Source organism: Zingiber officinale, chromosome 1A (assembly GCF_018446385.1).
Source record: "Zingiber officinale cultivar Zhangliang chromosome 1A, Zo_v1.1, whole genome shotgun sequence".
NCBI classification, from domain to species: Eukaryota; Viridiplantae; Streptophyta; class Magnoliopsida; order Zingiberales; family Zingiberaceae; genus Zingiber; species Zingiber officinale.
This window is the reverse complement of record NC_055987.1, coordinates 128,433,027-128,503,457: the sequence shown is the minus strand read 5'-3', so window position 1 is coordinate 128,503,457 and position 70,431 is coordinate 128,433,027. Positions and strand designations below refer to the sequence as shown.

Here is a 70,431-nt window from a genome sequence, read left to right as displayed (position 1 = left end):
GAAAAGGAGTATATCGTCGGATCTTCGTTAGCGTCGTAGGAGCGCAGAGCAGTAGAGCAGGCAGTCTGAGAGTTCTGAGTTGATTCTGATCTCTGCCTCCGCCCCATCTTTTATATGAAGCTCGGGGTGCCCTGGATCCCTTCCAGGCGCCCTGGTGAGACGTGGCAAGTCCAACCAGTGAGCTCCAAGTGGTGACGCGCGGTCAGGATATTTTTTGCCTCCAGGGCGCCCGGGTGCCTCCAGGGCGCCCGGGTGCCTCCCGGGCGCCCGGATCCTCTCCGGGCGCTCGGACCACCTTTTTCCAGCGAACAACTTTCCTGCAAAACAAGGTTAGTCCGAGACAAAATAGATCCTGCAAAACAAAGTGTTAGCATAATTAAAGTTCAACAAAGTAATAACAAAGAGTATGACTTAGATTCCGTCTTTCCGAGATCGGAATCTAGTCATGATCTCGACTTAGATATCCGAAATGGATCTAAGCCGGATCGACGCCTAATGTTCCCTTCCCGGGAACGCGTCCTCGCAGTCACTCCCCTCCAGTGACTTACCTCACTTACCTGCCAGACGTCCGGTCAGTCCTTCGACCCGTCTGGACTTCTCGCCAGCTATTCGGTCAGCCCATCGACCTAGCTAGACTTCTCGCCAAGTGTCTGGTCAGCCCGTCGACCCGCTTGGACTTCTCGCGAGCTATCTGGTCAGCCCGTCGACCTACCTGGGCTTCGTATCAGACATCCGGTCAGCCCGTCGACCTGTCTGGACTTCTCCTGCACACTCGATCAGAGTGTTAGACAACAACATACTAACTTAACCTGATTTGTCATTCATCAAAACCTGGGTTAAATCGTTAGTGCTAGCCGCACCAACAATCTCCCCCTTTTTGATGGAATGACAACCTGGTTAAGTTAGTGAAAACATATGCATTTATGTGGTTTTTAAAGTTAGTTTGTATTTTCATTTTGGTTTAGCTAACTTAACCACCTAACCCTCCCCCTTTGGCATTCATCAAAAAATAAGATGGATTAAGTAAACATAGACTTCAGACAAAGTAAGAAATAATGTCAATTAATCTGAGGGAGTTTAAACTTTTTGAAAGCTTGTTTGAAGCATTAGCTTTTAGCTTTTAGAAAAACAGCTTTCAAACATAAGTGTATAAGTTCTAAATTTCAAGATCAAGTTTTAAATTTTCAAAACACGTTTCAACTTTGAAACGTTTTTCAAACATAAGTTTTCAAAATCAAAATTCCAAAACTAAGTTTGAAAAATCCAGTTTTCAAAACTGATTGAAATTAATTTTTCAACACTAAGTTTGTAAAAGATTCAATTTTCAAAATTAAGGAAAATGATTTTGAGAAGCTTAGTTTGTAAACTTAAGTTTGAAAAATCTAATTTCCACAATTTTCAATAACAAAGCAATTTTTAAAACTAATATTTGTAAAATTTTAACTTTCAAATCAAATTGTCAAAATTAAGTAAAATCTAATTTTCAAAGTGAAGTTAAACATTAAGAAAAATGATTTTGAACTTTACTTTTAGTTTTCAAAAATAATTTTGTAGAATTCTTTTTCCAAAATCAAATTTTCAAAGTTCAAAAGTACTAGTTTCAAAACCATGGTTTAAAATACTAGAAAAGTTCAGTTTTCAAGGACTAAGAAAAAAGGATAAAAAGTTTGTGATTTAAAACAAACAATTGTGAGTTGATTTTAAAAAAAATCATAATTTTAAACAGGTTGATTTTGAAAATTGATTTTCAAAATTAAGTTTAAAATTCTATTTGAAAAACTGAATTAGTTTTATTTCTCCCCCTGAACCTGACATAAAATTTTGAAAATATTTGCTAAATATATTCAAAGTAGAAAAAAAAATTGAGGTAGAATTTTCTAGAGAGATTTTAAAGAGAAGATTAAAAAATAACACTGATCCTGTCCGAACCAAGGGTCAGCGGACGCTGGGCACGTGGCGCTCTCTGCTGGATCCTCGAGTGCTCCGGCGAACCTGCAACAAAACCGAGCCGGGAGGGGTGTCCCGGCGACGGTCCTCCGACGCTCAAGTCAGGTAAGTGGTGGAGAAAGTGGCTGCCCAATTTGTATTATGCGTACCTTTGGCGAAGTAATAGCCTCTTTATATAGGACGGAGAAGGAACTGATGCACGCCCACCGAGGTGCGTACGTGTCAGCAACCCATACCACGGTATGCACTTGTCAGAGAGCTTACCTGACACCATGCTGCCACAGTCCGAGCATGTTCTTTGATGGGACGGCAGGACCACCCGTTGTCAGACTAGAAGTATGGCACAGCCATACGACTTGACGGCTGTCAGAAGATGTCCCCGTCTTTTACCCACCGTCTGACTGGGGTGCCCGGCCCGCCGGGCGGGCGATGAACGTCGTCCGGACGGCCTTGATTCTTTGCGCCGTCCGGGCGGCACCTCCTTCCGCTCGGTCATTACGCACTGCTTTATTTGAGCGTCGGACCCCTGGTCCCTACCAGGGTGCCTTTTACTATCAGATTTCCCTTTCTTCTGAGTCCGGTCGGCTCGCCCTTTTCCGGCGAGCCACTGAACCCTTTGACCTCCCCTCAGCGTTGACTCCTTATGGGGTTCCGGATTTTTACCGCCGGATCACTTGCCTTCCTCTCGAGTCAAGTCGAAGGAGGCAAAGTCCGACTGACTGGACTGCCGATCTGTCGAACAATGATCATTGCCTTAGGCCGCTCGGCCAGGCATAAAGATGCTCATCCGTACGGCGATATCTGTCTGTCCGGCGATACTTTGTCCATGCCTTGTATTTTCTGGGAATCGATGTCCGTTGTTCTCCCACATTACCCATCACGTGCTCTGCGCACGGTAAGGGGAGCTCATTAAATGCGGCTAGTAACCGGCTAACACGTGGCGACCGTGCATTTGTCAGAGTATGGCGGTTGCGTCACTTCCGATGGGACAGTCGCCGTTTGAAACGGACGATCCGATGACAACCTCGATATCGACGACCTGGATCGGACGGTGGAGATCGTTTCCGGGCGGCGATATAAGACCCTTAACTTCGTTTCCGCCGCATTTCGTCTTCTTCGTTTCCAGACTCCCGTCATTCCCCCTCTCGCCGGTGACTTTGTTCTCAGACTTTCCGACGATCACACGGCTTCTTCCGGTCATCTTCCTCGCCTGTAAGAGCCTTTTTCTCGCTTCAGACGCATTCTTCTTTCTGTTAATCATCCTTTTCAGCCGGTTTTCTTCCATTGCTTGAACCATCCTCTTCTATCCCGCATTCTGGCCTTTCGATCATGACCAGTACCTCGCAGTCAACCGGCGGTGCTCCGGGTCTTTGGTACTCGAACATGGAAAGTCGGTTCGACGAGGAAGACGCCATGCGCCTCACTCGAGCATATGACCTACCGACCGACCACGAAATAGTGTTAGCCAAGCCTTCCGATCGGCCTAACGATCCTCCGCCCGACACTGTTGTCTTCTTCCGGGATCAATTCCTGGCCGGACTACGTTTTCCTCCTCACAAGTTTTTCTTAGAAGTTTGCAACTATTTCCGCATTCCGCTCGACCAAGTAGTTCCTAATTCTATTAGGTTGCTGAGCGGAGTGGTAGTTTTGTTCAAACTGAACGGCATTCCCTTAACCCCAAAAATCTTCCACTACTTCTACTATCCCAAGCAAGCCGAGTGGGGCACCTTTGTTTTCCAATCTAGGATAGGCTTCGTCCTTTTCGATAATATGCCGAGCTCCAACAAACACTGGAAGGAGCATTTTTTCTATATACGCTTTCCCGAGCGGCCCACTTTCCGCACCAAGTGGCAGACGGCTATGCCTGCGCAACTTTGACAAGATGCTTCTCCCAGGAGTAATGCATATATTCGGCTTGTCTTCTACACCAGCCGATCGCCTTGTAGCATGAGTAAGCTTCCCTATCTTCCCTTTATTTTGTTCTAACCGATTTATTCTCTCTTCTGCAGTGAGGTCATGTGGCGGGCGAGCCACCGAGAAGCTCAAACTGAATGCCGCTCGGATTGAGGCGGTGACGAGCCAGGAGGCCGCCGAACGGGGCATTGCTCCGGCTGATCCGGCCGGCGATGAAGGTGAGGGGACGCCAACGGTCCCGAAGCCGGACGCCCTGCCCCTCCCGATGAGGCCACGGGCAATATAGAACCTGCGAGTGAAGCTGAAGTGGAGGGCCGTTCGGCCGATGATGTGCTGCTGCCACTCGGAAACGCCGGCGACCGGAATCCGCACCGCCTCTACACTTGATGAGCCACAACTGAGCGGGGTGCAGATGCGCCGGTCTGTCCGGAATAGTTTCTCTCGAGAGTACCCCGACCCCTCAGGATTCTCCGAGGGCCGGCTTGGAAGTGCCGCCGTCCAGCCCTTCGAGGACTCGACGACGTCTCAGGCGTTTAGGCGAGCTACCCACCTCTTCTGCTGGCGGGCCATCTCGAGCGGGCCGAGCGGCGAATTTACTTAAAACCGTTCTGCGCCTCCCTTCGAGGCGTACATGGCTGCCACCGATCGGGCCCTCTTGCACAAGCTTGGATAGATGCTCGGAGTCGGATAGCTAAGTTGACTACCGGGCAGCTCGGCGACAGCAACCTTCAATCAGCCACCGGGGTATAGCCCTTCCCCCTCTTCTCTCTCTTATTTGAAGTTTTTACCCTGTTCGTGTTTGCTAGCAGAACTGGGTGGAGCAGATCGCCATTAGCGATCGGTTGGCCGAGCTGGAGGAGGAACAGCGCGAGGCAGTCGACGGCCGCTCTGGAGAAGGCCAAGAAATCGCTAGAAGCCGAACAGAAACGAGCCTCCGATCCGGCGAGCAAGGTCGTTCGGCTTGAAACAATGATTAAGCAGCGAGACAAGGAGATCCAGACGGCGATCACTCGGAAGCAACAGGCCATCAACGATATGGACCACATGAAGGTGGAGATCAGGAGCAACGCATCAAGGACTGGATGCTCTGCGCCACCAAAAGAGAGCTCGGTGATCTCCAAAGATTCGATGGAGACTTGAAGGATCTCAAGTGCTAGCGACGCTGCCCATGCGCGCTCAAGGAGTATCAAGAGGAGTCGGCCCGCTCGGACGAAGTGAGGAAGGCGTTCCTCCGCTCGGAAGGCTTCGGGAGAAGTTTACCGACAAGATATCCCTCACGTTCGAGGAGGCCATCAAGGCGGTGGGCTATCGAAGACCAAAGGTCACTGTCTGCGGTGACTATCCCCTCGAGGATCAGCGGCGTGATGGACGCCATCCCAAGCTCTTTTGATTTCGATGTGTGAGGAGTGTTTCAGTAAACTTTTTGAATTCCAGCCGTTCGGCCCCGCTTATCTATGTAATGACTTTTTGGCTTGCATATTAGATAATCTTACGCTCCTTTCTATTTTAGCAAGAAATTTTTCCCTCGTCCCAACTTTAAGTGTCTCGATATTTATCGTCGGAGCTCGACGGAGCGGATATTTATAGCCGGTCGGCGCTCTCGATTTTAATGACGGGCGGTCTTTCGCTCGGATTATTTATAGACGGCAGCTCGTCTCTCGATATTTATCGTCGGAGCTCGGCGCGGATATTTATAGCCGATCGGGCGGCTCTCTTTAACGACGGTGCTCGTCGGTTTTCCTCTCGGTTTTTATAGCCGGTCGGTGCGGCTCTACGGTTTAACGTCTAGCTAGTCGGGGCGGATATTTATAGCCGATCGGTAGCGGCTCTCGATTTTTAACGACGGTGCTCGTCGGTTTTCCTTCGGTTTTATAGCGGTCGGCGCGGCTCTACGGTTTAACGTCTGGGCTGGATAGGCGCGGATATTTATAGCCGATCATGCGGCTCTCGATTTTAACGAGCGGTGCTCGTCGGTTTCCTTCGGTTTTATAGCGGTCGGTAGCGGCTCTGGTTTAACGTCTGGGCTGGACGGCGCGGATATTTATAGCCGTCGGTCCGCTCTCGATTTTTAACGACGGTGCTCGTCGGTTTTCCTCTATAGCCGGTCGGCGCGGCTCTACGGTTTAACGTCTGTGCTAGACGGCGCGGATATTTATAGCCGATCGGCGTGACTCTCGATTTTTAACGACGGTGCTCGTCGGTTTTCCGCTCGGTTTTTATAGCCGGTCGGCGTAGCTCTACGGTTTAACGTCTGGGCTAGACGGCGCGGATATTTATAGCCGATCGGCGCAGCTCTCGATTTTTAAGGACGGTGCTCGTCGGTTTTCCGCTCCAATTTGATCCGTATACCTCCGGCCGAGCGGCTCGGGGCCTTCGTTTCAGGCGATAACCTCCCTCTATCATCCTGAACAGCGCAGGGCTTTGGTTTCCTTCCTGCCACACTAGTATGCAGCCCGGCCGAACAGCTCGGGGTCTTCGATTTCGAACGCTGCTTATATTCTATACGCAGCCCGGCCGAACGGCCCGGCTCGGATATAAACCTCCCGGCCGATCGGCTCGGGGGCCTTCGGGTCACGATGATAATGCCTTATATTCGCTCTTTTGACTTTTCATCTCTGCATTTCAAGTATTTAGTCGAAAAATGAAATACACAGGGTGATTTACAGTGATACACCTTTCACCCCGTCCGGTAAGGTTGGAGGTGGTTCGCGCTCCACGGCCTATCTAGCTGTCGTCCGTCCTCGTCCTCCAGATAATACGCGCCCGAGCGGAGCTTTTCGATGATTTTGAAAGGGCCTGCCCATGGAGCTTCAAGCTTGCCGACGTCGCCGACCGGCTTGACTTTCTTCCAGACAAGATCGCCGACTTGGAACGATCTGGGAATTACGCGCCGGTTGTAGTTTTGCTTCATCCGCTGACGGTATGCCATCAGCCGAACGGACGCCTTTGCCCTCTCCTCTTCTACCAAGTCCAGCTCCATGTTTCTTCGTTCGGCGTTGTCATCATCATAGCTCTGGATCCGGGCTGACTCAATATGACAGCCTCACCGCCATATACCAAATGGAACGGTGTGACTCCGTCCCTTCTTTTGGCGTCGTTCGGATGACCCACAAGACGCTCGGCACTTCATCCGGCCACCGCCGAGCGCGCAGAATACGAAGAATTTCCGGTTGGCGACTTCACTTGACCGTTGCTCGAGGATAGGCCACGGACGTGAAATGTTGCTCAATGCCGAGCTTTTGCACCAATCCTCTAATATCTTCCCGTGAACTGCCGCCGTTGTCGGACACTAGTCGGCGAGGATGCTGAACCGACAAATGATGTGTTGCCGGATGAATTTTTAACCATTTGTTCAATGATCTTTGCGACTCGGCCTCCACCCACTTGGAGAAATAGTCTACACTAGTAAAATTTCCTCTGCCCGGTCGCCATCGGAAATGGACCCACAATATCCATTCCCCATTGATCGAACGGACATGAGATGGTTGATGCCTTCATCTCCTCTGCCGGTCGGTGGGAGAAGTTGTGATACTTCGGCATGAAAGGCATGTATACTGTCCAAGCGGCATCTGTTTGTAAAGTTGGCCAAAGTATCCGGCCAAGAGGATCTTCTTGGCCAATGAGCGCCCGGATGACCCCGCATGATCCTTGATGTACTTCACGGAGGATGTGTGATCCAGCTTTTCAGCAAAGGGCGCGAGAAAGCTTTCTTGTAAAGCTTCTTGATGAGTGTAAACCGACCGGCTCTTCTTCCGAGGAGCCGGGCTGCATATTCATCGGATGGTGTGGTGCCGAACGGAGGAATTCTATAATAGGTGTCCTCCAGTCACTTGGAAACGCGAGGCCTTGCATCCGGTCGACATGCGCCACCAGCAGTTTTTTTCAATTGGTTCTGAATGGCGACCGGCGTTATTGAGCTCACGAGTTTGGCTAACTCATCGGCCGCTGGTTCTCCGTTCGTGGGATCTTCGAATAAGCACCTCTCGAAAAGTAGCTTTGAGTTTTCAAAGGCCTCGGTAGAGTTTGAGCGAACACGTTGATTTCAAAGGTCTTGGGAAAGTTCTTGAGCGGTGAATCAGAATAGAGTGTCACCCGACCTGCTCCCACATGTCGTGCTGCCTGCAATCCGGCTATGAGGGCCTCATACTCTGCTTCATTATTAGTAGCTTTGTAATCTAGTCGGACGGATAGGTGCATCTTTTCTTCCTGAGGTGAGAGTAGTAATATTCCGATCCCACTTCCGAGCCGAATGGAGGATCCATCCACATATATTCTCCACATAGCTTCTGGCTCTAGCCTTTGCACTTCGGTCACAAAATCAGCCAAGGATTGGGCTTTAATCGCCGAGCGGGGCTGATATTGGATGTCAAATTCACTTAATTCTGTCGTCCACTTGATAAGCCGTCCGGACGCTTCTGGATTCAACAGCACTCTTCCGAGTGGACTGTTCGTCCGGACAATAATGGTGTGAGCCAAGAAATACAGTCGCAGGCGTCGAGCGGCTAGAACCAAAGCAAAGGCCAACTTCTCGAGCCCAGTGTAACGAGATTCAGCATCTTTTAAAATGTGGCTTAGAAAATACACCGGCTGTTCTTCGCCGTTCGCCCTCACAAGTGCTGAGCCTACAGCATGCTCAGTTGACGACAGATACATATAAAGTGACTCACCCCCGACCGGCTTGGCTAACACTGGCAGAGAATTAAGATATGTCTTCAACTCTTCAAATGCTCGGTCACATTCTTCATCCCACTGGAACTTAGTGGCCTTGCGCAGGATCCTGAAGAATGGCAGGCTCCGGTCGGCGGTTCTGGAGATGAATCTGGATAATCCGACCGGTCAACCTTTGCACTTCTCTTGTATTTCTTGGGGGCGGCATGTCTTGCAGTGCTTTAACCTTGCTGGGATTTGCTTCGATTCCCCGCTCGGTCACTATGTATCCCAAGAAACGCCCTCCTTTGGCTCCGAACAGGCACTTTTGGGGATTTAGCTTGACTCCATATTTGCGCAGCGTTCGGAAGGTTTCTTCCATATCCTTGAAAAGATCGGCCGCTCGGACGGATTTGATAAGAATGTCGTCCACATAAACTTCCAGATTCCGCCCGATCTGCTCCTTGAACACCTTGTTCATCAAGCGTTGATAGGTGGCCCCGGCATTCTTCAATCCGAACGGCATCACATTGTAACAATATGTGCCGTCGGCCGTTACGAAGCTTACTTTTTCTTGATCTTCCCGGGCGAGCGGCACTTGATGATATCCTTGGTAGGCGTCAAGCATGCAAATTAATTCGCAGCCGGCCGTAGAGTCCACCAGCTGATCTATCCGGGGCAGAGGATAAAAATCCTTGGGGCATGCCTTGTTTAAATCTCGAAAGTCGATGCAGACCCTCCACTTGCCGCCCGGCTTGGAGACCAAGACTACGTTGGCCAGCCAGCTCGGGAACTGCACCTCGCGTATGTGGCCGGCCTTCAGAAGTTTTTCCACCTCCGCCCGAATAATGGCATTCTGCTCGGCGCTGAAGTCCCTTTTTCTCTGCTTCACTGGCCGAGCGTCCGGTCGGACATGCAATTCATGCTGCGCTAGGCTCGGCGAAATTCCAGGTAACTCATGTGTCGACCAGACGAAGACATCATGATTTCGTTGGAGGCATTGAATCAGCTTCTCCTTCTGTTCTTCCCCCAGATCAGAGGCGATAAAAGTCGTGGCCTCCGATCGGGTCGGATGGATCTGGACTTCCTCCTTTTCATCATAAATTAAAGCAGGAGGCTTCTCGGTTATGGCGTGTACCTCAATTCGGGGCGCCTTCCGAGCGGAACAAGCTTCTGCTCGGATCATCTCTATATAGCACCGCCGAGCTGCTAGCTGATCTCCGCACTTCTCCTACTTTGTCCTCCACGGGAACTTTATCTTCGGTGGAAGGTTGAGACAACCGCTCGGAATTCATTGAGCGTCGGTCGTCCCAAAATGACGTTGTAGGATGAGGAGAGTCGACCACCACGTTTATTGTCCGGTCCTCATGGCGGCTCTTCTCCCAGGTGGCCGGATTTGTCCGATGAACTTCGTTGCCGTAAACCCGTAGAGCGGGGTCGTCATGGAACTCGGCTCGATCAATTTGCGGTGATCGAACGCCTTCTTGAATATGATGTTGACCGAGCTCCTGTGTCAACAAATATGCGGTGGATGGTGTAATTTGCTATTACCGCTTTAATGAGCATCGTCGTGGGACACTTCTACTCCTTCTAAGTCCCGGGTCCGAAAGTGATTTCGGTCCACTTGCCGGCCTCTGCCCAGACTGCAGACCCAACTTGGACGCCCACCTTCGGCTCGGTTGGAGTCTCCTGGCCCACCAAATCAAGTTGATCTCGCCACGGGAAGTATTGCTCCTATTTTCCTCCTCCCGAGCGAACGGTCGTGACCGTTCTCTGGACGCCCGGCGATTCTCATGCCTCGGAGATCGGTGCCGATCGGGTGTCTGCTGATGTCGCCCCTCGGTGCGGGTCCGGTCAGCTTCATGAGTCCTACGTCTCCTGTCGATGGGAGGCGACCGTCGTTCGGCTTTCCTGGGAACAGGATTGGACACAAAGGGAAGGCTTCGGCAATCCCTCGTGTTGTGCGTATCCGTCTGGTGGAAGGTGCAGAACATAGGGGTCCACCTCTTCTTTGGCTTGGGCCGAGCGGCAGCCACTTCTTGTACGTGCGATCTGGCGTGAGGGGATCGAATTGCTTCGGCCCTCGGTCCTCTGGGTGGCTGCTGAGCGGCGTGCTGTTTCCGCTCGGCATGAACAGGTGCGCGCTCGGCTGGAGTTTCCTTTTTCCGAGCGGCTTGCGCTTCTTCCACATTTATATATTCGTTGGCCCGATGTAGCATGTGATCATAATCTCGGGGCGGCTTTCGGATGAGCGACCGGAAGAAGTCCCCATCCACAAGGCCTTGCGTGAAGGCATTCATCATCGTCTCCGATGTGGCCGTGGGGATATCCATCGCCACTTGGTTGAATCGCTGAATATAACCTCGAAGCGATTCTCTCGGCTCTTGCTTGATGGCGAATAAGCTGACACTTGTCTTTTGATAACGCCGACTACTGGCGAAGTGGTGGAGGAAGGCCGTTCGGAATTCCTTGAAGCTCGTGATGGATCCGTCCGGCAACCTCCGAAACCACCGTTGAGCCGATCCCGAGAGGGTGGTAAGGAAGACTCTACACTTTACTCCATCTGTGTACTGATGGAGCGTGGCTGTATTATCGAACTTACCCAGATGATCATCCGGGTCTGTTGTTCCATTGTATTCGCCGATCATCGGAGGCACGTAGTGCTTGGGCAGAGGGTCTCGTAGGATAGCCTCCGAAAATTGACGATTGATCCGCTCAGGGATGAGTCCGCTCGGAGCTTTCCCTTTCCTGTCATCCCGCCTTGGCATTTCATCCGAGGAAGATCCTCTATCTCTTCGAGCTAGTTCAGGGGTGCGAAATAAGGCCCGATGGAATGCGACGGTGGCTGGAGGTGCTTCCGCTCGGCCACCAGACGCAGATGTTGCTTGTTGCTCCGCCCGCTCGGCGGATGCTTTTTGTTTTTGCTCCATGAGTTTGGCGGCCCTCATCTCGACCAGAGCGTCGAGTTCTTCTGTTGAAAGCGCCACCGTGTGTTGTCGTCCAGCCTCGTCCATTGTTCTTGTTCGAATGCAGGAGCGTTCCCACAGACGGCGCCAATTTGATCCTGTCCGAACCAAGGGTCAGCGGACACTGGGCACGTGGCGCTCTCTGCTGGATCCTCGAGTGCTCCGACGAACCTGCAACAAAACCAAGCCGGGAGGGGTGTCCCGGCGACGGTCCTCCGACGCTCAAGTCAGGTAAGTGGTGGAGAAAGTGGCTGCCCAATTTGTATTATGTGTATCTTTGGCGAAGTAATAGCCTCTTTATATAGGACGGAGAAGGAACTGATGCACGCCCACCGAGGTGCGCACGTGTCAGCAACCCATACCACGGTATGCACTTGTCAGAGAGCTTACCTGACACCATGCTGCCACAGTCCGAGCATGTTCTTTGATGGGACGGCAGGACCACCCGTTGTCAGACTAGAAGTATGGCACAGCCATACGACTTGACGGCTGTCAGAAGATGTCCCCGTCTTTTACCCATCGGCCCGCCGGGCGGGCGATGAACGTCGTCCGGACGGCCTTGATTCTTTGCGCCGTCCGGGCGGCACCTCCTTCCGCTCGGTCATTACGCACTGCTTTATTTGAGCGTCGGACCCCTGGTCCCTACCAGGGTGCCTTTTACTATCAGATTTCCCTTTCTTCTGAGTCCGGTCGGCTCGCCCTTTTCCGGCGAGCCACTGGACCCTTTGACCTCCCCTCAGCGTTGACTCCTTATGGGGTTCCGGATTTTTACCGTCGGATCAAACACTTAAGGAGATAATTAAAAAATAAACCTCCCCCTGAATTTGATACTCCTTTAATTTATTAATCCTCCTTATTTATTACTCCCCCTTAATATAAAATTTTACAACCGTAACATATTTTCGTACCTAAGTGTTTTAGGCGATTGTATAATTATCTTTATAAAATTGTTCATTTAAATTTGACTAAATGTAATTAACGTTAGATTCAGTTGAAATAAGTTAACGTTTAGTGTAATGTTAAGTAAGATAAGTTGTTATTAATTCAATAATTAATCAATATTAATAATTTATTGATTAAATTTTGCTTGATTCAATAATTTAATATAATCTAAATTTTGTATTAATTGATGAAGGTGTTAGTTATAATTTAACTTTTCATTTACTTCCTTTTAAGTTGGATTAACTTAGTTTAAAGTTGGTAGTAATTTGAAGTTAAACTCGTTATTAAACAAGGTTAAGTGAGGTTCAATTTTAAGTCAAACTTTAATTATGTTTTAATAAAAATAATTAATATTTTAAAGGTTGATTAAAAAAAATGACTTAGAGTAATTTTAATATTTTTACTAAGGTTAAACCTAGGTGCTAATCAAATCAAGCTTAGTTCTCAAATAAAGTTAAACTTAAATAGTTAAGTTCTACTTATTAATTACATAATTAAGTTTAAAGTTAAAGTTAACGGATTTTAAGTTTTTAAGTTAGGTGTCTAAGTTTTAAATGAATTTAAAAGAATTGTTATTATTATTTTTAAGGGATTTCTAACAAGATTTTAAAACGATTTTTATAATTATTTAATGGCAATACGTTCAATTCAGTTTTGTTTTTAGATTTAAATTAATATCAGTGATTAATTTAGGTTTAAGTTTTAAGTTTAAGTTAAATTTTAAATTTTAATTGTAATTAAGTTTTAATTTTCAGTTAGGTTAAATTAAGTTGAAAAGTAATGTTTAAATTAAGTTTTAATTTAAGATTAAAATAATGTTTAAGAAAAAAATTTAAAATCTAAATAATAATTTTTAAAGTTTAAATAATCAATAAGAATAATTTTTTGTAAGTTAACAACATTTTATCAAAGTGAACAATATTCTTAAGAAGAATTTTTCAAAATGATTTATTAAAGATTTAATTTTTAAAAGATTTTTTTTTAATTTTTTATTGATTTTTGAAAGAGTTTAAAAAGTAATTTTTAAATAATTTTTAAAATGGTTTAAAATAATTTTTTAAAAGAGTTTTTAAAATAATTTTTAAAATGTTTTAAAATAATTTTTAAAAGAAATTTTAAAATTTTTAAAATAATTTTTAAAAGAGTTTTTTTTTTAACAATTTTTAAAATGTTTTAAAAGAATTTTTAAAATGTTTTAAAAGAATTTTTAAAATACTTTTTAAAATAGTTTTAAAAGAATTTTGAAGATAATTTTAAAATAAATTTTAAGTTTAGAATAATGATTTTAAAGTTAAATATAAAATTTTTAAAGTTAAATTTTTAAGTTAAATAATTTTTAGGTTAAAATAAATTTTTAATTTAAAAATTTTTAATTTTTAAAATAGATTTTTTTTAAAAAATTAATTTTAATTTAATTTAATTTAAAATTCGAAATTTAATTTTAATTAATTTAAATTTGAAATTCGAAATTTAATTTTAATTTGAAATTCAAATTTTAATTTTATTTAATTTTAATTTAATTTGAAATTTGAAATTTAATTTTAATTTGAAATTCAAAATTTAATTTTAATTAATTTTAATTTAGTTTCAAAATTAATTAATTTAATCCTTATTCATCTCACCCGATCTAGATTATCAATCAGGGAATTCTATAATTTTGTGAGATGAATTAGATTTAATTACAGAGTTTGGTTTAACTTGTGTTAGATTCAGGTTTAGCTTTGGTCTCAACAAATAGGCATTCTTCGGATAAACTTCTAAGCTTGGTGAGTCACTTGGACGTCATTAGAAGTAACCAACCTTTCGAGGTTTTCCGAATAGTCCTATCCACGGAGCTTAGTACTAAACCTTGGTCTAACTAGTTAGGATCCATTTAAAGGTAGCTTCGGTCGGTTCAACTTGGCCAAATGCACCAGATTGAAGTCATATCTTTCTAGATATGCGATGCCCAAGCTTCCCCAACGTACTATTATCAAAAAACTTCACCAGTACTATGATTCAAGTTAAACTTGAACCCTCTTTAACTAGTCCTAATTACCCTGTCGGGTAGGTTGGTTGGGGTTACCCTTTTCGGGTAGATTAGTTTTAGAGGTGTCAGCTACTCTGGAGCCTCCCCCGAATTATTGGCCATTAATTTAAGATTTTTGTATAATTAGAGTTGGTTTTAGTTAAGTTTTAATGTTTAATTTGTAATTTAAATTTAAGTTTTTAATTTTGAATTAATTAAATTGGTCAAATTATCTTTCTTTAAGAGAGTGTATTTAATATTTGAATTTTCTTTCAATTTCAATTTTATTAGGTTAATTGAATTATCTTTCTTTAATAGCTTATTTTTAAAGTTTAAGTTTTTATTTATTTTTAAATTTGAAATAACTAAACTGTTTGAATTATATTTTCTTAACGGTTTATCTTTTAGCTTTTTATTAATTGTTAATTTTGAAATTTCTAGATTATTTTTGTTTAATTTGTTATCTTTAACATTTAATTTTAAGTTTGTTAAATTCCGTTTTGATTTTATCAAAGTGTTTGATTTTATCCTTATATTTTCTTTGCCTTTTAAATTCAAATTTATTTTAATGTTTGACTTATTTATGCCTAAATGCTCACCTAATTTTAAATTTTCGGAATTAATTAAATTATTTGAATTGATTTGGTCATTGTTCTGTTTGACCAAGTCAAGGTTGATGCCAAATTGATCAGAGTCTTGATTGACTTGATCAGAGTCTAGATTATTTTGTGATTTTGGATTTAAATCATTTAAATCTAGATTATCATGCACCATACTTGGACTAATTTCATACTTATCATCATGCTGATTATTTAAACTACTATTAGCAGGGGTATTTTGATAAATATTACTAACCTTGAGCGCAACCCCTAATTCAGTAGGCTTCTCCGTTGGATTTGACTCGAGTCCATATTTGACTTTAACTTGATCTTCTAGCTCCATTGGCGTCTCGTGAAGCTTGATCAACTGGGTCCACACCTCATATGCATTCTTGTACTTTTCTAATCTGCATAAAATATTGTTAGGTAAACATTACAAATAATGTTACTTACCTTTTTGTTCAGTTCCGAGTTTTGAGAAGGTTTCCTCAAAATTAGCATATAATCGATGTCTACGCTTCCTAAGAAGCATTCCATTAATCGCTTCCAGTAGTTGAAGTCTTCATGATCGTATGGTGGTGGTTCGCAGGGGTTCCGTCCTTCTTGAAGAGTCATTATTCTTGTACACAGAGAAACAGAAAAAAAAATCCCAAGACTTGGTCTTGGATTAGCAGTGCTTTTTCGGAAAAAATAATAAAATATTATTAAAATATTAATAAAATATTTGAAAAAATATTATTTCAAAATTTTGAAAATGTAATATTTTTTAAATACTAAATAATGGTGAAAAGATGGCGATGTATTTTTTAAAAACTGCTTTGGAGGGAAAAAACGAAAGGCGTAAAGTTTTATTTAAAAGACAAACAATATCTAATACTTTTTTTTCTTTAAAACGAACCCCCTTTGCTTGATTGGTGGTTGCACCAAATCAAAGCGGTACCTGCTTTGATACCACTTGTTAGATCGTGAAACGTCGATAGAGGGGGGGTGAATATCGATTCGAAAAATAACGAGTATAAACGCAGCGGAATAAAAATTGGACACAATGAATTTTACTTCGTTCGGAGCCTGTGACGACTCCTACTCGAAAGCCCGTACTCCGTGAGTACTTTCGTTGGGCAATTACTAGCAGTTCGAAAATGATTACAATTTAAGGTACAGTAATGCTAGCAAAATAACGAAAATACCGACAAGAATTAAGAACAGAAAAGGAGTATATCGTCGGATCTTCGTTAGCGTCGTAGGAGCGCAGAGCAGTAGAGCAGACAGTCTGAGAGTTCTGAGTTGATTCTGATCTCTGCCTCCGCCCCATCTTTTATATGAAGCTCGGGATGCCCAGGATCCCTTCCAGGCGCCCTGGTGAGACGTGGCAAGTCCAACCAGTGAGCTCCAAGTGGTGACGCGCGGTCAGGATATTTTTTGCCTCCAGGGCGCCCGGGTGCCTCCCGGGCGCCCGGATCCCCTCCGAGCGCCCGGACCACCTTTTTCCAGCGAACAACTTTCCTGCAAAACAAGGTTAGTCCGAGACAAAATAGATCCTGCAAAACAAAGTGTTAGCATAATTAAAGTTCAACAAAGTAATAACAAAGAGTATGACTTAGATTCCGTCTTTCCGAGACCGGAATCTAGTCACGATCTCGACTTAGATATCCGAAATGGATCTAAGCCGGATCGACGCCTAATGTTCCCTTCCCGGGAACGCGTCCTCGCAGTCACTCCCCTCCAGTGACTTACCTCACTTACCTGCCAGACGTCCGGTCAGTCCTTCGACCCGTCTGGACTTCTCGCCAGCTATCCGGTCAGCCCATCGACCTAGCTGGACTTCTCGCCAAGCGTCTGGTCAGCCCGTCGACCCGCTTGGACTTCTCGCCAGCTATCCGGTCAGCCCGTCGACCTAGCTGGGCTTCATGCCAAACATCCGGTCAGCCCGTCGACCTGTCTGGACTTCTCCTGGACACTCGATCAGAAGGTTAGACAACAACATACTAACTTAACCTGATTTGTCATTCATCAAAACCTGGGTTAAATCGTTAGTACTAACCGCACCAACAACACCAACTCAACTCATCCTATTTACTTGACCGACCCAAGCTTAGGTTCCAAGCTTGCTTGGCTGCCCCCAATAGGATGGGTATAAAGGTGGGTAAGAAGTGGGTATGTGGTGGGTATAAATCTCTATATACAAGAGGCTACGATAGGGACTGAGAGGAGGAATTGGTTTTGGTCTCCCGATGAAATTAAGCTTCCCGTGTTCGCCCCGAACACACAACTTAATTTCATCAATAATAATTCATTCCACTAAAGAACTATTATTGAACTACCGCATCAATCCCAAATTACATTTTGGGCTCCTTCTTATTATGAGTGTGTTAATCTCCCTATGTTTAAGATGTCGAATGTCCACTAATTAAATGAGTTACTGACAACTCACTTAATTAATATCTTAGTCCGAGAGTAGTACCACTCAACCTTATCGTCATGTCGGACTAAGTCCACCTGCAGGGTTTAACATGACAATCCTTATGAGCTCCTCTTGGGGACATTCTCAACCTAGATAACTAGGATACAGTTTCCCTCTATAATCAACAACACACACTATAAGTAATATCATTTCCCAACTTATCGAGTCTATTGATTTATCGAGCTAAATCTCACCCTTTGACAAGTCAAAGAAATAAGTATTAAATATATGTGCTTATTATTATATTAGGATTAAGAGCACACACTTCCATAATAACTAAGGTCTAGTTCTTTTACTAAGTCAGTACAAAAAGAACTTACCTAAATGGTCCTACTCAATACACTTAGAGTGTATCAGTGTAATTTATTAGTCAAGATAAACTAATACTTAATTACACTACGACTTTTCCAATGGTTTGTTCCTTTCCATCTCAGTCGTGAGCAACTATTTATAATTTATAAAGAACTGATAACATGATCTTCTGTGCGTGACACCACACATCATGTTATCTATGATATAAATTAATTGAACAACTACACTTAACATAAATGTAGATACTTGACTAATGTGATTTTTATTTCTAAATAAATGTTTATACAAAAGCTAGGCTTTTAGTATACACTATAACACTGACATGTTAGGTAGCCTTGATTGTATGCACTGGAAATGGAAAAATTGTCCAATTGCTTGGAAAAGTCAATTTACATGGGGACATGGGTCACCAACAATCGTACTTAAAGCGGTCGCGTCTCATGACTTGTGGATATGACATTGCATTTTTTGGGGTTACTGGTTCACGTAACGATATTAACGTGTTATATGAATCTCCCATATTCAATAACGTCTTGCAAGGAAATATGCCGGAAATTAATTTCATAGTGAACGACACTACATATACGAAGAGATATTATCTAACAGATGGAATATATCCCGAGTGGACTACTTTTGTTAAGGCTTTTCCCTGCCCGGAGGATCCCAAGAGGAAGTTGTTTAAGGAAAGACAGGAGTCTACAAGAAAAGATGTTGAACGAGCATTTGGAGTGCTCCAATCTCGATAGGCAATTGTCAGAGGTCCAGCTCGTTATTGGTATAGGAAAAAGTTAAAACAAATCATGCTAGCATGCATTATTTTACATAATATGATTGTTGAGGATGAGGGAGGTCACGTGACAAATTGGTACAACCATGAAGGTGACGAACCCGCACAACCTATCCATGGATAAAACCGAGGATTTCAAGATTATCTTCGAACAAATTCTGAGCTACGTGACATTCAAATTCATCACCAATTTCGCGCTGACTTAGTTGAGCATATCTGGGGGTAATACAACAACAATCCGTGAATTAGTATTTCATATATTATTTTTAATTTCATAATTGTATGGTTTATTTAAGTGATTGTTACATTTCAATTTCATAATTACGTGGTAATTTAAAATAAATTTTGTTTTCTCAGCTTTGTAAATTTAGCCGCTCAGTTGTAATTTTGTTTTCCCAATTTTCTAATTTCATTTTTCTAACATTGTAATTTCGTTTCCTCACAACCATCTATTTTATTTAATAAATATATTTAAAAAATTAATATTATTTTTGAAAAATAATAAAATTATTTTTTTAAAAGTAATATTATTATTATTAAAAATAACAATAATAATATAAATATTTTAAAATATATTTAAAATATATTTATTTAATATGATATAATTTTAAGATGGTTGAGTGGATTGTGGGACCCATAAATAATGATTGTTAATGTTAAAAGGGATGTGAGTGAAAGAATGATGTTGTTATAATGAATATGTGGCAGTGGACCCCATGTTTTTTGATGAGGTGGTAGGTGTCAGGGGCGGACGCGCGTTGAATTTTGGGGGGCCATGGCCCCCCTTCTAACTTTTGTTTTTAGTATATATATTAATGCACATTGAGTTTTGGAGGGCCCTGGCCCCTCCCAAGTTTTTATTTTTAGTATATATATTATATATTATACAAATAGTATACAATTATAAAACAAATACGAAGAAAGCCCTTTCATAACTCATTATCTTCTCTGTGAAGAAAACCCTAGCACACCTCATTGTCTTCTCCACCAGGCACCAGACTGCCTTTGTTACAAGTTGTGCTCTCTTCCAGTCTTGAGTCTTCCTATCTCATATTCTCAACCCATGATTAAGGTAAATGATCTTATTTATTTGTTTCTTCATTTGATATTTTGATATAGTTTTCTTTGTTTTTTCATAAAAATTGGGTTTTGATTTTCATTTTTGTTTTTTGCCGTTTCTATTTGACTATCTGTTGAAGTCTTGAGAATAGGTAGAAAATATTTGTGTGTGAAATTTATTGTTTAGATTTGACATTAATTTTGTCCATTTCACTCTCTTCTTGATTTCCAGTTAGCTTTATTTTTGGATTTCTAATATGGGCAAATTAATTCTCATATTATTTTTTGTTTTTAATAAATTATTGATTAAATTAAAGGTTTATAGATTATTATTCAAACTTGGGTAAATCTTTTTTTAGATGAAAAAGTCACAAACAATTGATGCATTCTTCAAAAGAAAGAATGATGAAATTCGAGCATCTCAATCAAATATAACTACAAATATTGATCATTTGAATTTTGAAAGTCGTCTTGCTAAATCTTTAGGAGTTGAAATCAATAAGAGATTTGATATTCAATCATTAGAGCGTGATCTAGGATTGCGACCACATATATGGGAGTACCCCATTGAAAAGCGTGATGAAGTTAGAAGAGCTTATATTAAAGCTGGTCCATATCAATATAAAGCTGGTCCATATCAATATATGCTTTCAAAGTATCCGAAGTCTGGAAAAAAACATCCTCGCAGTTTTCAAGTATCATGGTTTAAGTTATTCCTATCTTGGTTGGAATATTCTCCTATTGTAGATGCTACATTTTGCTTACCATGTTATCTATTCCATACTCAAGATAGACCTTCTAGATTAGATGCATTTACTATTAATGAGTTTCATTCATGGAAGAAGGTAAGAGATGGGAAAAATTGTGCATTTTTGGCACATATTGGAAAAGATCTCACTTCACCTCATCGAAATGCTGAGAAAGCATGTGAAGATCTCATGAACCAACAAATACATATTGTACAAAGTTTTGAGAAGTTCACATCTCAAGAAGTTGCTGAAAATAGACTTCGTTTCAAAGCTTCAATTGAGGTGACTAGATGGCTTGTATTTCAAGGATGTTCTTTCAGAGGTCATGATGAGTCCATTATATCAAACAATCGTGAAAATTTTTTAGAACTATTGAGTTTCATAGTCTCTTACAATGACAAAGTAGAAGAAGTTTTGAATAAAGCTCCACGAAATGCATCATATACATCATCAACAACACAAAAACAAATTTTGCAAGTCTTGGACGCTAAAGTAAAGAATGTCATTCGAGAAGAAATTGGTGATGCAAAATTCTGTATCATGGTTGATGAAGCTCAAGATGAATCTAAAAAGGAGCAAATGTCAATTGTCTTGAGATTTGTTGACAAAGATGGCTATGTGCAAAAGCGCTTCTTTGGAGTTGTTCATGTTAAAGACACCATAGCATCAACATTGAAAGAATGTATCTTTTCTATCCTATCTCGTCATACTCTTGATGTTCAAAATATTTGATGGCAAGGTTATAATGGTGTAAGCAATATGCGTGGTGAATGGAATGGATTGCAAGCTTTAATTTTAGGTGAATGTCCTTATGCTTACTATGTTCATTGTTTTGAATATTGTTTGCAATTGGCACTAGTTGCTGCGTCGAAGGAAGTTATCCCAGTCCATCATCTTTTTATCAAGTTAAGCTCTATTATCAATGTTGTTAGTGCCTCATCTAAGCGTAATGATCAATTAAAAGTCACTCATGCCTCAAATATTGCTCATTTACTTAATATTAATGAGCTTGAAAGTGGGAAAGGACTTAATCAAATTGGTTCTTTACAAAGGGCAGGTGATACTCGTTGGAGTTCTCATTTGAAATCTATATCTAGTTTGATAAAGATGCTTAGTGCAACATGTGAAGTTTTATTGAATATCATTGATGATGGAACTACACCCGCTCAACGGGGAGATGCTGACGCAGCTTATAAGGTGCTAACTTCTTTCGAATTTGTTTTATTTTGCATCTAATGAGGAAGATTTTGGAGATTTCTAATTTGCTCTGTCAAGCTTTGCAACTTCAGTCTCAAGATATTTTGAATGCAATGCATCTTGTTTCATCTACTAAGTTGCTCATTCAAAAATTGAGAGATGATGGATGGGATGAATTGGTTGCAGATGTGAAATCTTTCTGTCAAACACTTAGTATACCTATACCGGATTTCAATGCTCAATACATTGCAAGAAGAGGAAGGGCTCGTCATCAACAAGATGAAATTACAATAGATCATCATTACAGAGTTGATATTTTTAATGTAGTGATAGATTCTCAATTGCAAGAATTGAACATCATATTTAATGACAACACAGTGGAGTTGATTATTCTTAGCTCGGCATTAGATCCAAGAGAGATGCACATTTCATTCAGAATTGATGATATTTGCAGATTGGTACAAAAGTTTTACCCCAAAGATTTTACAAACATGAGATGCTACAATTAAGAAATCAATTTGAGCATTTTGATCATGTGCGACAACTTCCTGATATTGGAACATTGACAACTATTTCTGATTTATGGCAATGGTTGGTGAAAACTAGAAAGTCAGAAATCTATCCACTTGTGTTTAGAGTCGTAACACTTATTCTCATACTTCCAATTTCTACGGCTACCACAGAGCGATCTTTTTCTGCTATGAATATAGTCAAGACTAGGCTTCGTAATAAGATGGAAGATGAATTTCTTAATGATTGTTTGCTAGTGTATATTGAGAAGCAAATTGCTAAAAAGTTTAGTATAGATTCACTTGTAGATGATTTTAGAGAGACGTTCTAAATTTTAATAGATTTATCTTTCTCATATTTGTTATTGGCCCCCCCCCCCCCCCCCCCCCATATCTGGTTCTAGCTCCGCCTCTGGTAGGTGTTATAACGTTATAGTATTGTGGATGCATTAATACTTTGATCCTGCTCTCCGGCGGCAATCTACCACCCGAGTACCTATGTTACGATGACTTCTCAGGGTTCAGATGGATTACCTTCATGCCATCAGCAATGTTCAACTTTTTCCCATTGATCATTATGTGTGATAGGATTATTGAGGGATTATACATTTGCATGATAATAATCTTTTAATGAGGATATTTAGTAAATTATGATAAAATTATTTTTGTTTGGTATGATTTTTATGATAAGGATAAAAGTATGGATTATTAATTATATGACTAAAATATCCTCAGTATTAGTAATTTTTAGGGCAAGGAAAGCATCAAAAGCAAGGGTAAAAATATCCTTTTAACTAATTATCAAATTTACTATTCAATTTGAGATTATTAATATCTTCTTCGAAGTGGGATTGAAGTGGAATTGATTTTCCCGCTGTTATAGTATTTAATCATGCTCTAAAGTTACCATTGGCTTTTTAAAAAATCAGTCAAACATGAATTTAACTTGTAATCCTATCCTGATCCACCGTACCAGCCAGGGCCTTAGGGTATACACCAGTGACCAGACAATTCAGAAATATTAAACTAACGTTCAGAAATGAAACTAAGGAACATGGCAGGTTTTCAGTTGCAGATGCTGTCATTTGGCAGCACAAAATTCCCTGTGAATCATGACGCGACATGGATTACAAGAAGAGCACTAAATGCATCTACTGGAAGGATGACTCAAGTGGATTTTCTGTGAGGTTATTGGTGATGTTCTCTGGTGGGTTTTCGTCTTCAATGGCATCTATGTTTTCCCCTTTCTCTACAGAATTTTCTGTGTTTTCGTGCTCAGCAGCATCTTTGTTTTCCACTTCCTCAAAAATATCTTCCCCTTCCTCTGCAGCATCTTCTATGTTTTCTTCCTCGACGGCATCTTTGTTTCCGACTTGGTCGACATCTTCTTTGTTCTCGGCTTTCTCTACAGCACCTTCTATGTTTTCCTCCTCAACATCATCTTCTATATTTTCCTCCTCAGGATCATCTTCTGTGTTTTCCTCCTCGACATCATCTTCCATATTTTCCTCAGCATCTTCTGTGTTTTCCTCCTCGACATCATCTTCCATATTTTCCTCCTCAGCATCATCTTCCATATTTTCCTCCTCAGCATCATCTTCTGTGTTTTCCTCCTCGACTGCATTTTCATTTTCCTGTTTCTCAACATGTTCTTGGTTTTCCTCCTCGATACCGGCTTCTTTCTGCACAAGATACTGAAATTAGGGAACAAATGCTCTATCGGAGTAAAATATGGTTTTGCAGGAAGTTATCAGCAACTCAATGAGGCTTTGAGAAGTCACATACACAGCAATGATGTGTTATGCATTGAGAGTGCTCATACACAATCATGGAGGGTTGAGAATTAATGCTTGTATCTGTGATTTATCATTTGAATGGTAAGAACTAAGTCAGACCTTGAAAAAAAAAATTGATTGCTCTAATGTTATTGAACAAATCTCTTGTACCCTTAGGATTCATAAGGATTCCCTATAACCAGGAAGTTATCAAGATGGAAGTTCAGAAACTTTCCATGAGCAGGGAGATTGAACATCATAACAACAAGAGGAGAAAGGTTTACATAAGGTAGCATGGATGCTAGTTGGATATATGTGACACCCAAATTTCATTTCGACATTAAAAGTTGTCAAATAATGAAAATTTAACCGAGTGAATTAGAATTAATTTAATCTTAAGCATTTAGAATTCATGATGTAATTCTCTCATTTAAGTGTATCAGAACATAGATTATCCGAGGCATGATAATGCGTTTGAAACGAACTTCATGACGGTGATAGCGAAGCTATTAATGGAACAAAATGTCTGCAATTGGTTGGACTTAGCAACTTAATGAGGGGAAGTTATGCCTTAAGTGGAGAAGAGTTATGAAGACCTACCCTGGATTCTCTATGCTGTTTGTGGAGACACTTGAAATGAATCAACATGGATCATATCGTGACAACCTAATTAAAGGTCTAACAGAATGGAAATAGAGTTACATCATCACAGCAAATTAACTGCAATCAACTCCTAACTAGATCTCTACTGACTGGAAATAGGATTGCATGGTGTAAAGACTCTATCTTTGTTTGATTAGTCAAACCATACAATCAAATTGAACCAGGTAGTCATTTCATGTGGGTATCCTATTACTTGCTTGATCAGGTATACTCTAGCTCATCAAGCTCACTCTCCTCTACGCGATCAATTTGTAACCTTCACTAACCTCCTTCATTGCCAATCCCCTAAGCAACAAATGTGTATAAAAACCATATTGTCAAATCTGTTCTACACAAATGCTAAATCTTACAAGATTGTTTGTTTTACGATTAGATCTAACTGATCGTCCCAATTCACCAACAATATAAACTTGCAAGAAAATGAACTGGGCATGTCGAGGATGAGCATGAAGAATTACCTGAGCTTTGACATCCTTTGCCAAGGACTCACCGAGACGCTCTCCGGCGTCGAGAACCAAGCTAGGAAGCATATTGAAGTTGTAGCCAAGAACCTTGCACAGGGCTCGGGCGAATGCCCGGTGCCCTTTCTTCCTCTTGGCCGTCACTGTACAATGTGCGTGCTGCAGGATCGCGACAGGATTGTTGTACTTCTTCAAGCCCTTCATCCCGATTCCTGCGCAGGCCAGGCAATTGAATTCCCCGGTCTGGCTGTTCTCGTAGTGCTGCCTCAGGATCGGATCCTTTGTGAAAATGTCGATGAAGAAAGTGTAGATTTTCAATTTCTCCAGATCATCCTCGAATTCGATGGATTCGTTGTCGTCTTCTTCGGATCCCTCTTCGTCCTCTTTGTACAGATCCTCGAAGAAGAGCTGCGACGCCTTGAGCGCCTTTTGCCGGGCGATCGCCGCGTCGACCTTGGCCTGCTCCTCGGAGGTTGGGGGAGGGGCGGGCTCCGGCGCAGATCTCAGTTTCTTCTCCGGCGGCCACTCGGTGGAAGGCGGCGGTAACTCTTCGACAGGCCACGGCAACCCGCCGCTCTCGGAGGGCTGGACGTCGCCAGTTAGATCTGAGGAGGCTATCTCGCCTCTAATCCTCTTCTTCTGCCTCCGTTTCCGGCCATCGCGTGGAGGGGGGGCGCCGGGATCACGGAGATCGGCACCCAAAGTAGGGTTTCGGGAGCGAGTGCGATTAGGCGGCGGGCCCTGGCGCCAGAGAGAGTGCAAGAACATAACTTCTTCCGCAAGCTTCCGGTCGTACCCGGAGAGAGGAAGGCGGCGGCTGTCCATAGCGACCTCGTCGGGAGAACGAGAATAGTTTGAAATGTCGTCACCGCCGATCGCAGAAATGCTTCGAGGCGGTTTAAAAGGAGCGGAGTTGACGAGTTCGTAAGCTCACGCGCGGTGAAGCGACCGCTAGCGGTGCGGGTCCCGTCAGATCTCATACATTCGTTGGATTATAAATGGACGATCCACATTTCACATATTGTATTAATAAATTGTATTATAAAGAGATTATATCATTTACATACACCAATAACAACCAACCTTTTACTTGAATCCCCTAATAAATCATTTATATCAATATAAAATTAAATTGTCAAAATAAAAAGGAAAAAATCTGATGATTCTTCTTCTGTATGAGTATCACAAAGTAAGTTCTGTGGCTACACCCACAACTAAACCTAATAAGGCACCAACTATAACTTGAATCTCTGTATGGCCAACTGATTCATTCAATTCACTGTGGTTGTACTGTTCCATGTGAATTGGTTATTTGGTGTTATCCACTTTTGTGCAATCTGAAATCTTCACCTCACTAGATGCGATTGCAGCAGGTCTTTGGAATAAGTATGAGTCTTCCTTGTCAGAAGAAATGGAGACGACAGGAGAATTCTGTTCACAATTCATGGAGGAACTTCTTAGTCTTTTGCTTTGGCAGTCATCTTCTTCCCGGTTTTGAGATGTTGGCTCTGCTTGGGAATTTTGGATCTTGTTGAGGATTTTGGCATGAATGCCTACCTCTCTCCGGGCACCCTGAATATGAAAGCAACAGTGAGAGATCATCCACTGTCTACTGAAACAAATGCCCAAACAAGACAGCAACTATTTCAGCTTTTGGAGAAACAGAATGGCATCTGCAAACTTAGATCATAATTATTTGAGAAAGATCAATAACAATCATACAGAATGTGGTGTGCCATTGTTACATCTAAATAGTTTATGCTTGCACAGTATTGCAAAATTGAGACAAAAAAAAATATTATCATTGATTTTAGATACCATTAACCTCTAGTAAATTCAAAGGTGTCAATAGAATTATAGTAAAATTTGGTTTTTTTCGATTTCTGAATACTATTTTCCAAAAAAGAAATCTAATTTGGACAACGCTAAGTTGGACAATGGTACATGGCGTGAAGGAGATGCCGAAGAATCTAATTTAATTGTTCAGTAGAACATTAACATGATGACAAACCCTAGACCAATATAAGATTGTACGATTATCAGTTGCTTCACTCAAATGACTTACGACGCTCAGGCAATGGAATTCAACTACATTCCAAAGAATCTACTCTTCTTTTAAAACTATTACCGAACAACTAAGTCTTTGTTATCTAAGACAAGCATGGGTCTGTGTTTTCAGGGAAAGCAAAACTGAAAATACAGATCTCCTCCCTCTCCTTATGCTTTTTAATGATAGATATTGGAATGGCTAAGCACTCTTCCAAAAAAACAAGCTGAAAATTTTCATTTTACTAGAAATTCAACTCACAGGAACAAAATGAATGATCATCATAACATGAACAATGACAATAAAACCTACATAAATATGGCAGAAACCAAACAGGGAAGTAGTTTACCTGAGCATCATACATAAATAGAGCAGCAAATACCACAGACATGCCGAAAACCGAATCTGAGAATCCCCTGCACAGTTACAATTTCTAGACCTTGAAGCTGATATCAATAACTAGGCACTGGGGAATTACGTCGAACAGTTTGCATTCTCACCTATCTAGGCCAAGCAAAGTAGCCGCAGCAGTAACAGCCTAAAAAAACATTCATGCACAATTGATTAAGCCCTAGAATTCAACCTCAAAAATTGCGAATAAGAGGAGAAATAGAGGATCGAAAGCCTAAAAAAGGAAACGTGTCTGACAGCGGAATGAGCAGACGGCATGCCTCCCGACCGGACTGCCGTCCGGAGGTCGATGCCCTTCCCAGAAATCGCCGAGGCCAGCGGCTTGGAGAGCTGCCCGATGGTACCAGCGATCGCGGCCGCCACTACTACCTACAAGAAGCGGAAACAGCGCACAAAATGCTCACTTCGTGCTATCGATCTGCTATAGTACCTTGTTGCGGGCGAGGTTGCCCCACGGGATTATCTGGAGCGGTTAGTGCGTAGAAACTTGCCACTTGAGAGCGTGAGTTCGAACGACGGGATAGTCAGGGCGTGAGTTTCCTGGTACTTGTGCAACTCTTCCCACTGCGCACTAACTTCTCTATCGTGATTTACCTCCCTCGTGAATACCTTGGACGTGGTGCGGCGGGGGCGCTGGGGCGAGCGATATCGTCTTTTTTGCCACTTGTTGCGGGCGAGGTCGGCGACTCCCAGCGGCAGGGAAGAAGCGACGGCGAAGGAGACAGCCTCCTGCATGACTCGTCTATGCGTGAGGTGTTAGTGTATGCACTTATGTGCCAAGACACTACTTATGTATTTTGTGGATAAATAATAATTATTTAATAAAGGCAAGTATTTATCATTAAATATTTACTTTTCTGTACGTATATAATTAATGATAAAGTCCCACGGATTAAATGGTATATTAATCTGAAAGCAGTCCTTGATCGGATAGATATCTAGAGGGGACATGGATATCTAGATCAACGTTGAGTATGACTAGGTCGAGATAGACCGGAGGGATGGATATCCAAGTTGTACTTGGGGGTGCCTTGAGTTTAGAGGTACACTGGACACGATCCGCTCAAGAGGAGACCACATATTAAGCATCATTGGTTATTCCTCTTATGAACGAGTGTAACTAATCTTTTGACTTGAGACCTTCATTTATTCTATGCGTGGAGTTATGTACTTTGACGCCGTTAAAAGCAGTCTTTAATCGGATTGTGATTAATACGGTAGTTGGGTGTATGACAAAGCGTAGAGAGAATAGTGTTGAGTCAATAGAGGATTCATCACTCTCTTGGATTAGGAGTTAACATCCTAGCCGCTTGATAGAGATATTAGTGACTCAAAATCCATGGCCATGAGAGGAATGATTTATCATTCAAGAGGAGTCTATTATATCTTGGAAATCAAGTAAAACAATTAATTTGGTAATGATGCATAATGTACCGAATTAATTGGGATATAGGCTTTAGATGAAGAGATTGAATTACACAGTAATCGGTTTACAGTTTATGACTGATATTAATTTTATCGCGTTGGGTGGCTAAAAACTGTTGCTAGACGGTTACCTTAGTCTGTGTATGGATTTACACTGCCTTCGTGTATAAAATCTAGAGGGTCGCACGCATAACACGTAGACATGAACAAGAGTATCGGAAGCGAGTCGAGATCAAGATCAAATATGGATTTATTTGATACAAAGAAGAGAGAATTCGAATAGCCATAATCATGATGATTAATGGAGAATTCGAAAAGTCATCATAATGATAATTAATGAAGAATTTGAAGAGTTATCATAATGAAGGTTATAAATGAAGAATTTATGGAGCCTATAACTCTTCATCTTCCTTATTAATGAAGATCATAAATGATGAATTAATTGAAGACTTAACTCTTCGTATTCCTTGGAAGCTATAAATAGCCATCCTCGGAAAGAATCAAGGTAAGGATTTCATTCTCTCCGTTTCTCTTTCGTCAACTTCATCTTCCACCGGAAGAGATCGGTAGTGCTTCCAAGACTTTGTCAATCCAAGTGGCTAGCACCTAACGGATCGTGTCAAGTTCGTGATCTAGTGCGCGTGGATACCGCTAGAGGAGTCACACGTGGGGCTCTTATCTGTCTTATTTGTCCGTGATATTATTCACACCTATCGAGGACTCGAGGTATGTTTTATATAATTTTGTGCAAAACTATATGTACCACGAAAGATCAATGATTCATTATATGTCTTCCGCTGTGCTCCAAACCCAATAGTGGTATCAGAGCAATTCGTGGTTGGATCATATAGTACGAAGCTGATTCTTCAAAATTTATTTGAGGAATCAGTGTTTCAAGAGATTTCAAAGAAATCTTAATTTCTCTATTTCAAGTTATATGCTGTAGCATTTCATGATAGAAATTAATTTTATCTAAAAACATGTGAAGTAATTCATGTTGTAATTTATATATAAATTCCTTATGGCATAAGTAGATTAACATGCTAAAAATCTTCGAGACCTATTGTCTTAAAAGACTATAAGGATTAATGGAGATAAATCCCGTAATGAGATTGTGCAAATGCACAAGTAGTTAATTATGGTGAGACATTTTAATAATTACAAAATCCCTTAAATATATTAAAGTCAAGATTTGTTAAATGTCCTCCACTAATAACTATGATGATAGTTAGAGTTTTTACATAAGTCGGTACAGCTCAGCTGTGGGCTTGTGTCACAACATCTATAATTTATCATAATTATTAGTGGGTCGACTTAACTCAAATTCGTTGACTTGTTTAGCTCAGCTAAGGTTAACTGATTTGAGGGGCGAGAGTTGAGAATATAAGGCTCGACAAGAATATACCGAAAGTCACATAGATTTGTGATTGGCAAGTTAAGGCCTACTTGATGAATGTAGCATGTAGGTACAGCTCAGCTGTGTGCATTCTATATGATTCAGGGTTTCGGTCCTATTAGGAATTATTACCAACTAATTCCCGATTCTGATAGTGAGGGTTGTTGGACTTGAATAAAATAATAGGAGTTATAAAAGACCTTTATTAAATAATTCCACAAATACTAAAACTCTGCTTTAAATTTTAGATGGCAAACACAAGTACCTTATCGTTGCGAAGCATTCTCGAGAAAGAGAATATCCTCCTCGGTTCCAACTACCTAGATTGGTATAGGAAACTAAAAATCGTCTTAAGACATGAGAGAAAAATTTATGTGCTTGAAGACGAACCACTGAAAGAGCCTACACCCGATGCTTCAGAGGAAGATCAGTCATATTATTCTCAGTATATGGAAGATGCACTGGATGTGCAATGCATCATCTTGTCTTCTATGTCTCCCGAGTTCTAGAGACAGCATGAGAACATGAGTGCTAGGGAGATTGATCAGCACTTGCGTGACCTCTTCCAAGAGAGTGCGAGAGTAGAGAGGTATGAAACCTCTCGAGCACTATTTCATACTATGCTGGAGGAAGGCAACCAAGTTGGGTCTCATGTATTCAAGATGATCGGGTACATAGAGAGGCTCGAGAGCTTAGGTTCCAAGTTAGACCAGGACTTGGCTGTTGACCTAGTCTTATCGTCACTACCTCCATCATTTTCTCAGTTTGTGTTGAACTTCAACATGAACAGCATGGACAAGAGTTTGACTGATTTGATGATAATGTTGAAAACTGCTGAGAAGGATATGAAGGTAAATCCTTCACTGCATGAAATGATGGTCGAAAGACCAACAAGCGTCCAAGCACCGGGAAGTTCAATCCCAAGGCTAATACAGTGAAGAATCCTAAATATCAAGCTCAGAAGAAGCTTAAGAAAGGGATGCAGGTACCCCAATCTGATGAGAAGGAGGCAATATGCTTCCATTGTGGCAAGAAAGGTCACTGGAAGAAAAACTGTTATATTTTCATGAAGAAGAATGCCAGTGGAGCGGATGCTTCAGGTATCTTTATGATAGAGTGCAATCTTTCTGTTTCTTCATCATGGGTCATAGATTCTGGAAGTAGTTCTCACATTTGTGCGAACATGCAGGGTCTAAGTGACTTCAGACGGTTGTCCAAGGGCGAAATGGACCTACGAGTAGCTAATGGAGCGAGAGTTGCTGCGTTAGCTGTAGGAACATATTCAATAAATTTGCCTAGCGGACTTGTTTTGAACTTAGAAAATTGTTATTTTGTTCCTAGTTTCTCAAAGAATATCATTTCGGTGTCAAGTTTAGACACCAAGGGATTTGTATTTCAATTCAAGGACAAGTTATGTTCCTTTTATTTGAATAATATATTCTATGGGAATGGTTCATTGAATAATGGTCTTTATGTTCTTAACTTAGATGAACCGATCTATTGTATTGAAAGTAAGAAACAGAAATTACATGACTCAAACTTAACATACCTCTGGCACTGTAGACTTGGTCATATAACCCAGAAACGCATCGCTAGACTACTCAATAATGGGTATTTGGACTCTTTTGAATTAGAGCCCATAGATACATGCGAAGCGTGTTTACAAGGAAAAATGACCAAGAAGTCATTCACCAAGATAGGTGAACGGGCAAAGGAACCACTAGAACTCATACATAGTGATGTTTGTGGACCACTGCAAGTTCAGGCTAGAGGAGCGTATACCTACTTCGTGACTTTTACTGACGATTTAAGTAGATATGGATATGTCTACTTAATGAGACATAAGTCTGAAACATGAGATCCATGTGAGGAGCCTAGGACTGAGAGTCCGTAGTGTTTGGCAATAGTGCAAGTGGGAGATTGTTAGTGTATGCACTTATGTGCCAAGACACTACTTATGTATTTTGTGGATAAATAATAATTATTTAATAAAGGCAAGTATTTATCATTAAATATTTACTTTTCTGTACGTATATAATTAATGATAAAGTCCCACGGATTAAATGGTATATTAATCTGAAAGCAGTCCTTGATCGGATAGATATCTAGAGGGGACATGGATATCTAGATCAACGCTGAGTATGACTAGGTCGAGATAGACCGGAGGGATGGATATCCAAGTTGTACTTGGGGGTGCCTTGAGTTTAGAGGTACACTGGACACGATCCGCTCAAGAGGAGACCACATATTAAGCATCATTGGTTATTCCTCTTATGAACGAGTGTAACTAATCTTTTGACTTGAGACCTTCATTTATTCTATGCGTGGAGTTATGTACTTTGACGTCGTTAAAAGCAGTCTTTAATCGGATTGTGATTAATACGGTAGTTGGGTGTATGACAAAGCGTAGAGAGAATAGTGTTGAGTCAATAGAGGATTCATCACTCTCTTGGATTAGGAGTTAACATCCTGGCCGCTTGATAGAGATATTAGTGACTCAAAATCCATGGCCATGGGAGGAATGATTTATCATTCAAGAGGAGTCTATTATATCTTGGAAATCAAGTAAAACAATTAATTTGGTAATGATGCATAATGTACCGAATTAATTTGGATGTAGGCTTTAGATGAAGAGATTGAATTACACAGTAATCGGTTCATAGTGGTTTACAGTTTATGACTGATATTAATTTTATCGCGTTGGGTGGCTAAAAACTGTTGCTAGACGGTTACCTTAGTCTGTGTATGGATTTACACTGCCTTCGTGTATAAAACCTAGAGGGTCGCACGCATAGCACGTAGACATGAACAAGAGTATCGGAAGCGAGTCGAGATCAAGATCAAATATGGATTTATTTGATACAAAGAAGAGAGAATTCGAATAGCCATAATCATGATGATTAATGGAGAATTCGAAAAGTCATCATAATGATAATTAATGAAGAATTTGAAGAGTTATCATAATGAAGGTTATAAATGAAGAATTTATGGAGCCTATAACTCTTCATCTTCCTTATTAATGAAGATCATAAATGATGAATTAATTGAAGACTTAACTCTTCGTATTCCTTGGAAGCTATAAATAGCCATCCTCGGAAAGAATCAAGGTAAGGATTTCATTCTCTCCGTTTCTCTTTCGTCAACTTCATCTTCCACCGGAAGAGATCGGTAGTGCTTCCAAGACTTTGTCAATCCAAGTGGCTAGCACCTAACGGATCGTGTCAAGTTCGTGATCTAGTGCGCGTGGATACCGCTAGAGGAGTCACACGTGGGGCTCTTATCTGTCTTATTTGTCCGTGATATTATTCACACCTATCGAGGATTCGAGGTATGTTTTATATAATTTTGTGCAAAACTATATGTACCACGAAAGATCCATGATTCATTATATGTCTTCCGCTGTGCTCCAAACCCAATATGAGGACCGGCGGCGGATTCCGAGGAGGGAAGCGGGAGGAGAGACAAGATGGGAGAAGAGAGGAGGAGCTCCAGTGGAAGCGCATGGTGCACTTAGCTCGGGGAGACAACGAGCGACAGCTTCGACGGCGAGAGGCGGCATCCATGGATTTATTGCTTTGATGAAATTTCAATTTACCCCCCAAAATTATTAAACTAACAGCTTTATTTGAAAATTATTTAACTTAGTATTTTACATCAACCCCACCCTTCATTTGAAAAATCCGTTTTCGTCCACCATAATCTAAGAGCAGCTCCAGAACTTTGAGGTCAGAGGAGAGGATGAACCATAATATTCATAATATTCATTGGTATATTTAAATAAATCTCACCTACTAAACAGATAAGATCCATCTAAAACAATCAATCAGTCTCTATGATCCATCCTCACTAATCATCCGTGAAATACGGATTGAGGATCCCGCCTACCATAATTTTGATTATTTAGAACCTGCTAACATAATTTTTTAAATAACCATTAGCCCATATTTTATATTTAGTATTTTAAATACAATTTTACATCCTATTAAACAGAATGATCCGGTAGAAAAGGAGGGGTTCCATACAGACATAGATTAAGGACATGTGAAGGTCAAGGTCAAGACAATCGACGTAAAAGGTGAGCCGAGCGGGAGGCCACCTTTCCGAGCGGCCGCGGTAGAAGGTCAGGTCGGCAAGGAGATAACTCGGCTAAGGCTAAGGTTCGAGTTTCCGACGCTCAGGGATTCACATACGACAGTTGATTGGGCCAAGCGGCCGCTCAGCTGGATCGTAGGCTAACATAGGCGCTATTCAGTCGTATATGATCGAGTGGCCCACTCGCTCGACCCGACCAGTATGGCCAAGCGTCTCTCCCGCTCGACCCGATAAAAGACAGAAGGTGCAGAAGAGTACAAAGAGGACGACCATAGATATCCTTTTCGAGATATGTGCCACCGACAGACAGCATGGTCGGCGGCTGAACCAGACAGAAGATCGTATGGTGGAAGTTTCCACCGTCATGTTAGAGATATACTCGGACAGTTGCGGTATGACGTCAGACGTGCTTTTCTGACACATCCATTTTGAGGTATGTTTGGGGAAGCGCTCACGTGTCGAGGAGCGTGCATGCGCCTCCCCCGGGGCCTATATAAGGACCCCCAGACTTCGATGAAGGTATGCAATCAGATATACTGTAGTTACAGTTCTCCTTATTTCGCCTCATATTTCTTCTCGCCTGACTTGAGCGTCGGAGGGTCGTCTCCAGGAACCCCTTCCCGGCCCGACTTCGTTGCAGGTTCGTCGGAGGTCCACGTCATCCCTGCGTATACGTGAAGCCAGCAGAGAGCGTCACGTCCCCAGCTTTCATCAATTCATAGTTCAGACAGGATCAAATTGGCGCCGTCTGTGGGAATTCACCTGAATATGAGCAGAGAAGATGGAAGGAATTGAACGACCACACACCGTGACACTCTCTCAGGAGGAGCTCGACACCCTTATTGAGGCAAGAACGACAAAAATCGTGGAGCAACAGCAGCAGAAGGCGATAGCCGAGCGGTTAGCACAACATGCAACTTCGACATCAGGTGGCCGAGTGACGAAGGAGGACCGGCCGGAGCAATACTCCACATGGACACAGAATAAAGGTCAGACCAACACTCCGGGGAATGCGCCGCCCGCCCCTATTCCGTTTCATCGGGCATTATTCCAGACTTCGTCCGAGCTGGCACAGGCCAATCAAGGGTCATCAGACGAAGCGCCGGTACGAGATGCTATAAAAGGGAAGGCGCCTCGGGCTGAGTCATCCCCTGAGCGAATCAATCGACAGTTTTCTGAGGTCATTCTTCATGATCCACTGCCAAGGCACTACACACCCCTGACGATTAGAGAATATAACGGGACCACCGACCCGGATGACGATTTGGGTAAGTTCGACAACACGGTCACTTTACATCAATATACCGATGGTGTGAAGTACAGGGTATTTTTCACCACCCTTTCCGGATCGGCGCAATGGTGGTTCCGAAGACTGTCGGACGGATCGATCACAAGTTTTAAAGAGTTCCGCACTGCTTTCCTTCATCATTTCGCAAGCAGCAGGCGCTACCAGAAGACCAGCGTCAGCCTGTTCGCCATTAAACAAGGTCCGAGGGAGACGCTCCGAGCTTACATCTAGCGCTTCAACTAGGTGGCCATAGACATCCCGACAATCACCTCGGAGACCATGATGAATGCGTTCACGCAAGGGCTTGTGGACGGCGATTTCTTCTGCTCGCTCGTCAGAAAGCCGCTTCGCAGCTACGACCATATGCTACACAAAGCCAATGAATACATCAATGTGGAAGAAGCCCCAGGCGGCGAGAAGAAAAGAAGCACAGGCCGAGCCGCCGACGATAGCCGAGCGAAGGCAACCAATCAGCCATCAACCGCCAAGGGGACCTCGGGCCGAAGGATTACGTCTGCACCATGAACCGAGATCGTAAGCCGTCCAGCATGTGGCGGTCGATCGACCCAAACCGAAGGGAAAGGTATGGACTCCCATGTTCTGTTCGCTTCACCAGTCAGCCACCCACAACACCCAAGATTGTCGAAGCCTTCCGCCGATCGCTCACCCCACGCCCCGAAGCTATCGCCGTCGATCACCTTCACCCGATCAGAGACACCGACACAAGGATACCGGACGACGAGGGGCTAGGGAATCGCCCGAGCGGCAGCAGCAACCGAGGGTCAATCATCGAGCTTCGCAAGAGCGAGCAAGACCTTCCGCTCGGGAGGAAGAGAATAGAAGCAACGCAGCTCGAGGCAAAATCAACATCATCGCCGGTGGCCCCACTGGAGGAGATTCAAACCGGGCCAGAAAGTCACACGCTCGGCAGCTCAGGATCCAAGTTGTCGGCTGCAGCCAAGAGCAGGCGAGCGGGCCTGAGATTAGCTTCGGGCCCTGGGACCTCGAGGGAGTCGAAGTCTCCCATGATGACGCCCTCATCATCCGAGCGGTAATAGCTAATTACACTATTCACCGCATATTTATTGATACAGGCAGCTCGGTCAACATCATTTTCAAGAAGGCGTTCGATCAACTTCAAATTGACCGAGCCGAGCTATTACCAATGACGACCCCGTTATACAGGTTCACGGGCAATGAGGTCCTCCCGATCGGCCAGACCAGACTAGCTATTTCGTTAGGGGAGGAGCCGCTCAGGGGAACACGTACCACTAACTTCATCGTGGTCAATGCCCCTTCTGCATACAATGTGATCCTGGGGCGGCCGGCTCTCAATGAGTTCCGAGCGGTCGTCTCAACATTTTGTCAAAAAATAAAATTCCCCGTCGAATATCAAGTGGGAGAAGTCCGAGGAGATCAGCTGGCGGCCCGGCGATGTTATGTGGAAATGGTCAGAGTCGAGGCAAAGGACGCTCGGAAAGCTCCACGGATCGAGGTAAATGCTATAACTGAAAACCACCTTCCTTGGTTTATGAAGAAAAAGAAGAGGTACAGATCCACCCTGCCCGACCGGACTCCACTACGTTCATAGCATCTGACCTGGAGGCGAGCCAGAAGGAGAGGCTGGTCAAATGCCTCCAACGGAACTGCGACGTCTTCGCTTGGTCGACTCACGAGTTGCCGGGAGTCTCGCCGAGCGTAGCGCAGCACGAGCTTCATGTTCGGCCGGACGCTCGACCGGTGAAGCAGAGGAAGAGGGACTTCAGCGCCAAACAGAATGTCATCATCCGAGCGGAAGTCGAGAAGCTCCTGCAGGCCGGCCATATACGGGAGGTGCAATTCCCAAGTTGGCTCGCAAATGTGGTGCTAGTCTCCAAGCCAGGCAACAAATAGAGAGTCTGCATCAACTTCCGTGACTTAAATAAAGCGTGCCCGAAAGATTTCTACCCTCTGCCCCGAATCGACCAACTGGTAGACTCCACCGCTGGTGTGAGTTGATATGCATGCTGGATGCATATCAGGACTACCACCAAGTGCCGCTCGCCTGAGAGGATCAAGAAAAGGTGAGTTTCGTTACTGCGGACGAGACTTACTGCTACAATGTAATGTCGTTCGGGCTGAAGAACGCCGGAGCTACATACCAAAGGCTAATGAACAAAGTGTTCCGGGAGCAAATCGGACGCAACCTGAAAGTATACGTGGATGATATACTTATTAAATCTTTCCGGACAACAGATCTTTGTGCAGATATAGAGGAAACCTGCCGAACGCTAAGGAAGTACGGAGTTAAGCTGAACCCACAGAAGTGTTTGTTTGGGGCCAAAGGTGGACGCTTCCTTGGTTACATCGTGACCGAGCGGGGTATAGAGGCGAACCCTAGCAAGGTGAAAGCGCTAAAGGATATGTTGCCTCCCAAAAACATGAGGGAAGTGCAGCGGCTTACCGGTTGGATAACGGCGTTATCGCGATTCATCTCCAGAACGCCCGACCGGAGCCTACCTTTCTTCAAGATCCTGCGTAAAGCTACCAAGTTTCAGTGGGACGGGGAGTGTGATCGGGCGTTTGAAGACTTGAAAGTCTATCTGAATTCGTTACCTGTACTGGCTAAGCCGAACATAGGCGAGCCGCTCCATATATACTTGTCATCAACCGAGCATGCTGTTGGCTCGGCGCTGGTTAAAGAGGACGGGGAAGAGCAGCCCGTGTATTTCCTTAGCCACATTTTAAAAGACACTGAGTCCCGCTATATTGGTCTCGAGAAGCTCGCCTTCACGCTGGTCTTGGTCGTACAGAGGCTCCGCCCTTATTTCTTAGCACATATGATCATCGTCATGACGAACAGCCCGCTGGGAAGAGTGCTCCTAAATCCAGAAGCACCCAGGCGGCTCATCAAGTAGACAACGGAGTTCAGTGAATTTGATATCCAATATCAACCCCGCTCGGCGATTAAGTCGCAGTCTTTGGCGGATTTCATAACGGAGGTACAGAATTCTGAACCTGAAGCTTTATAGAAAGTATTTGTAGACGGATCATCCACTCGGCTCGGAAACGGGATTGGTATCTTGTTACTTTCTCCTGAGGAAGAGCGGATGCACCTGTCTGTCCGATTGGACTATCGAGCAACAAATAATGAAGCAGAGTATGAAGCCCTCATAGCTGGCCTGCAGGCCGCCCGACATGTGGGGGTCGGCCGAGTAATCCTTTACTCGGATTCTCAGCTTGCCGCTCAGCAGCTTTTAGGCACTTTTGAGATAAATAATGCGAGGCTCAAGCTATACGCGGAAGCCTTCGAGAAACTTAAACCCAACTTCAGGGAGGTAATCATACAGAAGATACCCTAAACGGAGAACCAGGCGGCAGACGAATTAGCTAAACTTGCAAGCTCGGTGACACCGGTGGTGATCCAGCAGCCGATCGAGCAAGTATCCTTGGTGGCTCATATCGACAAGATGGAGGGCCTCACGTTCCCAGGTGACTGGAGGACGGCTATAGTAGAGTTTTTGCGGTCAGGAGCCACTCCGTCCGACCGGGATGGAGCCCAGCTTCTGAGAAGGAGAGCCGGCTGGTTCACCCTCATCGGGGACCAGCTTTACAAGAAAGCCTTTTCCCGACCGCTTTTAAAGTGCGTCAGTTCGGAGGACGCAGAATATATATTGAAGGAAGTACATCAAGGATCTTGCGGGGGACACCCAGGCGGTCGATCATTAGCTAGGAAGATCCTATTGGCCGAGTACTTCTGGCCAACTCTCCATAAAGACGTCGCTCGGACTGTAAGTACTTGCCTTTTTCTGCCAGAAATACCACAGCTTCTCCCACCGACCGACGGAAGAGATGAAAGCATCGACGGTATCCTATCCGTTCGATCAGTGGGGCATAGACATCGTGAGACCCTTACCTATGGCGACCGAGCAGAGAAAGTTCCTACTGGTAGCGGTGGACTACTTCTCTAAATGGGTTGAGGGCAGATGGTCAAAAAATTCATTTGGCAACATCTCATATGCCGATTCGGCATCCCAAGGCGGCTCGTGTCCGACAACGGGCGGTAGTTCGTCGGACAAGAGCTCCAAGAATGGTGCGAAGGGTACGACATCGAGCAACACTTCACCTCAGTGGCATACCCCCAGAGTAACGGACAAGCCGAAGTCGCTAACCGGGAAATTCTTCGGATTCTGAGGGTTTGGCTAGACCACATTGGAGACAGCTGGGTGGACGAACTCCCCGGCGTCCTATGGGCACTCCTCATGATTCCTAAGGAAGAAACGGGGGTCACGCCATTCCACTTGGTGTACGGAGAAGAGGCGGTCGTGCCAGTAGAAGTCGGGATCGAATCTGATCGGGTGCAACAATACGACGCGGACAACGCCGGGCGGAGGCAGCTAGAGCTAGATTTGGTTGATGAGGAGCGAGCTAAAGCAGCTGTGCAGCTAATGACGTACCGACAGAAGATGAAACAAAATTACAATAGGCGAGTAATCCCCAGAGCATTCCAGGTCGGCGATCTAGAATGGAAGAAGGTAAAGCCAGTCGGTGATGTGAGCAAGCTGGAGGCTCCTTGGGCGGGACCTTTCAAGGTCGTCGAGAAACTACGATCGGGTGCATACTACCTCGAAGATCAAGACGGACGACGGCTAGAACGAGCATGGAACGCTAACCACCTCCAGCCTTATCGAGTCGGGTAAAAGGTGCGTCTGTGTAATTAATTGAGTGTATTCCCGTTCTGTGCTATCCTTTGAATGCATGAATAAGATCATAAAAACACCACGGCATAACTAGGGCTTGCTAAACGTCCAAGTTTCTTCAGACCGTCGAGCGGCGACGTTAAACTCTAGGGTCGAAGCGGTGACCATAAATATCCCGCTCGGAAGATCGTCGAGCGGCGACGTTAAACTCTAGGGTCGAAGCGGCGACCATAAATATCCCGCTCGGAAGACCGTCGAGCGGCGACGTTAAACTCTAGGGTCGAAGCGGCGACCATAAATATCCCGCTCGGAAGGCCGTCGAGCGGCGACGTTAAACTCTAGAGTCGGACCGGCGACTATAAACCCCCCAGTCTGAAGACCGTCGAGCGGCGACGTTAAACTCTAGAGTCGGACCGACGACTATAAACCCCCTGGCCTGAAGATCGTCGAGCGACGACGTTAAACTCTAGAGTCAGACCGGTGACTATAAACCCCCCGGTCTGAAGACTGTCGAGCGGCAACGTTAAACTCTAGGGTCGAAGCGGCGACCATAAATATCCCGCTCGGAATACCGTCAAGCAGCGATGTTAAATCCTAGAGTCGGACCGACGACTATAAAGCCCCCCGGTCCAGAATTCGTGGAGCGGCGATTGAGAACATGACTTATAGATTGATGAACGGCGATTAGAGGGTCCAGCCTTGGCCTCGCAAAAGCCCAAGGAAACTGACGAAGGTGATATGTCATTAGACTGCTTAACGGTAACGTGAAAATCGAGAGGAGCATGATTAGACAAAAAGACGGACATAGATTCATTCAACAAAATTAGTCGAATGGCGATTACAAAAGGGTGTTATAGGTCGGACGACCAACATACATTTAGTACTTCACTCTAAATAGTTAAAAATTTCGTCTGGAATTGTGGTCAGGAGGTCGGCGTGGTCGCGGAAGGGGACAATAAAATCTTCAGGCAGCTGGCCCTTTTTCTTCAGATAGTCGGTTGTGACGGTGATAGCTAACTCGAAAGCATGGACGAGCCGAGCGCAGGCCTTCTCTACAAATGTCTCCGAGCGGATGTAATTCTGCTGCATGACAACAGCTCGACTCGGCTCGGTATTATGATATTCTTTGAAGGCAGCACGAGAGGCATCCAGCGCCTCTTGGAGTGTCTTCATGTCAGCTTGAAGGGCGACCACCTCCGCCGAACGGCTATTCTTCTCGGCAGCCAGCAAGTCGGTCAACTCGTTGACTTTGACCTCAAGGGCCCAGGCTTCAATATTTTTCGTCTCCAGGTCAGTGATGGCCTAATTTTTCCTGTTAGTGGCCAAAGTAATCTTCTTATCGTAGGTCTTGACCTGGGTCTCGAGCCGGTCTACCATGGTCTACAAGCCCGAAGATTTATGCCGTTCGACCTCCAGCAGTTTGTTGGTCTTCTCCAGATTGGTCTTCAGCTCGGCATAGGAAGGGCCTTGAAGAGAGGTCCCACCAGAGACCTTAAGCTTTTTGAACTCCTCCTCGAGGAAAGATAAGCGGTGGCAGACCGCTATGCTTTCCACCCAATGTTGTGATTTGGTTAAGAACGTAAAGAATCATCAATACCGAACGAGGGATAAGAAGAAAAGGCTTGTGAGAGTTACCCCAGTAGTTTGTTGCAAATAATTGTTGCCGAGCAGCCCGGGGTGGCATTATGCCCACTCGCGCTCGGGCATCCTCCCAAACCTTCTCGAGAGGCCCCCGGATTGTTATCAAGTGTTCGGGGCTCGAGGGTTGGTCAGACTTCTGCAGGTAGTCTTCTATTGGTAGGTGGAGTAAAGCCTTGATCGTCCTATGCCGACCCGGAGTAGACTGAGCTGGCGCAGATGGGGCGGAAGATTGTCCGGTCGGCTCAGAGCGAATAAGAGATCGCTTGATTATACGGCGGGTTGGAGGAAGCGAGGTAAGGGGCTGAGCCTCCACTGGGTCGGAAGGCCAGTCTCCTTGAAATAGGGTCCGGTCGGACGACAACGCTTCCACAGATGCAGGAGCTGGGGGATCGTCCGTTTGTTCGGACACGTGAATGGCAGAGGTGGCCGAGCGGGTTGGGGTGCCCGTTCGGCAACGTTTACGCCCAGTCAACGGAACTTCATCATCATCAGATCCGGCTTCCTTGAGCCGAACGGCCAGTGGTACCCTCGGTGGAGCGTCCTCCCCAGCCGCCTCTGTGGTGACCGTCCGAGCGACAGACGCCTCGCCCGTCCATGCCTCTTCACTCTCACCCTCGTGAGAGCCGATCGGGGTGAGGCTCAGTTTCTCCGCCTCCTGCGCGGCGGCCGCCTCTATCTCGGCGGCCTTGCGTTTCAGCATACCGAACACCACCGACTTCATCATTGTCCCGGCTGCAAGAAAAAGAAAGGAAATCAGTTAGAAGCCAAGAAAAAGAGAGAAGGTTATTCCTTACCCGGGTCGTTCGGAAGCCGCGTCCGGATCGGGCTTAATCCAAATAGGTACATCATCCCTTCGGGCAGCAGCTTGTGTATGTCTAGCTTCAGCCCGGCCAGCAAGTTCGCCGCATGCAGAAAAGCGGGCTCGGTCCGCTACCTTTTCAGTTCGGGAGGAGTCGGCAACGAAGTTTGCCATTGGGTCCGGAAAGATGGTGGCTCGGGAAAACGCAGGAAGAAAAAATGCTCTTTCCAATGCTTATTGGAGGTAAACATTTTATCAAAGAAAACTAGACCGATCCGAGCTTGAAACAAGAAGGTACCCAGCTCGGACTGCTTGGGGTAGTAGAAATAATGGAAGATTTGATGCTTAAGGGGAATATTGTGCACCCGGAAGAGTACAACCACGTCGCACAGCAGCCTAAAGGAATTTGGCACGAGCTGGCCAAGCGGAATACGAAAGTAGTTGCAAACTTCTAAGATGAATGGGTGGATCGGAAACCTAAGGTCGCCTACGAACTGGTCACGGAAGAAGGTAACAGTGTCGGTCGGCGGGTCATGGGGCCGGTCGGATGACTCGGCCAGAATCAGTTTATGATCATCAGGGATTTCATAGGTATTAAGTAGTTTGAAAGCATCTCCCGAATCAAACCTACTCTCCATGATTTGATACCAAAGACCAGGAGAGGGGGCAGAAGAACTAGCCATTGCCACCGGGATGCAAAGTAAAGGGAAAACAGAAGGCGACGGAGGAGATGAACGGAACAGTACATGCGATGCGCAGACACCACCGAAATGCAAAGAAAAAGCGCGAAGAAAACAAAAAAGGAATAGGCAAAGAGTTCTTACAGAAAAGAGGATGGTTGGAGAAGAGAGCGGAGGATTGGAATGTCGAGAATGGGTTCGCCAGAGAACGAAGCAGAGACCTTCAAAGGCACGGGCGCGATAAAGCGGAAGCGACGGAAGAAGAGGAAGCGGCCTTATAAAGGTTGGGCTCGAGCTGCAGGGACCACCCGATCCAGGGCACGGGATCCGAGGAGCACATCCGCCCGTTGAATTCAAAGCGCCAGGGGTCACATCGAGTCTGACAGCTCGAGCAGGCGATGACAGCCGTCTGGCCACGTGGCATCACCCTATTGGGCGCATTTAATGACCGCCATTACGCAGGCGAGGGCGTGTGATCGGCCTTAATGGCGGGAATTTGCACGAGTTCCGAGGAAATTCGGAAGACATCAGCATTGACCGACGTTGGGTCGGCAAGACATCCAGCGGCATGTCGAACTCTCCAAGTGTCAATGGGTGTCGGGTCAATCGGCATTCTCATCATATACAGAATAGTCGTTGTGTCGCCAAGCCAATAGTCCAGTCAGTCGGACTTGCAGTCTCCTTCGACTAGACTTGAGGGGGAGGCACGTGATCCGGTAGAAAATGAGGGGTTCCATACGGACAGAGATTAAGGACACGTGGAGGTCAAGGTCGAGACGATCGACGTAAAAGGTGAGCCGAGCAGGAGGCCACCTTTCCGAGCGGCCGCGATAGAAGGTCAGGTCGGCAAGGAGATAACTCGGCTAAGGCTAAGGTTCGAGTTTCCGACGCTCAGGGATTCACATACGACAGTTGATTGGGTCGAGCGACCGCTCAGCTGGGTCGTAGGCTAACATAGGCACTATTCAGCCGAGTATATGACCGAGCGACCCACTCACTCGACCCGACCAATATGGCCGAGCGTCTCTCCCGCTCGGCCCGATAAAAGACAGAAGGTGCAGAAGAGTACAAAGAGGACGGCCATAGATATCCTTTTCGAGATATGTGCCGCCGACAGACAGCATGGTCGGTGGCCGAACCAGATAGAAGATCATACGGTGGAAATTTCCACCGTCATGTCAGAGATATGCTTGGACAGTTGCGGTATGACGTCAGACATGCTTTTCTGACACATCCATTTTGAGATATGTTTGAGGAAGCGCTCACGCGTCGAGGAGCGTGCACACGCCTCCCCGAATGCCTATATAAGGACTCCCTGACTTCGACGGAGGTATGCAATCAGATATACTGTAGCTACAGTTCTCCTTATTTCGCCTCATCTTTCTTTTCGCCTGACTTGAGCGTCGGAGGATCGTCGCCGGGAACCCTTTCCAGGCCCGACTTCGTTGCAGGTTCGCCGAAGGTCCACATCATCCCTATGTATACGCGGAGCCAGCAGAAAGCACCACACTCCCAGCTTTCATCAGCTCATAGTTCGGACAGGATCACAGAACATAAACACATAAAAGCCTTCAACATTAATAAGAACTTAATTTAAATGTTGAACTGCAATATTATAAGTTGGCATATTCTTAATAACAGAGAACTGCTATAGATTATACTCATAGTGACAAGAGTCATTAGCAGTACAACAAGCACCAACAAAGCTGATAACTCATAGCTTGGCATATCAAAGTCTAAAGAGAACTAAACTAGACCTCCATGTTTCCGGGGATACCGCAGAAACTCATGTCAGCCTTTGCTTCTTTTTCTTGGCGAGGTTTTCAAACACACCTTTGATATCCTCCGATGTCACAGGCTTTGATGAATCGAAAGATTCCTGCCAGGCAAAACGATAGGTTTGAGATGGAGAAGAGAAGCACTAACTAATGCTTCATTTAAATGGTAGAAACCTTCTTGAGATACAAATGGGAGACAGTTGTTTGACACGAACAGAATCGAGGAAGTATAACATAGGATAAGGAATTACCACAAAAAACAGGATGGTTAAGGGATCGATGTTGAAAGACAAAAAAGAGAGAGAGAAAAGTATTTAATGCTTACCAAAAAGGAATGCAGTTCATTCTTCATGTCAGCTATCCCACTGAAGATTTCTATTTTCTGGACATGATTCAGAGTGTTGAGAAAGTTCAATTCAGCTCCTTCTTGTTGCTTCAATTTTTCCTCCCTCTTCGACTTGCCCATCTTTTCATATTCCTCAATTGTGTCCTCCTTGTCAGTTAGAAATTCTACTCCTTTAAGGGTATAGAATTCACTACAGCTTCTACATTTGCAAAGAAGTTCTCTCCATTTTTTGAGGAGAAACATGGGCCCTGCTTTCTCAGAGGGAAGGGTTGCCTCGATAATGTCCACTCCAACAGGGCATGTGGCGGTTGAGCCTCGATCCTCAGGCCGTGCTTTCTTATCCTCCAACATTGCATTTACTTCAGTGCCATTTTCGCAAGTAGAATCCTTCTTGGTAGAAGAACTTTCCGGTTGGGAGAGTGAACTTGAACAATCTGCCTGAATCTCAGATTGGGAAATATGACTGTCAATCGCCTTGGCACTCAGAGAAGTTAAGCAGCCATTCACCATCACATTCTCAGTGCTACTCTGAACCGAAGGTGCATTCTTTTGCTTTGGCAAGGCCCATATAGAAGCAGGATAAAATTTCAGGAATGAAAAGGTGGTGGCACACTTTTCACAGATGAAGTCATCATAGACAGGTTCGCCATCCTCATCTCTTGGAATCTGCATGAAATCAAATGCATAATCTCAGACAAAGCTATTACAAAAGATCAAAAGCAATCTAAACTGCAAGTTGGAAGGAAAAGATAGCAGTCGGAGGTCAAGGACACAAAATATTAATAGAATGAAACAACCTTTCTAACTATTGAGAAAGTAGTGAAAATCAGAATAACCTCGTCCGGAGAGTTAAGTCCAAGGTGATTATCATGAAACCAGTCTTCACATATACAGCATTGTATCATTTCAATTTGCTCTTTGGCATCTGGATCAGGATATGGACGACCACAGGTGCAGTAAGAACCTCTAAAATTATGGTTGTATGAGTTCTCACTGTTTTCAGGCTCCTTATCAGGATGAAGCTTGCAAGAAAATTCCCCAAACTTTGAGTTGCCACAATCACAGCAAAATTTTCTTTTGGTCCACAACTCCACAACCTTTCCAAAACATAATACCATGAGTATACTGTAGATAAACTATTTTCACATATTGTGCAGATAAGGCCACAATCACAACCTTTGACTGAAAGAAAGTAAGTATTATAAACATGAATGACAATATTACTACATGAATGCCTTTTGTTAGCTTCTGGGCACTACATTTATTAAGAGAAAGGAAAGGCCAAACTACACTGTATTATTAGAAAGACAAATAGTAGGACGAGTATAATTACTACAACAAGCATGTGTCAATTAAAGGTACACAGGCACCAGTGCATGATAAACAGCACAGCAAAGTAATGAAAACTGTCACAAAGAGAGTAGACAATATATTTACAAAGATTTAGGTCGGTATCTTTCATTCTTATCAACAGTAATAAGAACTATATAAAAACAAAAAAAAAAAAGTGTGATGATAAAAAATAAATAGCTGCTGCCAGATGCATGGATATCTTCTGCTGACTCAAATTGATGAGAAAACTAACTAATTAGCTATATTCCAAGCACGGCAAACAAAAACAACAAAATAATTAAAGCTAATAACTAGACAGATGTGAACATGTTAAATGCATACCCCAAAAAGCTTAAGCCTGAGTTTAGTGGAATTACCTAACGACAATATATATATATATATATATATATATATATATATATATGACTTTGCAAAGAAATCCACAGAAAGGTAGTGCATGCTTTTGATATTGCAACTTGTTAGTGGAAGAATTCATCTTAATTTTATGCTAGTGCCATTAAAAGATCTCTGGTTTAAAACAGAGATTATAACAGTATAAGACATTGATCAAAACACACATCTTGTCTCAACTTAGAAGCAAATCTTATAACAAAGAACAAATTGTAACTATACCTAGGAAATGAGGGAAAAGAAACCCAAATAAGGAGAATTCAATTAGCATGTATGCACAATTTTCCCAAAGTTAATATTATGTATAATTGAAATAAAAGAAAATAAATCAAGGCTATTATTTTCCTTCCGCCCACTTCTACTCATCTTATTTAGTTGGACCAGGCAGAAAGGAAGAAAGTAACTATATCTTCTAATTGTCAGTGACTTGAACCTCTTTTATTTACTTCTGTATAATTTACATTGAAATAGAATGAATGAATTGAATGGAAATAAGTTTCTTCCTCCTCTCCACTTCGCCACCGTTCATTTCTTTCCTTTCTAATATGGTGTTGGTGCATTAAAAAAAAACAAAGTCTTCCCCAGCTTATAGTATGGGAAACTTGATATCCAACAAAGAGGAGACTTTAATTGACCAAAAGAGAGTGAACAAAAATATATAAAAATAAAATAAAATTATTCTAAACTTCCCTACTTGTGTCGCTAAATTTGCAACTAAGAAACAAGATATAGGCATAGAGCCATCTGGATTTCTTAAATAAGATGTGATTTTCTTAAAATAACATAATAAAAATAAATGCAAAACTAAGACTAATTTCATTTGCTCCATAGAATTGCAATCATGGTATTGTCAAGAGTGTCAAATACTTGCATTTTACTTGCCACGCTACCTTGAAACTATAGGAAGATTTGGGATTATAGAGAGCAATTTCATGAATAAACAAAGCAGATGTAATGGTTTATTCTCCAATGCAAGAGAGATTCTCCTTAACCAAGAGCAAAGTATGTAAGTGACCACAGTAAGTTAAAGTTGGTAAGGAAAAAAATACACTAATGACTTGAAGTAATTAATAGTTAGATCATTATATACTAGACGTAGGGAAAAACTCCTCAATTTATTCATCTATGAATAATGAAGGCTCTCTTGAGTAATTAACAAACAAATATAGCAAAGGATACCAGTAAAACAAATGTACACTTTAAACTGACTTGGAAAGAAAATCTAACTAATCCATGCTAACACTGCTACAAATTTTAAAGAATCACAAGCGATGGCAGCATAGAACATGGAACTCAAGTACCTCGTGGCCATCGTGGCAAGAGAGGCTGCAGGCTGTGCAAACCCCGGCGTTGCCACTAGGAACGCACGTCAAACACGAGAAGATGGCCTGCCTCTTCATGTACCCACTCGGATACGTGCACTCCTTGCCCTCGTCGCCCCCCAGAACTAGATCAGCCTCCTAAAGTCACCAATCGCCATCCAAACATCACCAATCTCTTCGAACAAGTCCCAAAGGAAGCAAATTCATAGACAAAAAACATGCAAAAAGGGAACTTTCCGCGAGATGCATACCAGTTCTTCCGCCTCGAGCTCTTCGATGTACTCCTCGATCGTCACGGTCTGCTCGGTCTCGTCCTTCAAGGCGTCAGCCATTTCGACGATTGAAAGCCCCAAACTGCAACCCTAACCGGCGGAATCCGGAACAACGGAAGGGGGCGAGCTAGGGTTAGGGTTCCTCGCGGGCTCGGGGAATGGAAAGTATCGAATCGAAGTGGGATTCGAGGGATCGGGAGGCGGAGTGGGAGAGAGGGCGGATTGGATTCGGAGACAGTGCGAGGAGAGACGAATAAATAGATTTTATCATGTGGATTTTCAGGCGGATTGTTGTCTTCCCGCCACGCAATCTGGATTGCAATTTTGGCACGTGCTCCGATTGACGGTACAATCTCTGAGAAGAAAAGCACGTAAAAAATTTGAATATTAGGATTAATCGCTAAACATATTAATTTTAATAAAATTATTTAGTTTTAAGTCACTTTTAACATTCTCTCTTCAGATTAAAAAACAACAACATTAAAAAAAATCAGCTACTTAGAAGATTTTCCCTCCAATTAAAAAGCGAAAGTAAAATATGGGCTCCACGAGCCCTTCTGATTTATCCTGATAAATTTTTATAAAATCAGTCATTTTTAAAATTAATCCTTTAAAAAAAAAAATTTGAATTTTTGATTTGTCGATTTCAAATTTAAACCTTGAATCAATCGATGAACTTGATCTATTCAACAATAGAAATATTATAGATTTCATAATTACTATAATATGAACATAATCTTAAAGTATCTATAGAGAAAACTCTTTCAGAACTCCCACTATGATGTGACAGTAATTAAAACCTTCCTCCCATTATGGGATGGAGGTTTTTTCCATTAGCACGAAGAAGCGGCTCCGTGGTTATGGAGACGCTTCTCCGTATTTTTTATTTTTTTTATATTAATTTTTTTTAATAATTATAAAATAAATGAAAAGAGAACAACGGCTAAATTAGTCGTTGTATATCGTTGAACAACGGTTAATTTTCAACCGTTGTATTTTTTTAATTATTAATGTTGTTTCATATTAGCAATTTATAAATTTAAATTTTATAAAAATTTAATGATGTGTAATGTAAAATATGAAGGATAAATGAGAATTATATACAATGAAAAGTGTATGACCCATAGGGAGTGTTGAGAGGTTTTTTGATAGTGGAAAGAGGTATGAAATTTTTAACTTTTGATGTAACGCAGACGTGATAACGAAAAAGCTCACAATGAGTTCTAACCACTGTGAATATCTTTAATATTCACATTGTAACATATATAAAATTATAACTTCTAGTCTTCTAAACACAAACTTTTTCTATTCAACAATATTAATATTATAACCGTCATGAAATTATAACTACTAAACAATATAATATAATAGTTACAAATTATAAATTTTTCACACAATTAATTAACCAAAGGATTCAAGATTTAAATTTAAAACCAACCAATGCAAAGTTAAAATTGGCCGAATAATGCAATTGAAAGTATCTATGTAATTTTACAGAGTGTGGGATGGAGCGTCTTTTGATACAAAAAAATGAAAGAGGCTGAATATTCCAACAAAAAGGGTGCCCTTCTAATTTATGCCCAAAAAACAGCACCAAACCATCTATCCATTTATAATCACACAACAAACTCATCTGCCAAACTAGCATCCACTAAACCAATCATAAAGAAACAAAGTTCTTTTATCATCTAACATGATTCTACAGATAAAAATGTTTCAGATCTTAACACTTCTAAAATCAGCAACATTTTAATGCTTGCACTTATGGCAACCAATAGATGACACAGTCAACAGATCAAAGTTACTTTTCTCCTCTAGATTGTAGAGATTCCTCACTAAAATAAACCATTTTCAACATAGCGCAAGAATCTAACAGAAAAAAAAACATGGCCTTATTGTGGACTTCATTATGCTTCGGTATGAAGTATCGATGTCGGTGCTGTGCTCACTGATCCAGCTTCGGATGAAGGTCGGTTCCCGTTGTCAAACCTTCTGATTTCTTCAATCATCCTGACCACTTCTGCCATTTTGGGTCTCCTCTCAGGAACTCTTGCAACGCAGTTCATTGCAATTTGAAGTGTCTCCACCATCTCCTCTTCGATATTAGGATACCTCATAAGCTCCACGTCGAACACCTCTGCAGTCCATTCCTCGCGAAGAACAGACTGAACCCAGCGGACTAGATGAACCACCTCGTCACCACCACCCACTACATGAACGGGAGATTTCCCCGTGAGCAACTCGAGCATGAGAACACCAAAGCTGTAGACATCAGATGCTTGCATTGCTTTCCTTGTATCAACCACCTCTGGTGCGCAGTAGCCAGCTGAGCGAGGCACAGGTTGGACCATGGAGTTAATGAGGGACGACAGTCCCAAGTCGGAGACACAACCATACCGCTGGCCGTTCAGGAAAACATTGGATGATTTGATGTTTCCATGAACAAGTTTCCCATTATTTTCAAGGTGAATGTGAGCAATTCCTCTTGCTGCACCTAGTGCAATGTTAAGCCTGGTTTCCCAATGTAGAGGGATTCTGTTCTGTCCTCTATTCGCTGTAAAAAAATGTACTTAGCGATAAGGCATACTTGAAACTGGATAATGTTCTGAATGGTACAAAGGTTCAACAAAAAATAATGAGAATAAGAGTTCACTAATCTATCTACTAGAATTACTTCACATTCCAAGAGAAGAATCTGCAATTCTGCATTGTATAGTTGCATCTTTGAAGTATTGCCTAACATTACCAACATTGGCAATAAAGTCACAGGATATATAATTCAAAAGTAAACAATTCTATTAGATTGAGTGAGTGACTATAGACTACAAATTTTCCATTTTGAGAACAGGAGAATAAAATTGATAGTTGAGTTTTTTTCAACCAAAAACTAACGATTTATGGCCTTGATACAATCAAGTAAGCACAAAAGTTTGCAATTCACTGTTAGATCTTAAAAGGGATACTTTGTATCAACTTCATAGAGTAAAAGCAGTGAAGAGTATACTATACCATGTAACAAGGCAGAAACACTGCCTTCAGTGAAGTAGTCATACACCATGAGCTTCTCATCTTTGGAGTAGTAATACGCTCGTAGATCCACTATATTCTCGTGTCGTATCCTCCCTACCATCTCCATCTGTTGTTCAAACTCTTTCTTTCCAACTCCAACTTCCTTCAAACGTTTCACCACCACCATTGTCGCGTCTTCTAGCATTGCTTTGTATGCAGTCCCATGTGTTCCTTTCCCCAAAACCTCAGCAGAAGCCCTCAGTAGATCCTCCAAATCGAAGGCAAATGCACAACCCTCGAAGAACACCAGACGGTTATTCACTTCCTGATTTCGGCACACTGCCTTCTCCGGTGATCGATCCTCCATGGACCGTTTCCCTGACAACACTGAGTTCTTGTCTGTCCTCCTTGAGCAGAACAGATAGAGTAGCAGCGCAAGTACAATAGACAGTAAAGTACATCCCCCAACTGCAATTCCAAGAATTAAAGATTCATTCGACTTCCTCATTGATATTGAGCTTGGAGAAGAAGAAGGAGAAGGAGAAGGAGCAGGAGGCAGTGGTGGTGGTGATGATGGAGCTAAAGTGTATGTAGGAGACAAGTTGTTGTCAAAAAAAGAAGAATTTGGAAATCTTCGGAGGGATTTGGGAATTGTACCATTAAGATGATTACTGGAGAGATTGAGAAAGAGGAGGTTTGGGAGCCCCAGATCTGGAATTTGACCAGAGAAGGAGTTGTTAGAGAGGTTGAGAACAGCAAGATGAGTGAGATTGGAGATGGTAGCAGGGATGCTCCCGTTGAAGCCATTGAAGGAGAGATCCAGCGCGGTCAGATTCTCCCACGGCGAGAAATCTGACGGCAGAGGGCCGAAGAAGTTGTTGAATTGGAGGTGGAGCTCGGTGAGGGCGGTCAGGTTGGCGAAGTCCACCGGAAAGCTTCCGGAGATGTTGTTGAACTGGAGGCTCAGGATCCGGAGGTCGGAGAGGCGGCTGAGAGTGTTAGGCGGGACCGGGCCGCTGAAGCCGATCCCCAGAAGGCGAACGGCGACGATGCGGGATTTGTCAGGGTTGCAGGTGACGCCTTTCCAGCCTCCGCAGACGGAGATGGCCAGGCTCCAATTGAGGCCGCCGCTGTTGGGGATGGAAGCGACGAAATCGAGCAACGCCTGTCTGTCCTCCACCAGACTTCCGGCATTGGATCCGGCAACGAAGGTCGATAGCCAGACAGCAAACACCGCCAAGAACATTCTCTTCCCAGCCATTTCGTGCCGAAGATATAGATAGATCCTCGAACGCGCTATGAAAACCTCAAATTCTCTGCAATTTGCTTTTGCAAAACCACAAATTAACCACAAAAAAAAAAAAAAAAACTCAAACAATGCAAAAGAAGACAGATTTAACTGCGCATCACAGCGATCCTTCCCCCATTTCCTCCAGCACAGTGTTCCATTGAACCAAGACACAAAACCCTCATATCTTTCCCCTTGTCGTTGAGCAAACTGAACTAGAGACTCGTGCGAAGGACATGAGAATGCGACAGGAACGTAGAAGCCGACATCGTAGCCATTAAGAAAGAGTGTAGGTGGTTGCGAAGCCGAAGCGAAGGCGTGGCGGCGGCGAAAGCACTAGGCGCAGCGCCCTACCAGGGTTTCGGCTCGAAACTCAAACCAGCGGTGGCCACGTTCAATGCAAAACCATTTACTCACCGAACCGCGAGCTCCAACGACGCCACTGATGAGAGAGAGAGAGAGGTGGGGAAAAGAAGCTATGAATGCGGAGCATGGCGATAAACAAAAAACAAAAGACAAAGGGCGTCAGAGAAAAATCCAAGTCAGACAGACGCCATATGAGATCAGAGCAAATCCCGCAAAGACGCAGAGATAGAATATTCAGATAGGATGTCACCGAGAGAACCAAAGGACCAAACCTGGGGAAGTTTTATCTAGAGATCCACCATTAACGAGCTCCGGAAAGACGGCGACTGAAGAGAGAGAGAGAGAGAGAGAGGGGGGGATCAGGGAGAGATGTGATCAGGTGCAGTTAAAAAACGCGATGGGTGGAAAATGGAAATAAAAAAGTATTTTATTACAAATTACGTGCATATATTTGGTAAGTAAAAAATAATAATAATCCTTAATTATCTATAAAACTACTACGAGATGGAAAATGAAAATAAAAAAGTATTTCAAAATATCTAATTACATGTAAAATTTAACCGAACGTCCTGTCTCCGTGTAGAGAGTTAGAGGGGATGAGTAGATGTATGAGCTTGCTTGTCTTGAATCCTTCGCAAAAACATTTTTTATCGTGTCAATGTAGGGTTCTCGATCCATTAATTTTACTCTCAATCTATCATCACGTTAGATCCAACCGTTCAAACATGTAAAATGACTCTTTTTCACGTGTATAATTAGTAAGCCGAATACATCAATTATCAACTTCTTGATTGATTACCCAATCAATTCAGTAGATTTTTATTCTTACAAGAAACACTACCTAATTAATCTACCAATCGATTGAGTCTGTCCCAATCAATTAGTCAATCAATCTGGCACCCTTCAACTCTTAGGCTTAATCAATTGAGCATCTTCCCAATCAATTCAACCCCTTTATGAGAAAATTATTGTGTGATCCGGTGGTTAGGTGGGGTCCACTCGACAGGAGGTCAAAGTGATTAATATCCTAGGCAGATATCCAATCAGGCGAACTACCTTCTCTATCAGTAGGAAGAGTAGCCGGTTCGACTTTCCAATAGCTCGGTCAAGCACCGAGCTTTCGAGGCTCATAAAGCTCAAAGCAGGGAGAGACGAAGGTCGAGCGACCATCCCGCTCGGCTAGGCAATGGACGCAGCCTCGACCCGACAGGCAGGACTCCCTCGCCTGATGAGGTGGAGCCGGCAGCAGCTCATCGGCCAAGCGGAGCGGCTCTCCCGCTCGGCCCAATAACAAAAAAAAAGGAGCAGTTGACAATATCTTCCTAGGGATTAGTGTCATCGACAGGCGGCATAATCGGCGACGTGGTCAAACAGAGAATCGTACGGTAGAAGCTTCTACTGTCACATCAGAGATATGCTCGGGCTGTTAAGGTATGACGTCAGACATGCTTTTCTGACACGGCTTTTCCAAGTATGTTTTGGGAAGCATGCACACCTCGGGAAGTGTGTGTGCGCCTCCTAGAAGCTCTATATAAGAAGCCCTAAAGCTTCATCGGAGGTATGTTTTTTACTCTGTAGCTATAGTCACGGTGCTGCTCCTTTCTTCTCTACTTCGTTTACTCATCACCGGTAGTTGACTTGAGCGTCGGAGGTCCATCGCCGGGGAACTCCTCCCTGGCTCGGCGCTAACGACTCTATGGTTTTGGGCTTAGATCATTGGAGGTCCACGTCTTCTTCAGCCGACGCCCAGTCCACGTGGGCATCACCTCCCCAACGTTCGTTGACTCACTCTCGGACAGGATCAAATTTGGCGCCGTCTGTGGGAGCGCACCTAGATCCGAGCTGAGAAGATGGAGAAAGCTGGACGCCTCCACACTGTGGTGCTCACTCCAGAGGAGCTCGATGCGCTCATCCAGGTACTAGCGGCAAAGATAGTCGAGCAGCAACAACAAAAGACACTAGTCGATCGGCTGACGCAACAAGCGACGTTGGCCTCGGGGGTCCGAGCGGCGCACGAGGACTGGCCGAAGCAACTCTCCATATGGGGATAGAACAAGATGCCGACCGACACTCCAGGAGAGGTTCCGCTGACGCCCATTCCGTTTCATCGGGCGTTATTTCGGACGCCTTCAGAAATTGCTCAAGCCAACCAGGATAGGGGTTCTTCATATGAGGCTCCCGTTTGGGACACAAGAAAGGGCAAAGCACCCCGAGCTGATTCATCGCCCGAGCGGATCAACCGACAGTTCTCCGAGGCTATTCTATAGGATTCGCTACCGAAGTACTACGCTCCCTTGGCGATCGGAGACTATAACGAGTCAACCGACCCGGATGACCATCTCGGTAAGTTCGATAACGCTGATACCCTTCATCAGTACACAGACTGAGTCAAGTGTCAAGTGTTCCTCACCACTCTCTCCGGCTCGACGTAACGGTGGTTTCGGAGGTTGCCGGACGGGTCAATCAGAAGCTTTAAAGACTTCTGAACAACATTCCTTCATCACTTCACTCTTATTACTTTCATTAGCCTCTTAAAATTTTGAAAGTATCGTAACACTTCTCTTCAAGAACTGATGCAAAACTGTTATGAGCTTGCATGACTTGAATCCTTCGCAAAAACACTTTTTATCATGTCAATGTTGTTGGAACCCCAAGGTGTTTTGATGTGATCAAACAAGTTAAGTTAGATTCTGTTTTGTCTAACCCTTGTGTCTAAGTCTGCAGGAGCTTAGGAACACAGGAAGTCGAGCGGAAGACGCGGCTAGCGAGAAGGACGGCACGGGGAAAGAGTCGACGGGCTCGGTGTGTCCGAGGGACGAGGTGACCGCGGAAGAGTACACCGGTGGACGAGAAGAACGTACACGACGTTCGAGGGACGAGAAACCGGGAAGGAAGACTGTTCGAAGAGAAGGCCGGAACTTGGGTTCGGGTGAGCTCTATTCCGGATGGCCGAGATCACCCAAGCTAGCGGAGCCGGAGTTGAAGACCCGGACCGAGACGAGCTGAACCGAAGCAGAACTACCGGACGAAAAAAGTCAACCAAAGTTGACTTTTGGGTCCGAGGCGCCCGGAGCTGACCGGGGTGCTCGGACCCCTCCAGGGCGCTCGGAACGTATCGGGGCGCCCGGACCGAAGATTTTGACCAGATCGAGCTTTGACTCGATCTGAGCGTTGGGGGATAAAATTTTATCCCCCTAAGGCGCACGGACCCTTCAGGGCGCCTCTATCAGTGCTATAAATATAGCACTAATCTGCATAGTCTTTTCAATCAACTTGTAATCCAGTGCTTTCAATTCGGTTATCTCTTTTTGTGTTGTCAATGCTATAAGGGGCTACTCCGCCCAGAGGAGATCATCAAATAGTGTTTCATCCTTTCCTTAGATTAACAATACTCTGATTGCAAACCAAGTAAGCCCTCTGTGTCTGAAGTTTTTTTTAATTAATCTCTTTTATTTAAGTTAAAAGTTTTATTATTAAGTTGAAAATCCGAGAAATGTGTAATTTATTTTTCAGGGCAATTCACCTCTCCCCTCTAGCCTGCCTCCGAAGGGACCTACAAGTGGTATCAGAGCAAGGCGCTTCAGGAGGACTAACCGCCGATCGAAGCAACAAGATGGTCGGACCATGCATTGTTCCAACAAAAGTCGAGGGGGACTTCGTACACTGGAAGCGTTGTATGGAGGTATTCCTAAAAACTGATTTTGAAATTCGATTAATTATAAAGTATGGGTTTGTAGCTCAGACGGATCAGAATGGAGAAGAAAAAGAAGAGAGTCAATGGACAAAAAAAGAGCAGAATGATTCCGTAGTGAACAACCGTGCGAAATATCACCTGCTGAGCGTGTTGTCGCCTCAAGAAGTCAACCGCATCGGAAGCTACTCATCGGCTAAAGAACTCTGAGAGAAGTTCCTAGAACTCTACGAAGGCACGTCCGAAGCGAAGCTCGCAAGAAGAGACATCCTCCAGAACAGACTGACGAGCATCCGTCTAGAAAAAGGTGAGAAGGTAGCTGATCTTCACACAAAGGTAAAGGAATTGATTATTGGTCTCGAGAACCTCGGTTAAACGGTAACAAACCGGAACACCATACGCTACACACTCAATGCATTTCCTAGAACTCCAGAATAGACGTCAATCATCAACGCCTATTACATTTCAAAGGACCTGGAGGTAAGTACCTTAAAAGAATTATTTTCTACTCTTGAATTACATGAAACCAGGTGTGCGGAAACAATTAAGGAATTAAGTCAAATAATGGCACTAAACGCAACCAAGAAGGATGAACCCGAGTCAGACTCAGAAGAGGATCAGGAAGCGTATATGGTAAGAAATTTCAAAAAGTTCTTTAGAGCTAATAAGTTTAAAGAAATGCTGAATAAGAAAAATCAAAGAAATAGAAGAAGGGTTCGTTCCTACCAGTGTCAAAAAGAAGGACACTTAAAAGAAGATTGCCCAGAACTGAAGAAGGACAAGGTTAAGACACCCAAGAAACACAAGAACCTAAAAGCCACTTGGGACGACACTTTATCATTTGAATCCGAGATTCAAGAATATGCCGGGATAACACTGATGGTAAGCTAGGAAGGGCAAAGTACATCAAAACCCAGCATCGATGAAGGGGGAGCGACCTCAGATGAATGCAGCGAAGCAGGGGGAGGATCAGGCTTCAAGTCTGATATGGTAAGTGAGGTATGCCTCTTACCTCCTGATCAGCTTTACTTTGGTATTAAGACTATGGCAAAATCCATGTATAAATTAGAAAATAAAAATACCAAATTAAAAAATGAAATTTTAGAAACCAAAAGAATTCTGGCAAAATAATGTCTAATAGAGGATTTTGATAAATTGAAACTTGAAAATGAAAAATTGAAAGAAGAAATAGAAAATTTGAAAAAGTCTACCTGTTCAAATATTTCTGCTTTTAAAAATTATAGAGGACTAAACTGGTACTATAGGTTTCACCAAAGTCAAATTAGAAAAATAACAAAAGCCTATATACCTAGGAAATACTCGATTAACCTTGTAGGTAGGAACCTCTATTGGGTTCCGAAAACATGTTTAACTTGAATTCAAAATTAAACTTAGTAGTTTCAGCGAGAAAATTAAACAGATAGTTTCTTTACGAGGCTTTGACTAGAAAGTGGTTGGTGCTCCAATAACCAAGAAGGCCTAGTGCCTCGCCACTAACTGGAAGTCAAGTATTGAAATGAAAAGTTTAATTGACTAATCGAAAAAGCATTAATTCAAAAAAAAAAAAATAACGCTTTAAAGGGTTATTCAATTTGCTTTAGAAAATATTTACAAAAATATTCATGTTTGCGAAAACTTAGAAAATCATCTTTTTGAAAAATTTTCTAAACTTAGAAAAACTTCTAAATTTTTTTTCTTAGAATTTTTTCAAATACTTTAAAAAAAAATTGGTTTTGGTCTTCCGATGAAATTAAGCTTCCTGTGTTCAGGGCCCGAATTGCACTGAACCATCACTACAAGAAAAGAGGGTATCAGAAACAGAATTTTAAAACGGAACAAAAAACCGTTTTAAATTTTAATAAATTATAAACGGATTTGCTACGGAATTATTATTTCGTTTAACTTTAAAAAAAATAATATAGAAAAAAAAATTTTAAAACGAATTTTAAAATAAATTAGAAACAAAATTTATAAATTAATTTTTATAAACGAAAATAAATACGAATTAGTAACAAAATTTGATACGAAACTTATTTTTGTTTGTAAATTTGTTTAAAGTTGTTATAAACAGAAATAAATCTGTTTATAATATGAGAAATAAATTATTAAGTAATTATAAGTTTATTTTATTTTAAGTAATAAAGAAAGCCTAAAACCCTATTTATGCGTTTCTCTCCCAAATCCCGAACTCGCGCGTTTTCTTCTTCGTCGGCGCACACGACGATTTCTCCTTAGGCCGCACCGCACACAATTTCTCCTCCGGCGTGCACGCGATCTACTTCTCCGGTCCCAAATCAAGCACGGCTTAAGAGAGGCATGGCTCTGACTTAAGGGGCAAACGATCTTCTTCTCGGGCTCCAAATCACGCACGACTCTAAGGCGCGCAACCCTCCGGCTTAAGGTGCACGCGATCTTCGTCTCCGGCATTCTTTCCACGATCCACCGAATAAGCTTAAGCTCAGGTATCTCATTTGCTTATTTTCCAGCTTCTTCTCTGTTCTAGAACGCGCAACACCAGTTGCGTCCTACTCATGCGATCGAGGTCATTCGTGTGACCTAATCGCGCGGTGGCTGTTGCACACGACACTAGTCGCTTGCAAGACCTAATTGGTTGATACCTTGCCACTACCGCAGCCACCACATTGGTTGCCTTGTTCATCTTGGCTGCTGTCTTTCCCCTGCCGTGGCCTTGGTCATGTTTTTTTTATTTATTGTTTTATTAATAACATTGTTTTTTCAACCAGATATTATTATAACAATGCTTTAATATTGTTGTTTTCTTGATGTGCATACAAGTTGTCATCCAATTGAAGCTGTAACAAAACTTGATTTTTTATGTTCATGTTTAGCTTAATTACTACCCAATTAGTCTTAATATAATATCTGGTTTTAGAGAATGATTAGCTCTAGCTTATTTTGTTTTTGAAATATGTTTGTATTTTTTTTTTAAATGTAGGAAATGTCTACAAATCGTAATTGGATGTGGCATCAAAAAGATGATAAAGGTTATCTTCATCATGAGTTTATTGAAGGGGTCAAAGGATTCTTGGAGTTTGCCTATGAACATCCGACATGTGTTAGTGATAACAAAATAAGATGCCCATGCAGCAAGTGTCGTAATAGAAAATTTTTAAATAAAAATGATGTGCGTTATCACCTTGTCAAACATGGATTCACTCGTGGCTACGAGCAATGGTATGCACATGGTGAACCATTAAAGAAAACTAATGATTGTGAAAGAGTTCATAATAATGAAGAAGGATCTCGTTATAGAACTATGGTGATTGATGGCGTAGATCAAAGTTTTGATTGGATTACAATCAGTAATGAACAACCACCGAATTCTGAAGCACAAAAGTTTTTTGACTTGTTAAAGGATGCAGATGAGCCATTATGGAATGGTTGCAAAAATCACACTAAACTCTCTGCAGTGACACAGTTGTTAAATCTTAAGTCTGAGTATAATCTACCAGAGGCATGCTATGATAGACTAATGTCAATAATAAAAAGCATGTTACCAGAAAATGATAATTTACCGCCAAATTTATATAAAACAAAGAAGCAACTTTCCAATCTTAGAAAATTGATGCATGTGTGAATAATTGTATTCTATATTATGAAGAATACAAGAACTACAAAGAATGCCCCATTTGCTTTCATCCCAGATACAAACCGAGGAAGCCTAGAGTGCGAAAAGAGGTGCCTTTTCATGTCTTGCGGTACTTGCCGTTAATACCTAGACTTAAGAGACTGTATGCATCTATATATACTTGTGAGCACATGACTTGGCATGCAAAAAAATCATTGCATAGATGGAAAAATGACACACCCATCTCATGGTGAAGCTTGGAAACATTTTGATCGCACTTATTCTTCATTCGCCTCAGATCCACGGAATGTGCGACTTGGATTATGTACAGATGGATTTAGCCCATTTGGTCATCAAAGTACCCCTTATTCATGTTGGCCTGTTATTATTACAATTTATAATCTCCCTCCATGGATGTGCATGCAGAAGCCTTTCATGTTCCTTAACATGGTTATTCCCGGACCAAAGAGTCCAGGAAAAAATATTGATGTTTTCTTACATCCTCTAATAGATGAGTTAAGAGAATTATGGACTACTGGAGTAAAGACTTATGATGTGTGTTCTAAACAAAACTTTCAAATGAAGGCTGCACTTTTATGGACAATTAGTGATTTTCCTGCATATGCAATGTTGTCTGGTTGGAGTACTCACGGTTGGTTGCCATGTCCTTACTGTATGGAACATACAAAATCATTCCAACTTAAGTGTGGGAGAAAGGCTTCTTGGTTTGATTGTCATCGTCAATTCTTACCTCGTGATCATCCTTTTAGAAGACAAGCTTATAAATTTCGAAAGGGTAAAGTTGAAATAGATTCTCCACCTCTTCGTTTAAGTGGTGAAGACATCTATCAAAGAGTAAATAGACTTCCACATGTAACATTTGGGAAACCACCAAGTGCCACCCAACCGATTGATGGATTTGGAAAAACACATAATTGGGTTAAAAGAAGTATATTTTGGGAGCTACCTTATTGGCAAACAAATCTTATTCGATACAATTTAGATGTGATGCATATTGAAAAAAATGTCTTTGATAATGTTTTCAACACTATCATGGATGTCAAAGATAAGACGAAGGATAATGCTAAAGCTAGAAAAGACTTAGAGCAACTTTGTAGCCGTCCTGAGTTGCATTTGATTGAACATGCAAATGGTAAAGTTTACAAACCAAAAGCACCATACACTTTGAGCAAATTACAAATGAAAGAAGTATGTCTTTGGACTAAATCATTAAAATTCCCAGATGGATATTCTTCGAACATATCCCGTTGTGTAAATGAGAGTGAATGCAAGTTTATTGGAATGAAGAGCCATGATTGTCATGTATTTATGCAAAAATTATTGCCTATTGCATTTCGTGATCTACTTCCAAAATCAATATGGGAAGCATTAACAGAATTAAGCAATTTTTTTCGAGATATATGTGCAACTGTGTTGGAAGTAGAGCACATGGAAAAAATTGGACTAAATATTATTGAGATAATATGCAAGCTTGAAAGGATTTTTCCCCCGGCTTTCTTCGATTCCATGGAGCATATGACAATTCATCTTGCATATGAAGCAAAAGTTGGTGGACCTATACACTATAGATGGATGTATCCTTTTGAGAGGTATTATATTAAATCAATTTACTAATTCATGTTGATGCTAGTTATATATATTTAATAAAAATGTAAAATTTATTCAGGTTTTTGTACCATTTGAAGAAAAAAGTGGGTAATAGAGCTTGAGTTGAAGCTTCTATTGTTGAAGCTTATATGATTGAGGAAGTTTCAACATTTTGTTCATCGTACTTTGAACCACACATACAATCACGACTAAATCGAATTCCACGAAATGACGATGGAGGAGCAGTAGATTCTTCTAGCGGGCTGCCAATTTTCACTCACCCAGGACGAGCACTTGGCTCTCGAATTTCAGTTAGATATCTTAAAGATGATGAGTTAAAAGCTGCCCATAGATACATCTTGATGAATTGTGACCAGATCATTCCATTTGTGACGTAATTTCTTTAATCATACATTATATTTTCATTATTTTGGCAATTGAAAAATAAAAATCATAAATAATCACTTTATAAATGTAGGAAATTTTTTGAAGTACAGAAACAACAATATCCAGGGATCAATGACAAGGAACTTCAAATATTATGTGATCAAGAATTTCCTCAATGGTTACTCACTTATGTAAGTATATAAATTATAATCTTAATTTATACATCAATTTCTAATAGTTCATCACAATATTTTTAATCCATCTAATTTTAATTTTATTTTAATGTTAGATTCAAGAACATCCTTTTGAGGTTGATGATGACATAAAGAAGCTGGCACATGGTCCAAATCGACGAGTTTCAAGTCACAAAGGATACTTTGTCAATGGATTTAAATTCGAGATCATGGAACATGGGCGTTTCAAAGCAACATCAAATTATGGTGTTTGTGTCTTAGGGAGCACCATCAATGAGTATGAAGTGGACTACTATGGGGTGTTGGAAGAAATTTTGGAATTGAACTATTACGGTCTCAAGGATGTTATTGTATTGTTTAAGTGTCATTGGTATGATACATCAGATAAAGGGATGAAAGTGCATAGGTTGGGTCTTGTAGAAATTAATCATAAATCAAAGTTAAACACAAATGACCCTTTCATATTAGCTGCTCAAGCCCAACAAGTGTACTATACCAGATCTCCTACCATCAAACAAGAGATGAATGATTGGGTCACGGCATGCAAAGTGAAAGCTAGAGGAAAATTTGACATACCATTCCTTGAAAAACAAGATGAAAATGTTTCACCAATTGTTGAAGTTGCTTATCAAGAGGAGGAGATATCCACTCCAAATAATGTTCTCACAGATATAGATATTGATGATGTTAACATTATTCTTAATGTTGATAAAGAGGAATTAAATGAAATGGAAATTGAGGAGCTTCGACGTGTTATGAATGGCAAGCAAGTTATTGTAGATAGTGATGAGCTAGAGGAAGAACTTGAAGATTTTGATGAAGATGAAGAAACACAAGATGAAACAGATTGTGACTCTAATAATAGTGATAGTGAATTAATGTAGTTTATTGTGCTATTTCTTTTCCTTTGGAGCAAAGTGTACTCAGAGTAATATTGTAGCTTTTGGATAATAAATGTTGTTCCTACATTGCATTCCTTGAGTATATATCTAGTTATTTTAAGTTAGTTAAGATTGTACCAAGTTGACAAGTTGTTCTCCGAAATGGTTTTGAAACTTAAATAGGTATAAGGTTCTCCATATCATGACATTTATTTTTTTAATGTAATGTGGCAAATTCTCTACAGCATACAATTTTTTAATTAAATATATTGATTATATTTTAACAATGCTGCAAGATGTCAAGTAGAGGAAAGGATATTGGTTCTAACAAAAAAAAAATCAAGGGGGAGAGGGCGACGAAAATGGCAATCTCTGACGATACAAGATGAGTATGTATATTTAATTCTTATGAATGGAGTACAATTTGATCACACTATTGATTAGTTACATAATATTTACTTTAATGATGATGCATGTAGGCAACATGATACAACGCATGGACTTGATAACATACCAAATGAAATACAGGTATGCTAATTTTATCTCGATATTGTATTTATTAGCATGCATATTATATGATAATTTCTATTGGCATAATTAAACAATTTCTTGTCTCTTTCTGGATTGGTTTTATTAACAATTATATTACACCTCTATGATGTATGTATGTGAGGCATTTTTATTACAATTATATTATTGGGTCTGATTTCTTTCTTCTCTCGCCCATAAGATAATAGGTGAATGAATGTGGTTATCATTGGTGGCGGAAGGAACTATAGAGGGCCATCTACAGCTAAATAGAATTCACCCTAAGCATGGCACTGACCCATACGTTGGTCATCATCATCAAGAATAGCATCATAACTTTCATATGTTGGTCATCAAGATTAGCTAGGAACTATGACGTTTTCTGCACTTGGATCCCTTACTGCACTGCCTCTTTTTCTTGTGGCCAACAATTGTTAACGTTGATTGCATCTTGGTGTTGCCCTCGATGCAAATTTTCAGTTTCCTACAACACCACCTCTTATTTCCATATTTTGATGAGCAATCTATCAATAGAAAAATGTTGAGTTCACATTTTGGCTAGTAGTCAATCTGGAATTTTGTTCTCTTTCATAAGATAATAGGTGAATGAATGTGGTTATCATTGGTGGTGGAAGGAACTATAGAGGGCCATCTACAGCTAAATAGAATTCACCCTAAGCATGGCACTGACCCATACGTTGGTCATCATCATCAAGAATAGCATCATAACTTTCATATGTTGGTCATCAAGATTAGCTAGGAACTATGACGTTTTCTGCACTTGGATCCCTTACTGCACTACCTCTTTTTCTTGTGGCCAACAATTGTTAACATTGATTGCATCTTGGTGTTGCCCTCGATGCAAATTTTCAGTTTCCTACAACACCACCTCTTATTTCCAGATTTTGATGAGCAATCTATCAATAGAAAAATGTTGAGTTCACATTTTGGCTAGCAGTCAATCTGGAATTTTGTTCTCTTTTGTGTTAGACTACCATTGGCAGCAGGCCTTTGTGTAGTGACATCCTATGTTCCTTAGACACCATTGGCACCATTGGCTAGCAGTCCCCCCTAGTTGCACTCAAGGATTCTGCTCTTGAGTCAACTGTCAGCCTAGCATGACAGCACTGAATCAATTAAGCTTTTGTATTGCTAAAATTTAAATCGTGGTTAACTCTTGAGTTAACTCTTTTGTTAATCAATTAAGCTTCTGCTCTTGAGTCAACTGTCACCCTTTTGTTAACTCTTGAGTTACAATGTTCATTAAACCGTGGCTAAAATTTAAGCTTTTGTATTGCTGCTCAATTAGTTAAAATTTATGCTCTTGTATTGCTACTTCAATGTTGTTTAATTAGTTAAAATTTAAGCTCTTGTATTGTTGCTCAATTAGTTAAAATTTATGCTCTTGTATTGCTACTTCAATGCTGCTCAATTAGCTAAAATTTTATCTCGATATTGCATTAGCACCTTGATCAGAATGATTTAAATGTAAATTTTATTATTTATTTGAAAATCACAATGGTAAGGTTAATATCCATGGTTAAATATTGAGCTAAATTTTCTTATTTATTTGTCATAGGATGAGGTGGGAAGACAAATTTCAGATGATAACGTGATTAATGATGCAAGATGCGAAGAAGATAGTTCATCAGTAGTTCGACGAAGAGGACCTAATCAAGGGTCTCAAATTCCAACCAATATTGATAGACGAACCAAAATAAATGTGGTTATGAATAAGTAAGTCATATGACCTTTTAAATTTATTAAGTTTTGATACTTTTGTATTAAATTAATTTTGTTGTTATAATATTCTTAATTTTGTTATCTTTAGATTTGTCGAAAATGAGGTTCCTCGTGAAATTACAAATGATATCAAAGGAGTGATTAAAGGAGTATGACCAACGTGGAAAAAGGTGCCTAATGATATTAAAGATTTACTTTGGGAAAATTTTAAGGTAAGTAATACATTTTTTAATTAGAGCCGCCATTGATTATTTATTTACATATGATATTATATATAATCATTGATTATTTATTTGTTTTGATGCAGTTGAGATATAATTGGGATAATTTTACCGACAGAGAAATGAAAAAGGTATGGAATGAAAATTCAAGTGAGAGATACAGGGCATCCATTCATTTGGCAAAGAAAGCAGCATTATCATCTGCACAAGAAGATTTAGGAAGGAAACCAGACATATTAGATATGATAGGTAGAGGACCTGATTGGATGGAAGCTAATATATGGAATGACTTGGTTAAAATTCATTGGAATAAAGAAGATCACAAGAGCAAATGTGAAATTGCACGGAAGAATAAAATGACAGCGAAGGATGGGTCTACTACCAAACATACTGGGGGTTCAATTTCTTTTGGTGCACACCGTGAGAGAATGGTAAACCTCCTTTTCTAACATGTTTATTCCAATAATTTACACATTCGATAAATATATTATATATTTGACATTTAGATATAAATTCAATGTATCTCATTTGTTTTATTTTATATTGACATGTATTATGTATGATTGTAGAAAAAAGATTTGGGACGAGATGTGGATGAATTTGAGGTTTTTGAACGAATGCATAAAAGAAAGCAAGGTACTGGAGAGTTTGTGGATAACAAATCGGCTCGAGTTAGTGTAAAGTCAACATAATTAATTATTCATTAATTTTCTATTAGCTTATATTAATTCTTACTTGTTGGTTTTTATTTTTTTTTAAACTAATATAAGCTCTTGTAATATGGACAGGAACAATATAAAGAGAGACAAAATGTTGATGATCAGTCTACTCAACCTTCATTCAATCTCAAATCATGGTGTGATGTGGTGGGTGACCCATGTAAGGGGAGGGTGTACGGATTTGGACGCAATCAACATTTTAGAAGATCATATAATGGAAGTTCCAATGAAATATGCTCTCATGAGAAGAACAAGGAATTATCTCAAGAAATTGAAGACATGCGTGCTATTAGCAAGAGGATGGAGGAAGAAATTACTGAAAGCAAAAATAAATTGGAACTCGTCATCAAAGAAAATAGACAGAGGGAAGAACAACTTATCGAGGAAGGTAGGCAAAGAGAAGAAAATCTAAAAGAGATGGTTCGTAAAATGATTCAAGAGGCGGGATATACAAATCATTTATATCCAGGAGGATCTGGTCCCCGTGAGTGCCGTGATAAGCGAAATAAAGATTAAATATTGATGTTATCTTTGATTAATGGTTAAATGTATTTAGATGATGCGAATATTTACTTATTTCAATATTAATTTTATGATACTTTTGCATTAGAAATTAATTGTTTTAAAAATTTTAAATTTATTTGAAATGTGTGCCTGTTAAAAGTATCATGTATATGATAAATATAAATAATAATATAAATTTAATGATAAATTTAAAAATGAAGCTATATATAGATTTATAAATAAAATTATAAACAGATTTATAAACAGATTAAAATCATATTTAATATGTTATTTGAGACAAATTAACGATGAGTTTAAAACAAAATTCGAGACAGAATTTATAAACTGAATTATAAATGAATTTATAAACAAATTAAAATTATATTTTTTATGTAATTTGAGACAGACTAATGACGGATTTAAAACAGAATTAGAAACAGAATATATATTTCCAATTAATTCCATTTGGTCAAATAAAAACAGATTCACAAACAATTTTTTAATTTGTTTCTGAATTTTGAGACGGAATATTTCCGTCTCAAATTTAGCCACGGGGGTTTCACTAACGGATATTTGAAACGGAATATTCTGTCTCAAATATTCTTTAGAGACGGAAAACTGACTATCAGAGACGAAATTTTTCGTCTCTGAAGCCCTGTTTTCTTGTAGTGCATGTTGACTCGTGTGCGGGTACGACCTGTTAGAATGTATACTAAAATTCTAGCTTTTTGTATAAACACTTAGTTTAAAATAAGAGTGATCAAATATCTGCATTTATGCAGTTGTCCATTTAATTTATATTGTAGATAATATGATGTGAGGTGTCGCACAGAAGATCATGTTATTAACTCCTTATAAATTATAAATAATAGCTCACAACCAAGATGGAATGGGACAAACCATTGCAGTGGTTGTAGTATAATTTGGTATTAGTTTATTTTAACTATAAAATTACACTAGTATACTAAGTGTGTATTGAGCAGGACCATTTGAGATAATTCTTTTTATACTGACTTAATAAAAAAACAAGGTCACTATTATTATGGAAGTGTATGCTCTTAATCCCAATATAATAACAAGCACATTTACTTAGTATTTATTTCTTTAATTTATCAAAAGGTGAGATTTAGTTCGATAAATCAATAGGCCCGATAAGTTGGGAAATAATATTATTTATATGGTGTGTTGTTGATTATTGAAGAAAACTGTGTCCTAGTAATCTAAGTTGATAATGTCCCCTTGAGGAGCTCATAAGGATTGTCATGTAAACTCTGCAAGTGGACTTAGTCCGACATGATAATAAAGTTGAGTGGTACTACTCTTGGAGCTAGATATTAATTAAGTGAGTTGTCAGTAACTCTTAATGAATATTTGATATCTTAAACATAGGGAGATTAATGCACTCATAATAAGAATGAGCTCATAATGTAATTTGGGATTGATGCGGTAGTTCAATAATAACTCTTTAGTGGAATGAGTTATTATTGATAAACTTGAGTTGGGTGTTCGGGGCGAACACAGGAAGCTCAAGCTCATCGAGAGACCAAAACCAATTTCTCCTCCTGGTCCCTGTTGTAGCCTCTATAATGCCTTGTATTCACAAAGTCCACTTCTTATCCCAAGTAATGGGCCGGGCACATCCTTGCTTGGAGCAAGGGGGCTAACCAAGCATTATTTTGGAGCTCATGTAGTGGTCGACCAAGCCATGCTTGGTGACCAAGCATGGGGCCGACCATAGGTAAAGGAAAAAGGAAGTTTTGTTTAAAATAAAATTTTGTTAAGATATTTCCTTATTTGTAGTTATTTATAATGGTTAAAAGAGAGATTTTATTTTGTTAAAATCTTTCCTTTTTTGTAGTTATCTACAATAGTTAAAAGAAAGATTTTACTATCCTCATGGTTTTAAAAGAGAGTTTTAAAATTTTAAAATCTTTCCTTTCATAGGTATCTACGAAAGATTAAAAAGATATTTTAATTTTATTAAAATCTGTCCTTATTTGTAGTTATCTATAATGTTTAAAAGACAGATTTTAATTTTGAATAAAACTCTCTTTTTGTAACCATGATTTTAAAAAGAGAAGTTTTAATTAATCTTTCCTTTTTTGTAGTTGTCTACATATTTTAAAAGAGAGAGATTAATTTTAAAACTTTCTTTTTTTTTTCCAAGAGATATTTTAATTATTATTAAAATTTCCTTTTTAAAATGGGAGGCCACAAATAAGGAAGTTTTAATTATGTTTAAAACTTTCCTTTTTTGACATGATCAAGGATTATAAAAGAGGGATAGAGGGTGCCTCATGGTAGAGGGGCAACCCTATTCCCTCATCTCTTTTCCTTGGTGTGGCCGGCTCCCTTTCTTCTTATCTTTACTTGTGGCCGGCCCTCTTATCCCCTCATCCATCAAGGGTTGGCGGCACAAGAGAGGTTCATCTTCATCTAGATCCGAGGACATACAAGGGACCTCTCTTCCTCACCTTTGGCTGGAGGCAATTTCATTCTTACTTTGCTAAGGTTGGCGGAACAAAGAGAGGAAGAAAGCTTGTGTTCGGATTGCTTGGAGGAGAAGAAGAAGAGAAGGTAATTTTCTATTTTGGCATCCCTTAGTGGCTTGAGAGTCTTGGAGGAGAAGAAGTGGTTCGAGTGAATTTCATCTTGGTAGATCATTGCCCACACAATGTCTAAGAGGAGGAAAGGAATACACAGAAGATCAAGAGGTCTTTAGCTACAAAGAAAGGTGTAACTAGTTATTTGTTTTCGCATCATAACTAGTTCATGTTCTTTGTATAGA

General features: G+C 41.7%; 5 protein-coding genes and 1 long non-coding RNA gene across 12 annotated transcripts; 2 read left to right on the top strand and 4 right to left on the bottom strand.

Moving 5' to 3' along the window:
- The first annotated feature begins 18,197 nt into the window (after positions 1-18,197).
- LOC122002799 lies at positions 18,198-22,097 on the top strand. Its single transcript, XM_042558139.1, has 5 exons — positions 18,198-18,524; positions 20,002-20,272; positions 20,390-21,073; positions 21,251-21,588; positions 21,681-22,097. The coding sequence occupies exons 1-5, from the start codon at positions 18,198-18,200 to the stop codon at positions 22,095-22,097; spliced, it is 2,037 nt and encodes a 678-aa protein (XP_042414073.1).
- Positions 22,098-23,108: 1,011 nt separating this feature from the next.
- On the bottom strand, positions 23,109-25,885 carry LOC122032239 (ring-infected erythrocyte surface antigen-like). The gene is made up of 2 exons (XM_042591514.1): positions 24,994-25,885; positions 23,109-23,779 (listed from the first exon to the last, which is right to left on the bottom strand). The coding sequence occupies exons 1-2, from the start codon at positions 25,819-25,821 to the stop codon at positions 23,249-23,251; spliced, it is 1,359 nt and encodes a 452-aa protein (XP_042447448.1). The 5' UTR covers positions 25,822-25,885; the 3' UTR covers positions 23,109-23,248.
- A 132-nt stretch (positions 25,886-26,017) lies between these two features.
- On the bottom strand, positions 26,018-28,150 carry LOC122009799. Its single transcript, XM_042566094.1, has 4 exons — positions 27,692-28,150; positions 27,544-27,581; positions 27,393-27,459; positions 26,018-26,568 (listed from the first exon to the last, which is right to left on the bottom strand). Exons 1-4 carry the CDS (start codon positions 27,710-27,712, stop codon positions 26,305-26,307), a joined length of 390 nt encoding a protein of 129 aa, XP_042422028.1. The 5' UTR covers positions 27,713-28,150; the 3' UTR covers positions 26,018-26,304.
- A 16,932-nt stretch (positions 28,151-45,082) lies between these two features.
- Positions 45,083-49,184, bottom strand: LOC122032231 (putative E3 ubiquitin-protein ligase UBR7). Its single transcript, XM_042591505.1, has 5 exons — positions 48,895-49,184; positions 48,623-48,781; positions 46,415-46,675; positions 45,558-46,244; positions 45,083-45,333 (listed from the first exon to the last, which is right to left on the bottom strand). The coding sequence occupies exons 1-5, from the start codon at positions 48,973-48,975 to the stop codon at positions 45,241-45,243; spliced, it is 1,281 nt and encodes a 426-aa protein (XP_042447439.1). The 5' UTR covers positions 48,976-49,184; the 3' UTR covers positions 45,083-45,240.
- Positions 49,185-50,578: 1,394 nt separating this feature from the next.
- On the bottom strand, positions 50,579-53,954 carry LOC122032188 (probable inactive receptor kinase At4g23740). 7 transcript variants are annotated; one of them, XM_042591456.1, is made up of 4 exons: positions 53,851-53,954; positions 53,325-53,654; positions 51,925-53,250; positions 50,579-51,469 (listed from the first exon to the last, which is right to left on the bottom strand). In XM_042591456.1, exons 2-4 carry the CDS (start codon positions 53,395-53,397, stop codon positions 50,823-50,825), a joined length of 2,046 nt encoding a protein of 681 aa, XP_042447390.1. In that variant the 5' UTR covers positions 53,398-53,654; positions 53,851-53,954; the 3' UTR covers positions 50,579-50,822. The 7 variants fall into 7 exon arrangements, with proteins under 7 accessions (XP_042447390.1, XP_042447413.1, XP_042447398.1 ...); XM_042591479.1 differs by having other exon boundaries at positions 51,925-53,240; XM_042591464.1 differs by having other exon boundaries at positions 53,325-53,688; positions 53,851-53,913.
- Positions 53,955-66,834: 12,880 nt separating this feature from the next.
- LOC122009792 lies at positions 66,835-67,289 on the top strand. The gene is made up of 3 exons (XR_006119657.1): positions 66,835-66,851; positions 66,990-67,097; positions 67,209-67,289. It is a non-coding gene; the product is annotated as an uncharacterized LOC122009792 (long non-coding RNA).
- Positions 67,290-70,431: the final 3,142 nt, after the last annotated feature.

What these genes read in the sequence shown, in the direction of transcription:
- LOC122002799 (XM_042558139.1), top strand. Translation starts at nt 18,198, where the DNA reads ATGGGTCACCAACAATCGTACTTAAAGCGGTCGCGTCTCATGACTTGT. An exon ending in AGCATCAACATTGAAAGAAT is followed by an intron (nt 21,074 to 21,250) that starts GTATCTTTTCTA and finishes AATTGGCACTAG; the next exon opens with TTGCTGCGTCGAAGGAAGTT. An exon ending in ATGCTGACGCAGCTTATAAG is followed by an intron (nt 21,589 to 21,680) that starts GTGCTAACTTCT and finishes TTGCAACTTCAG; the next exon opens with TCTCAAGATATTTTGAATGC.
- LOC122032239 (XM_042591514.1), bottom strand. Translation starts at nt 25,821, where the DNA reads ATGGACAGCCGCCGCCTTCCTCTCTCCGGGTACGACCGGAAGCTTGCG. An exon ending in CAAAGGATGTCAAAGCTCAG is followed by an intron (nt 23,780 to 24,993) that starts GTAATTCTTCAT and finishes TATCTTGTGCAG; the next exon opens with AAAGAAGCCGGTATCGAGGA.
- LOC122009799 (XM_042566094.1), bottom strand. Translation starts at nt 27,712, where the DNA reads ATGCCGTCTGCTCATTCCGCT. An exon ending in TGCCGTCTGCTCATTCCGCT is followed by an intron (nt 27,582 to 27,691) that starts GTCAGACACGTT and finishes ATGTTTTTTTAG; the next exon opens with GCTGTTACTGCTGCGGCTAC. An exon ending in ACTTTGCTTGGCCTAGATAG is followed by an intron (nt 27,460 to 27,543) that starts GTGAGAATGCAA and finishes GTAACTGTGCAG; the next exon opens with GGGATTCTCAGATTCGGTTT.
- LOC122032231 (XM_042591505.1), bottom strand. Translation starts at nt 48,975, where the DNA reads ATGGCTGACGCCTTGAAGGACGAGACCGAGCAGACCGTGACGATCGAG. An exon ending in CTTGCCACGATGGCCACGAG is followed by an intron (nt 46,676 to 48,622) that starts GTACTTGAGTTC and finishes TGTTTTGGAAAG; the next exon opens with GTTGTGGAGTTGTGGACCAA. An exon ending in ATGAACTGCATTCCTTTTTG is followed by an intron (nt 45,334 to 45,557) that starts GTAAGCATTAAA and finishes TTTGCCTGGCAG; the next exon opens with GAATCTTTCGATTCATCAAA.
- LOC122032188 (XM_042591456.1), bottom strand. Translation starts at nt 53,397, where the DNA reads ATGAGGGTTTTGTGTCTTGGTTCAATGGAACACTGTGCTGGAGGAAAT. An exon ending in AAGGATCGCTGTGATGCGCA is followed by an intron (nt 53,251 to 53,324) that starts GTTAAATCTGTC and finishes GTTTTGCAAAAG; the next exon opens with CAAATTGCAGAGAATTTGAG. An exon ending in TGTTTCTGCCTTGTTACATG is followed by an intron (nt 51,470 to 51,924) that starts GTATAGTATACT and finishes ATTTTTTTACAG; the next exon opens with CGAATAGAGGACAGAACAGA.